The sequence below is a fragment of the Manihot esculenta genome, chromosome 17 (assembly GCF_001659605.2).
Source record: "Manihot esculenta cultivar AM560-2 chromosome 17, M.esculenta_v8, whole genome shotgun sequence".
Lineage (NCBI taxonomy): Eukaryota > Viridiplantae > Streptophyta > Magnoliopsida > Malpighiales > Euphorbiaceae > Manihot > Manihot esculenta.
This window is the reverse complement of record NC_035177.2, coordinates 18,053,903-18,125,991: the sequence shown is the minus strand read 5'-3', so window position 1 is coordinate 18,125,991 and position 72,089 is coordinate 18,053,903. Positions and strand designations below refer to the sequence as shown.

The 72,089-nt window shown below is 38.8% G+C and overlaps 1 protein-coding gene and 1 long non-coding RNA gene across 2 annotated transcripts; one reads left to right on the top strand and one right to left on the bottom strand.

Annotated features, from left to right (window-relative positions):
• The first annotated feature begins 35,075 nt into the window (after window positions 1–35,075).
• On the top strand, window positions 35,076–35,886 carry LOC110627072. The gene is made up of 2 exons (XR_002489826.2): window positions 35,076–35,315; window positions 35,467–35,886. It is a non-coding gene; the product is annotated as an uncharacterized LOC110627072 (long non-coding RNA).
• Window positions 35,887–38,032: 2,146 nt separating this feature from the next.
• Window positions 38,033–40,043, bottom strand: LOC122722175 (AAA-ATPase ASD, mitochondrial-like). Its single transcript, XM_043952233.1, has one exon. The coding sequence runs from the start codon at window positions 39,899–39,901 to the stop codon at window positions 38,372–38,374; it is 1,530 nt and encodes a 509-aa protein (XP_043808168.1). The 5' UTR covers window positions 39,902–40,043; the 3' UTR covers window positions 38,033–38,371.
• Between the last annotated feature and the right edge of the window lie 32,046 nt (window positions 40,044–72,089).

The following is a 72,089-nucleotide window of genomic DNA, read 5'->3' as shown; positions in this document are numbered from 1 at the left end:
TGTTTTGAAGATTTTAAGCTAAGATCAAAGTTTTGAAGTTTGGAGACCCCCGGAGCTCGATTTCTACCAATCTCCAAGTTTGGATCACCTCTCCTCTCGATCTTCAAGAGGTAAGCTGTAACGCCCCGAAAATCGGACCGCTACCGGCGCTAGGATCCAGATCGGTTTAAGGTCACCGGGACCCGTAGCAAGCCAAACATTCATCCTGTGAACCTGTTTAATCCCATACATGATCAACAACATACATAAAAATTTTGAACTTTTCTTTCCATTCAATTACCAAACTCAATCCTGTGCATGCACTAATCATAAACATAAACATTAACCCCACCTTGGAGTCCTCATCAATGCTCCAATGGGGTGACATAACATAAATTAAGTTTGGTTTATAATAATCATCATTAAACATTAAGATCATGTACTAGAAAGGGATTAACGTAATACTATGGTCAAGCACACCTCTAAACTTTCATAAGCATCATTACATAACATTTCTATATCATACTTTTACATTACATCATATTCATGTCCACATCTAGCTATTACATAATACATGACTCTACTCCTGCTGACCTCCTGGTCTACCCTATACCTGCAAACCTGGGGGTTAAGGGAGAGGGGTGAGCTATAAAGCCCAGTGAGTAGAATAATTAAACATTCAATTTAAATTTCATGCTTTCATGAAATGCAACATATCACAAACAATTCACATCAAGGATGAACTTGTCACCATTTAGCCCTCCATACAGTCTAATCATGCCAGGGGCGTAGTGCAGGTACGCCTGGACTTCCATAGCATAACATACATATCCAATAGTGCCGGGGGCGTAGTGCAGGCTCACCCGGTCTTTCTCTTACATAGTGCCAGGGGCGTAGTGCAGGCACGCCTGGACTTCCATACATAACATCATGTCATAACGTGTGAGGGCTAATGGATCATTCAACATTCATCCACATCAACAACATAATATCCAATGCAACATATTCGTAAATTCTAATGCAAGCACCCTAGTATATCTCATGGCATTCATGATGCGTGTATCATGCTCAAAATTTATTTATTTACTTTGAAATAAAATAAGGTATTCCACTCACCTCTGGCTGAAGCTCTAACAGACTCAGAAGCAGCTGTACTCACTGCTGGGGGCCTCGATTCCTTGGGTCCGAACCTACACAGGTGGACTCAAATGAGGGACCTAACATACATAAAGTCATTCGTAAAGTCATGCACCTTCGGCGGCACTTTCGGCGGCCGAAGGTTCCCTCCAGAGACGAAACTCATGCATGTTCGGCGGCACCTTCGGCAGTCGAAATTCCCTTCCAGAGCCGAAAGTCATCTTTCGGGGGCAGGGTTCGGCAGCCGATTCATGCTACCACAGACAGGTTCGGCGGCCGAAAGAACCTTCGGCTGCCGAACCTGAGTTCTTCCAAAAGGGCAGAAACTCAGCCTTCCTCATGCATAATGTAACAGCCCGGAAACCGGTACCCCTCAGTAACGGTCCGAACCATCACTGGCACTAGGATCCAGATCGGCTTAAAACCGCCGGGACCCGTAGTCAGCCAACTATACTCTCTGTGTCCCTGATAAATCCCATACATGTTACAAAGATACTCAACAATCCTGTAAAACTCTGTAGGCTTAACTACTGTTACTCAGATATGTCAATCTGAAATGGCCCTCAGGGCCTATACCAGGGACTACTATCTGCTGTGATTCAAGGGATTTAAACCCTTTTACTCTGTAACACATCCCACTGGTAGCTCATCGAAGCCATACATTAAGCCTAACTCACACATTTCTCATCAAGAAACGTAAAACAGGATTCATGTACAAGGGATTAATCATACATCACACTATAGCAATGACACTAGGGAAAGCACAAGTCTATCCAGTATATGACAGTACATATCTATACATTACATTACAACGCATCGTTTAATTACATCATGTCCACGATACTATTACAACAGACATGCATGCATAACTTTCCTCTGTACTCTTGCTGACTCTGTCTTCCCATAGCTATCTCAGAACCTGCAAAACTGGGGTTAAGGGAGTGGGATGAGCTCTGGAGCCCAGTGAGGAGGAACAATAAAAATAGTTCATTCATTACATGCTCTCATGAAATGCATCACATCACAAACATATCATCAAACGGATGAATTTGTCACCAATAGCCCTCAATTCCAAGTTATGATAATACCAACTGTGCCAAGGAGACTATGTCATCACCTGGTCTACTCTTATCTCTGCTCTGATATCATAACATGACCAACTGTGCCAAGGAGACGAGGTCTCACCTGGTCTACTCTTAACTCTAATCTGACAGACTATCTGTCTCACTCACAGTACCAGGAGTGACCTGGCCTATCCAGGGGCGACCTGGTATGGCTATCTCATGCCATAACTCTGTATCTGATCTCTATCAAGGGCTAAGGATCATCCAACATTCATCCACAAGAACAACATCGTATGCAATGCATCATATTCGTGACTTCTAATGCAACACAACCTAATATATAACATGGCAGTTTATGATACATGGATCATGCTAGAATCGTGTCATTTCTGAATTTAAAACATCAAGTTTAGTTCCACTCACCTGTAGCCACTGCTTGGCTAACTCTGGGCTACCTCTAACTCTGAAACAGTAGTAGCTGCTAAAAACCTCGGTTCCTCGGGTCCAATCCTACAATGGAGGATGCAAATGAGGTACCAAACATACTCTATACAACTGATAAACAACTCCCCAAAACCCCTCTAGAACACCTTAAAACATGTATGCAAAACAAGCAAAGGAAGGCTGGACAGAACACTTTCGGCGGCAGGTTCGGCGGTCGAATGCCCTCTCTAGAGCCTAAACTCAAGCACCTTCGGCGGCCGAATCTCTCCTTTCGGCTGCCGAACCCTTTTGGGGGCAAGGTTCGGGGACTGAAACACACTCCAGAGACGAAAGTCTCTAACCTTCGGCGGCACCTTCGGCGGCCGAATCCCCCTTCCAGAGCCGAACCTCGAAATGCTCGGGGGCAAGCTGTGGCAGTCAAAGCCACCATCCAAGGGGTTCGGCGGCCGAATGTTCCTTCGGCTGCCGAACCTGAGTTCATCCAGAACTCAGCCCCGACGGCAACCTCCCTCCTTCATCCACTTTTAACTCTCAAATCATGCATAACTCCTCCCTCAATTCACAGATACTTCAGTATATGCTTAAAGGGGTCTAAAACTACCTAACAACCCCAACACAAACAACAAACATACACATAATCATGCTTACACCATTAAAACATCAAAAACTAAGCTTTAAACCCTATATACGCAATTCTACCCTTACCCTCTTTAAAAGCTTTATAAATCAGTAAAAGAAGTTCAAAACCTTCCCTTACCTTCTGAAACCAGAAGAGGAACAACCTGAAAGCGGATCTATAGACCAACACCTCTTCAAAAGCTCCAAACTACCAAACCTCTCCTTTTGACCCAAAACCTTCAAAAGCACTTGAACAACACCAACCCTGTGCATGGGGTGATAAAACCCTGCAGATGAGTCATGAGAGACGTGGCCTATTCCTCTGTCTGTGATCTGGAGGTAACACCTGGCCATTTCACCGACGGAGGGTGCACAATAGCTGGCTGACCAACTCAACTTCGGCTGCCGAATCGCATGCAAAACCATGCAACATTCGGGGGCCAAACTTGAACTTCGGGGGCCGAACTTGAACTTCGGGGGCCGAACATTGGGCACTTTCGGCGGCCGAACTTTACCTTCGGCGGCCGAACATGGCAAAATGCCTCCTTGGCCTTTTCTCTTCAAAACTCCATCCATTTCCATTCTAACCCTTTCACACATGTGAAAACATTTTAGAAAAGCTTCCTCTTACCCTTCCAGAGACCTCTGACATCCTCGAATTCCACCGGACGGTAAGAATTCCGATGTCTGAATCTAGCCGGGTATTACACATAATGCCTCCCAACACATTCACACATGCATTTTCCTAGTCTACAACATGCAAACTCAAGCCAACAAGCTCCTAGGGGCTTCAACTATCCTAAACCCCATCTACAACACATCAAACATGAATATCCATCACACATTGTTCATAAACACAAAGTAAGCCCATAAACTTCACATAAACCTACACATGCATTTCTACCCCAAAAACTTCATAAAACTTACTTAAAACATTAAAGGAACTATGGATCTACTCTTACCTCTTGAAGAACGAGAGGAGAGATGATCCAACTTGGAGATGGGAGAGATCTCAACTCTTTGGTCTCCAAGCTTCCAAAACTCGCTCTTTTGTTCAAATATCTTCAAATCAACATAAAGCTTGTTAAATCATGAAAGATCAGAAGGAAAAATATTGAAAATAACCATAGGAGAGCATGAACTCACCGTGGCCGAAAATGGGGAGAAAACTCGCCCGTTTCGGCCATGGAGCTCTTATATAAGGGCTGGCAGACCACCTTTCGGCAGCCTAAGGTGCCTCCAAAACTCATGCAAGTTTGGCGGCCGAACCTTTGAAACTTTCGGAAGCCTAACTTGCCCCCCTAAACCATCCCACGTTCGGCGGCCGAACCTAGAAATGTCTCCTTGGTCTTTTTCTTTTAAAACTCAATTTCCTTTCTTGTTTAAAACCATAAAATACATTAAAACATTTCATAAAAATATGGCTTTACCCTTCTAGAGGTCTCCGACATCCGAGATTCCACCGGACGGTAGGAATTCCGATACCAGAGTCTAGCTGGGTGTTACATTCTCCCCCCTTAAGAACATTCATCCCAGAATGTTCACCAAACAAACACATGGTATAGCATAAAACATAAACATTCATACAAAAGCACATAGACTCACCTTAGAAGAGATGAGGATATTGCCGGAGCATGGACTCCTGTGTCTCCCAGGTACATTCTTCGATGTTGTGGTGATTCCAAAGGACATTCACCATCGAGATCTCCTTGTTTCTCAACTTTCTGATCTGGGTTGTAATACCCGGCTAGAGTCCGGCACCAGAATTCCTGTCGTCCGGTGGAATCCAGGATGTCGGAATCTTTAGAGGGTAAGTTTTATGGTTTTCTAAAGGTTCTAAAGTATGTTTTCCTGTTTTAAAGCCAAATAAACTAAGTGTTTGAAAGAAATGAACCAAGGCAGAAAAGCCAGGTTCGGCCGCCGAAGTTGAGGTTCGGCCGCCGAAGTTGAGGTTCGGCCGCCGAACATGCATGGCTTTCGGTTTCACGATAGGCCGCCGAAGGTGGTCTGGCCAGCCACCTATAAAACGGCCCTCAGTCGGTTGAAGCGGTAAGAGCACCATTTCTTTTGTCTTCTGAGGTGAGACCCTGTCCTTAGTAGAGTTTACTTCATGTTTTCATTAACTCATGCACAGATTTGATTAGTTTTGATGATATTTTGAAGGTTTTAAGCTAAAAACTCAAAGTTGTGAAGTTTGGAGAGTTTGAAGAAGAGTTGCTCCAAAACTCCATGTTAGGATCGTTCATCTACTTGATTTCAAGAGGTAAGTGAAGATCCTGAGCTTGTTTTTATGTTTTCTGAAGGTTTTATGGGGTTTATGGAGAGAGTTGCATGAATCGGGTAAAAAGAGAGTTTTGATGATTTTTGAGAGCAAAGCTTGTTTCTGTGTTATATGTGTTGTGTTGTTGGGGTTTTTAGGGAGTTTTTGACCCCTTTGAGCATATACAGGAGTGTATGCAAGTCGAGGAGTTGAGGTGGTTGAGTTGAGAGGGTTTTGGTGCTTTTGGCGAGAGGCAGGGCATGTTTCTGCCCTGCTGATGAACTCAGGTTCAGCCGCCGAAGGTACATTCGGCCGCCGAACCCATGAGGAGGTGACTTCGGCTGCCCAAGCTTGCCCCCGAGCTTTTGGACTTTCGGCTCTGGAGGGGAGTTCGGCCGCCGAAGGTGCCGCCGACGGTTAGAGACTTTCGTCTCTGGAGTGCCTTTTGGCCTCCGAAACTAGCCCCCGAAAGGGTTCGGCTGCCGAAAGAAGAGCTTCGACCGCCGAAGGTGCTTGAGTTTCGTCTCTGGAGAGGACTTTCGGCCGCCGAACCTGCCGCTGAAAGTGTTCTGTCCAGCTTTCCTTTGCATGCTTTGCATGAGTTTTAGAATGTGTTTAAGGGGATTCTTGGGGAGTTTAATAGAGTGGTTCATAAGCTAGTTTGGTCCCTCATTTGAGTTTATCTGTACCTATACAGACCAGAGGAACCAGAGAGAGCAGCAGTGAGTCCTGCTCAGAGTTTTCAGAGCCTGCACAGTCAGTCAGTCCAGTTAGCCAGAGGTGAGTGGAACTAAACTTATGACTCGTTTTAATTAAGACATTAACTACTTTTAACATCTTTCATGCATCATGTTTATGCAATAGGTTGATTGCATTAGAACTCACAAAGATGTTGCATTGCATAGCTATATTGTTGATGTGGGTAAATGCTGAATGATCCAATAGTTCCAGACAGGAAGTCCAGGAGCCTTTGACTACGCCCTGGCAGGTATAGAGAAGTTCAGGAGCCTTTGACTACGCCCTGGCAGGTATATAGTAAAGTCCAGGAGCCTTTGACTACGCCCTGGCAATGGTAAGTACAGAGGTGTTATATACACATATACATATATCACAGGAAGACCAGGTGCTCGATTCTACGCCCTGGCACAGAGTTACTAGGACTATGTGGTGACAGGTTTACCTTTGATGTGGATTGTCTGTGATATGGTGCATTCCATGAGATCATATTTTACTGAGATGTTTTACTGTTCTACTCACTGGGCTATAGAGCTCATCCCACTCCCTTAACCCCAGTTTTGCAGGTTCAGTGTTCAGTGTACAAGGACAGTCCAGCAAAGTATAGAAAGAGTAAAGAGACTTGTAATAGTTTAGAATGGACATGTAAATGTTAAAGAGATGTAATAGTTGTGTATAAAGTTAGAGTTGTGCTTGACTTAGTTGTGTTATGTTGTAAAGCTTTTGTTATGTACATGATCTGTGTATGTATATATGTTTTAGAACCAGGCTTAACAGGTATGAATGAACCCATCTGGAGCAAGCTCTAGTCAGGGAGTACAGAGTACAGAGTACAGAGTACAGAGTACAGAGATAGTGCATGCACAGGTTAAACCGTGGTTCAGCAAAGATTTTTTATTTTTCACAGAAAATGTATGATCATGTATGAGTTTTACAGGTACACAGAGAGTATAGCAGGCTTGCTACGGGTTCTGGCGGCCTTAAGCCGACCTGAATCCTAGCGCCGGTGACGGTCCATTTTGGGGTCGTTACAGATTGGTATCAGAGCCCTAGGTTCACATGATCGGACCTAGAGAGATAGTGTCGGGCTCATAGAGGTGAGTGGTCAAGCACAATAGGAAATCATGTCCACTAGGATAGGAAGTGCGTCCTATCTGTTTCATGCTATGAGTTGTGCATGTGCATGTGCTCTATTGATATGTGCTGTTTATGTGCTAAAGTGCTATAATATGTGTTGTTTTCCAGAGTAAAGATGAGAGGAACTCGTCGATCAGGTCGATTGACTGGAGTCCCACCAGATAGTGAGAGAACAGCTGCTCATCCTCCTGCATTGCCGAGGGCAAGGTCTCAGAGATCTAGCAGGGAAGGTACGTCAATAGACCTTAGAAGGTCTGTAGACGAGAGCAGAAGGGGTACAGTGAGAGGAGGAAGATCAGAGGAAGTGAGGGAGGCTATGGAGACTGATCCGTCTATGGATGAAGGTATGGGAGAATCTCAGGGAGGCGTTCAAGCCTCAGGATTTGATTATCCAGCTGTTTTCCAGGATCTAGAGTATCCGATGGAAGGTATGTCGGAGTACTCTCGATTTGACCCATATCCTACATACATGCCATATATGCCTTATCCTTACTATTATCCACCATATCCTATGTATCCATCTTCCCCTACTCATCCTAGTGCAGCACACCCAGAGCTAAATGACCCAGTACCACCACCACCAGAATCAGTAGCCCCTGTTGCCCAAATACCTCAACCTAGCTCATCTGGAGGTAAAGTGCAAATGACCGAGTACTTGAAATTGGATGCTCCTAAATATAATACGGGAGATGATCCATTTGAATACCTCAGATCAGTTAGGATGATAACCAGTGAATTGGGAGCTGATGATAGTAGAGCCATTGAGATGGCGGGGTTTACACTGAAATGTAAGAAAGCCAGAGAATGGTTCAAGAACTATATGGAGCCCAGGACTGATAACATGTCGTGGGGAGAGTTCGCCAATGAATTTGCAGGGTGGGCTTTTCCTTATAGCTCCAGGGAGATGAAAGTAATAGAGTTTGAACAGTTGAGACAGACAGATGAGATGAGATGAGTGTTGATGAATTCACAGATAAGTTCCTGGATTTGCTTCAGTATGTGGGTCAAGCCTATGATACTGATCAGAAGAAGGCAAGGAGATATACTATGAGACTACATCCCAGGTATTCTTCCTTGATTCTTTCAGCAGAAAAGGAGAGGTTCCATACTATCGTAGACGCAGCCAGGAAAATGGAAGCTAGTGCCAATATTCATAAACAGTCAAAGGCACAGGCTTCGGGTTCTAAAGCCCCCAGTGCAGCAGCGTCAGGTAGTAAGAGATGGGATAGAGCAAAAGGCACAAAGAGTAAGTTCTGGAGTAAAGTCAAGTCAGGTCTGGGAATAGGTAGTGGCTCAAGCTCTGGCACAGCTCCAGTGTGCAGAAGATGTGGAAGACCACATGTAGGGACTTGTCGGATGGGATCTACCGCTTGTTTTCGATGTGGATAGGAAGGGCATATTGCTCGGGATTGTCCTCAGATGACTTTTGCACCATCCCAGCAGATGAGTTCAGGCAGTGTGGTACAGCCAGGAGTACAGCCAGTAGCTCCAGCCGTACCTCAGAGTAGTGGCAGAGGTAGAGGGAGAAGGGTAGCCTCTACTTCAGCAGCAGGTTCCCGAGGTGGAAATCCGGTAGCCCCAGCACGGATTTTCACTGTGACACAGGAGGAGGCTAACACGTCGAACACAGTGGTGTCAGGTAATCTCATCATTGGGTGTTCAGATGTGTATGCTTTGATGGACCCCGGTGCTTCTCATTCCTTTATTGCTTCGAGAGCCATAGAGAGTTTGGGTTTGATCCGTTCTGAGTTAGAGTATCCTCTCTGGGTCAGTGGACCTAAGTGCGACCCATCAGTGGCAGTGTCAGTCTGTCGTTTCAGTCCAGTGTTCATAGAGGGTAGATACCTTCCAGCTGACCTTGTGGTTCTAGACTTGACAGATTTTGATGTCATTCTAGGGATGGATTGGTTATCTGCATATAGTGCTACTTTGCACTGTAGAAAGAAGATAGTTAGTCTCATAGACCAGGATGGGTCAGAGTGTGTCTTCAGAGGAGACAGGAGAGGTACACTCAGAGGTATGATTTCAGCCCTTCAGGCTCGTCGATTGCTTAGGAGGGGTTGTCAGGGGTTTCTAGCTCATGTGAGGGAGCTAGATAGTCAGGTTAGGGAACCAGCCACAGTACCAGTAGTCTGAGAGTTTCTTGATGTGTTCCCAGACGACTTACCAGGACTACCACCTGATAGGGAGATAGGGTTTGAGATAGAATTGCTACCTGGTACCAGACCTATCTCTATTCCTCCCTACAAGATGGCACCAGCAGAGTTAAAAGAGTTGAAAGCACAGTTGCAGGACTTGGTAGATAAGGGTTTCATCCGCCCTAGTACCTCACCTTGGGGTGCTCCAGTGCTCTTTGTCAGAAAGAAGGATGGATCCCTCAGACTTTGTATTGACTATAGACAGTTGAACAAGGTCACTACCAAGAATAGATATCCTTTGCCTAGGATTGATGATCTATTTGACCAGCTAGCTGGAGCAGGTTGTTTCTCTAAAATAGATCTGTGATCCTGGTATCATCAGTTGAGAGTCAGAGAGGCAGATGTGCCTAAGACAGCTTTCAGAACCAGATATGGGCATTATGAGTTCTTAGTGATGCCGTTCGGGTTGACTAACGCCCCTGCAGCATTCATGGATCTCATGAACAGAGTTTTCAGTGAGTTTCTGGATCACTTTGTCATTGTTTTTATCGATGATATCTTAGTGTATTCCAGAGATGCAGAGGAGCATGCCCAGCATCTGAGGATAGTTCTGCAGACACTGAGAGAGCATGGTTTGTATGCCAAGTTCTCGAAGTGTGAGTTTTGGTTGAGGAGCATTTCCTTCTTGGGACACATAGTATCAGCAGAAGGTATTGAGGTGGATCCCAAGAAGATAGAGGCTGTAGCTAACTGGCCCAGACCCACTACAGTGACTGAGATTAAAAGCTTTCTGGGACTGGCAGGTTACTACAGGAGGTTCGTACAGGACTTCTCAAAGATAGCAGCTCCTATGACCAAACTGACTCAGAAGAACCAGAAGTTTGTCTGGTCAGACCAGTGCGAAGAGAGCTTTGAGGAGCTCAAGAGGAGATTGACATCAGCACCAGTGCTAGCTCTGCCTATTAGTCATGAGAATTTCACAATGTTCTGTGATGCATCTCGAGTGGGATTGGGTTGTGTTTTGATGCAGAGTGATAGGATGATTGCTTATGCTTCTAGACAGTTGAAGAAGCACGAGTTGAATTACCCCACCCATGACCTAGAGATGGCAGCAGTTATCTTTGCACTCAAGATGTGGAGGCATTACCTCTATGGGGTTAAATGCGAGATCTTCACTGATCATAAGAGTTTACAGTACATCTTGAGCCAGAGAGAGCTGAATTTGAGGCAGAGAAGATGGGTCGAATTGCTCAGTGATTATGATTGTACGATCTAGTATCATCCGGGTAAGGCAAATGTTGTGGCAGACGCCCTAAGTCGGAAGTCACTAGGCAGTTTATCCCATATAGCAGCAGAGCGGAGACCAGTAGTGATGGAGCTTTATAAACTCATAGAGGAAGGATTACAATTAGAGTTGTCTGGTACAGGTGCGTTGATAGCACAGATGAGAATGACACCAGTGTTTCTGGAGCAGATAGCTCAGAGACAGCATGAGGACCCTGAGTTGATGAAAATTGCCAGGACTGTTCAGTCAGGCAACAGTGCAGAGTTCAGATTTGACAGCAAAGGGATCCTCCATTTTGGGAGTTGACTTTGTGTACAAGATAGAAGCTGTTTAAAGGAAGACATTATGAGGGAAGCTCATAATGCAAGGTATAGTGTTCACCCAGGAGCCACCAAGATGTATCAGGATCTAAAGAGGGTATATTGGTGGCCAGCCATGAAGAAAGAAGTGGTGCAGTTTGTGACAGCCTGTGAGGTTTGTCAGAGGGTGAAACTTGAACATCAGAAGCCGGCTGGAATGCTTAACCCACTGCCGATTCCAGAATGGAAATGGGAGAACATAGCTATGGATTTTGTAGTGGGCTTACCGGCAGCGTCCAACAGGATAGACTCTATATGGGTGATTGTGGACAGACTCACGAAATCTGCTCATTTTCTTCCAGTTCGGAGTAACTATTCTGTGGATAAGTTGGCACAGGTCTATCTGGATGAGATCGTGAGACTACATGGAGTGCCAGTGTCTATCGTTTCAGACAGAGGACCTCAATTCACCTCCAGATTTTGGCGGAGTCTGCAGAGTGCGATGGGCACGAGGTTGGATTTTAGCACTGCTTTCCACCCACAGACTGATGGACAGTCTGAGAGGACCATCCAGACCATAGAAGATATGCTTCGACTGTGTGTGTTAGACTTTGGCGGTTCTTGGAGGCAGCATCTACCTCTAGTGGAGTTTGCCTACAATAACAGCCATCATGCTAGCATTGGGATGGCTCCTTATGAAGCATTGTATGGGAGGAAGTGCAGATCACCTGTTTGCTGGGAAGAGGTAGGAGAGAAAGCTCTTGCAGGGCCAGAGTTGATAGAGATTACCAGTAGAACAGTGCCAGTGATCAGAGAGAGGATCAGAACAGCTCAGAGTAGATAGAAAAGTTATGCAGACGTTCGCAGAAAACAGTTAGAGTTCCAGGAGGGTAATTGGGTATTGCTAAAAGTGTCTCCAATGAAAGGAGTGGTTTGTTTTGGGAAGAAGGGTAAGTTAGCTCCACGGTACATTGGACCCTTTGAGATTTTGCAGAGGATCGGAAATGTGTCGTATAAGCTAGATTTGCCTGCGTCTATGGAGAGGATTCACCCGGTATTTCATGTTTCTATGCTATGGCAGTTTGTGTCAGATCCGAATCAGGTTCTGAGTGAGCCTGAGGTGGAGATTCTTCCAGATCTCACCTATATAGAGCAGCCAGTGCAGATTCTGGACACACAGATCAGACAGCTAAGGAACAAGGAGATTCCAATGGTGAAAGTCCTATGGAACCACCATAATCTAGAAGAGTGTACGTGGGAGACGCGAGAGTCGATGCTCCGGCAGTATCCATATCTGTTTTAAGGTTAGTTTCCTCCTTTTTATATGTTTCTTGTTTATTTAGGAACATCCGAGGATGCATGTTCTTAAGGGGGGGAGAATGTAATACCCGGCTAGAGTCCGGCACCGGAATTCCTGTCGTCCAGTGGAATCCAGGATGTCGGAATCTTTAGAGGGTAAGTTTTATGGTTTTCTAAAGGTTCTAAAGTATGTTTTCCTGTTTTAAAGCCAAATAAACTAAGTGTTTGAAAGAAATGAACCAAGGCAGAAAAGCCAGGTTCGGCCGCCGAACATGCATGACTTTCGGTTTCACGATAGGCCGCCGAAGGTGGTCTGGCCAGCCACCAATAAAACGGCCCTCAGTCGGTTGAAGCGGTAAGAGCACCGTTTCTTTTGTCTTCTAAGGTGAGACCCTGTCCTTAGTAGAGTTTTCTTCAAGTTTTCATTCACTCATGCACAGATTTGATTAGTTTTGATGATATTTTGAAGGTTTTAAGCTAAAAACTCAAAGTTGTGAAGTTTGGAGAGTTTGAAGAAGAGTTGCTCCAAAACTCCACGTTAGGATCGTTCATCTACTTGATTTCAAGAGGTAAGTGAAGATCCTGAGCTTTTTTTTATGTTTTCTGAAGGTTTTATGGGGTTTATGGAGAGAGTTGCATGAATCGGGTAAAATGAGAGTTTTGATGATTTTTGAGAGCAAAGCTTGTTTCTGTGTTATATGTGTTGTGTTTTTGGGGTTTTTAGGGAGTTTTTGACCCCTTTGAGCATATACAGGAGTGTATGCAAGTTGAGGAGTTGAGGTGGTTGAGTTGAGAGGGTTTTGGTGCTTTTGGCGAGAGGCAGGGCAAGTTTCTGCCCTGCTGATGAACTCAGGTTCGGCCGCCGAAGGTACATTCGGCCGCCGAACCCATGAGGAGGTGGCTTCGGCTGCCCAAGCTTGCCCCCGAGCTTTTGGACTTTCGGCTCTGGAGGGGAGTTCGGCCGCTGAAGGTGCCGCCGACGGTTAGAGACTTTCGTCTCTGGAGTGCCTTTTGGCCTCCGAAACTAGCCCCCGAAAAGGTTCAGCTGCCGAAAGAAGAGCTTCGGCCGTCGAAGGTGCTTGAGTTTCGTCTCTGGAGAGGACTTTCGGCCGCCGAACCTGCCGCCGAAAGTGTTCTGTCCAGCTTTCCTTTGCATGCTTTGCATGAGTTTTAGAATGTGTTTAAGGGGATTCTTGGGGAGTTTAATAGAGTGGTTCATAAGCTAGTTTGGTCCCTCATTTGAGTTTATCTGTACCTATACAGACCAGAGGAACCAGAGAGAGCAGCAGTGAGTCCTGCTCAGAGTTTTCAGAGCCTGCACAGTCAGTCAGTCCAGTTAGCCAGAGGTGAGTGGAACTAAACTTATGACTCGTTTTACTTAAGACATTAACTGCTTTTAGCATCTTTCATGCATCATGTTTATGCAATAGGTTGATTGCATTAGAACTCACAAAGATGTTGCATTGCATAGCTATATTGTTGATGTGGGTAAATGCTGAATGATCCAATAGTTCCAGACAGGAAGTTCAGGAGCCTTTGACTACGCCCTGGCAGGTATAGAGAAGTCCAGGAGCCTTTGACTACGCCCTGGCAGGTATATAGTAAAGTACAGGAGCCTTTGACTACGCCCTGGCAATGGTAAGTACAGAGGTGTTATATACACATATACATATATCACAGGAAGACTAGGTGCTCGATTCTACGCCTTGGCACAGAGTTACTGGGACTATGTGGTGACAGGTTTACCTTTGATGTGGATTGTCTGTGATATGGTGCATTCCATGAGATCATATTTTACTGAGATGTTTTACTGTTCTACTCACTGGGCTATAGAGCTCATCCCACTCCCTTAACCCTAGTTTTGCAGGTTCAGTGTTCAGTGTACAGGGACAGTCCAGCAAAGTACAGAAAGAGTAAAGAGACTTGTAATAGTTTAGAGTGGACATGTAAATGTTAAAGAGATGTAATAGTTGTGTATAAAGTTAGAGTTGTGCTTGACTTAGTTGTGTTATGTTGTAAAGCTTTTGTTATGTACATGATCTGTGTATGTATATATGTTTTAGAACCAGGCTTAACAGGTATGAATGAACCCATCTAGAGCAAGCTCTAGTCAGGGAGTACAGAGTACAGAGTATAGAGTACAGAGTACAGAGTACAGAGATAGTGCATGCACAGGTTAAGCCGTGGTTCAGCAAAGAGTTTTTATTTTTCACAGAAAATGTATGATCATGTATGAGTTTTACAGGTACACAGAGAGTATAGCAGGCTTGCTACGGGTTCTGGCGGCCTTAAGCCGACCTGAATCCTAGCGCCGGTGACGGTCCATTTTGGGGTCGTTACATGGGTGTCAATGATCCGCACCGGCTGCTCAACATAGGTGAGATCTTCTTGGATCTCCACATCAGGCTCACTAAGAACCTTGCCCGGATCTGACACAAATTTCCTCAACATAGAAACATGGAAAACTGGATGGATTCTTTCCATTGAAGCAGGTAAGTCCAACTTGTACGATACATTCCCAATCTTTTGCAAGACTTCAAAAGGTCCGATGTACCGTGGAGCTAGCTTACCTTTCTTCCCAAACCGAATCACCCCTTTCATTGGAGACACCTTGAGTAATACCAAATCCCCCTCCTGGAACTCTACTAGCCTTCTGCGGATATCTGCATAACTCTTTTGCCTGCTTGCAGCAGTCTTGATTCTTTCTCTGATTATGTGCACCACTCTGCTGGTGATCTCTTACTAGTTCAGGCCCTGCCAAGGCCTTTTCTCCCACTTCTTCCCAACAGACAGGCGATCTGCACTTCCTTCCATACAAAACTTCATATGGGGCCATCCCTATGCTGGCATGATGGCTGTTATTGTAGGCAAACTCCACCAAGGGCAGATGCTGCCTCCAAGAACCTCCAAAATCCAGCACACACATTCTGAGCATATCCTCTATTGTTTGGATGGTCCTCTCTGACTGTCCGTCCATCTGTGGATGAAAAGCAGTGCTAAAATCCAATCTGGTACCCATAGCGTTCTGCAGACTCGCCAAAACCTGGAGGTGAACTGGGGCCCTCTATCAGACACTATTGAAACAGGAACCCCATGCAGCCTAACGATCTCATCAACATACACTTGCGCCAACTTGTCCACAGAATAGCCACTCCTGATAGGGATGAAGTGAGCAGATTTGGTCAGTCTGTCCACAATCACCCATATGGAGTCCAATCTGTTGGATGTTGCCGATAACCCCACCACAAAATCCATAGCTATGTTCTCCCATTTCCACTCTGGAATAGGTAGTGGGTTAAGCATTCCAGCCGGCTTCTGATGTTCCAGCTTCACCCTCTGACACACTTCGCAGGCTGACACAAACTGTGCCACTTCTCTTTTCATAGCTGGCCACCAATAGACCTTCTTCAGATCTTGATACATCTTGGTGGCTCCAGGGTGAACGCTGAATCTGGCATTATGAGCCTCTCTCATAATGTCTCCCTTCAGCCCTACGTCATCTGGTACACACAATCTGTTTCCATAGCGGAGGATCCCCTTGCTGTCAAACCTGAACTCTTCATTCTTGCCTGACTGAACACTCCTGGCAATCTTTACTAACTCTGGGTCCTCGTGCTGTTTCTAAGCCACCTGCTCCAGAAACACGGGTGCTACTCTCATCTGGGCTACCAAAGCACCTGTACCAGACAACTCCAACTGCAGACCTTCATTAATGAGCTCGAAGAACTCCCTCACTACTGGCCTCCTTTCTGCTGAAATATGGGACAAACTGCCAAGCGATTTCTGGCTTAAGGCGTCTGCCACAACATTCGCCTTACCCGGATGGTACTGGATCTTACAATCATAGTCACTAAGCAGTTCTACCCATCTTCTCTGCCTCATATTTAGCTCTCTCTGACTCAGGATGTACTGCAGGCTCTTATGATCTGTGAAGATCTCACATTTAACCCCATAAAGGTAGTGCCTCCACATCTTGAGTGCAAAGATTACTGCTGCCATCTCTAGGTCATGTGTAGGGTAATTCAACTCGTGCTTCTTCAGCTGCCTAGAAGCATAAGCAATCACCCTTTCATTATGCATTAGCACACAACCTAGTCCCACACGGGATGCATCACAAAAGACTGTGAAGTCCTCATTACTAGTCGGCAGAGCTAACACCGGTGCTGAAGTCAACCTCTACTTTAGCTCCTCAAAGCTCTCCTCACACTGGTCGATCCACACAAACCTCTGGTTCTTCTTAGTCAATCTGGTCATGGGAGCTGCAATTTTAGAGAAGTCCTGAACGAACCTCCTGTAGTAACCTGCTAAACCCAAGAAGCTCTTGATCTCTGTCACTATAGTGGGTCTAGGCCAGTTAGCTACAGCTTCCACTTTCTTGGGGTCTACCTCAATTCCATTTTCTGACACAACGTGCCCCAAGAATGAAATGCTCCTCAGCCAGAACTCACACTTGGAGAACTTGGCATACAAGCCGTGTTCCCTCAAGGTCTGCAAAACCAACCTCAGATGATGGGCATGCTCCTCTGCATTCCTGGAATACACTAAGATCTCATCTATGAAGACAATAACAAAGTGATCCAGGTATTGGCTAAACACTCTGTTCATGAGATCCATGATGCTGCAGGGGCATTAGTTAACCCGAACGGCATCACAAGGAACTCATAATGCCCATATATGGTCCTGAATGTTGTCTTCAGCACATCCTCTTCTCTTATCCTCAGCTGATGGTACCCAGATCTCAGATCTATTTTGGAGAAACAACCTGCTCCTGCTAGCTGGTCGAATAGATCGTCGATCCTTGGCAACGGGTACTTATTCTTGGTAGTGACCTTGTTCAACTGCCTGTAGTCGATACAAAGTCTAAGAGATCCATCCTTCTTTTTCACAAATAGCACTGGAGCACCCCAAGGCGAGGTACTCGGTCGGATGAATCCCCTATCTACCAACTCTTGCAACTGCTCCTTTAACTCTTTCAATTCTGCTTGTGCCATCCTGTAGGGAGGGATAGAGATCGGTCTAGTTCCAGGCATCAATTCAATTTCAAACTCTATCTCCCTAGCAGGTGGTAAACCTGGCAGCTCGTCTGGGAAAACATCTAAGAATTCTCTGACCACTGGCACTGAGGCGGGCTCTCTGACATGACTATCCAGCTCTCTCACATGAGCTAGAAAACCCTGACAACCCCTCCTGAGTAGCCTACGAGCCTGTAGGGCTGATATCAAACCTCTAGGTATACTCCCCCTGTCTCCTCTGAAGATGACCTCTGACCCATCCTGACATCTGAACCTGACTACCTTGTCTTTGCAATCCAAGGTAGCACCATGAGTAGATAGCCAATCCATCCCTAGAATGACGTCAAAATCTGTCAAATCTAGAACCACAAGGTCGACGGGCATGCATCTTCCCTCCACAAAAACTGGACTACACTAGCAGACTAACTCTGCCACTGACGGGTCACACTTGGGTCCACTGACCCATAGGGGACACTCTAACCCAGAGACTATCAATTCCAACCTCTCGACGGCCCTCGGAGCAATGAAAGAATGAGATGCACCAGGGTCCAATAATGCATACACATCAGAACAACCAATGATGAGATTACCTGACACCACGGTGTTGGATGTGTTTGCCTCCTGCTGAGTCATGGTGAAGATCCGTGCTGGAGCTGACAGGCCCTCACCCCTGAAACCTGCTGAAGAAGAGGCTGCCCCTCTTCCTCTGCCTTTGCCACTAGCCTGAGTCGCGGCTGGAGCTACTGGCTGAGCCACACTACCAGAAGCTGTCTGCTGAGACTGTGCCACAAAAGCTGCCCTAGGACACTCCCGAGCCATGTGTCCCTCCTGCCCACATCTGAAGCAGGCTGTCGTCCCAACCAGACATACTCCCTTGTGCGGCTTCCCACACTTTATACATGCTGCATTATCTGCACCCGAGCTCGAGCCACTTCCTAATCCCAGACCTGACTTGATCTTATTCCAGAACTTGTTCTTCTTTGACTTTCTCGGGCCTCTGTCCCACTTCTTACTGCCTGAGCTCAGAGAAGAAGGGTCTAACTTTCCCCCACCTGGGGTCTTGGAACTAGAAGGCTGTGCCACTGACTGCTTGACTTTCCCTTCGATGATAGCACTAGCCTCCATCCTCCGAGCCATATCCACTATGGCATGGAAACTCTCCCTCTCTGCTGACTGAATCAAGGAGGAATACCTGGAATGGAGCTTCATGATATACCTCCTTGACTTTTTCTGATCTGTATCCAGATTTTGCCCGGCAAACGGCAACAGCTCCAAAAACCTGTCTGAGAACTCATCCACACTCATCTCATCCGTTTGCCTCAGCTGCTCGAACTCAATCATCTTTAATTCTCTTGAACTGTCAGGGAAAGCCCATCCTGTAAACTCATTTGCAAACTCCTCCCATGATAGGCTGTCCAACCTCGGGTTCACATAGTTCTTAAACCACTCTCGGGCCTTCTTACATTTTAGTGTGAACCCAGCCATCTGAATGGCTCTACTGTCATCAGCTCCTATCTCATCTGTAATTGTCTTGACCCTTTCGAGGTACACAAACGGGTCATCACCTGTTTCAAACTGGGGAGCACCCAGCTTCATGTAATCGGTCATCTTGACCTTGTTCCCTCCAGATGAGCTAGGTTTAGGCATTTGGGTTTCTGGGACAGTAGGTGCTGCTGGTGGTGGAGGAGGTGCAACATCCCCTGGGGTAGGGTTTGTTGTACCTGGATGGTAGGGTGGGGGTGGATACATAGGGTACTGTGGGTACGGTGGATAGAAAGGTGGGTATGGCATCTGAGAGTGATAAGGATTAAAACTGGGGTAATCCGATGTACCTCCCATCGAATATCCGGGATTATGTGAAAAGGGTGGGTAGTAAGGTGGCTAAACAAATCCCGAGGCCTGGGTGCCTCCTTGGGACTCTCCCATTCCCTCTTCCGACATACTTACTCCGAGACTGCCATCCCTCCTCTGATCCACATCCATCTGATCCCCCACATCCTCTGACATATCCCCTTGCACTGTTCCCCTCACTGATCTGCTTCTACCCAGATCCAAAGACCTTCTAGGGTCTCTTACTGCTCTTTCTCTGCTGGACCTACTTGACATTGCCCTAGGCAATGCAGGAGGACGGGCATCTGTGCCCTCGTCCTGGGGTGGTACTCCAGTCAATCGTGCAGATCGACGAGTTCCTCTCATCCTGTTTTTCTGAAAAACAGTGCACATCACATAAACATTAGTGTAACAACCCGAAAATCGGACCGCTACCGGTGCTAGGATCCGGGTCGACTTAAGGCCGCCGGGACCCGTAGCAAGCCTGACATATAACCTGTAAACCTGTTTAATCCCATACATGATCAAGAAAATACATAAAAATTTAAAACCTTTCTTTCAAACATCCAACTCAACCTGAACATATACTGTACATAGTCATAATCATAATTATGATCCCTCTGTGGGACCTCAACAATGCCTCAATGGGCAAATACATCATGAGATGAGTTGGCTTCCATAACATTATAAAACATATTTGATCATGTATCAAAAGGGATAACAATACATAATGTCAAGCACAATATCTAATCCTCAATATCATTACACATAACATAACTATAATATACTGAAAACTCTTACATTACATCATAATACAACTGTCATGTCCACAAACTAACTATTACATACACTCTTCATATCTCTGGCTAACCTCCTGGTCTACCCTGTACCTGCACATCTGGGGTTAGGGGAGAGGGGTGAGCTACGAAGCCCAGTGAGCAGAATAGAGAAAACATGTATTAAAATTTCATGCCATTATGTAATGCAACACATCACAACAAATCACATCTCGGATGGTATTGTCACCAATAGTCCTCTACATAGTCCAACTGTGCCGGGACGTAGAATGGGTACAACCGGTCTTTCTCTTAACATAACATATCATACAGTCCAACTGTGACAGGGACGTAGAATGGGTACAACCTGGACTTCCTCTTACATCGTGCCAGGGACGTAGAATGGGTACAACCTGGACTTCCATACCATATCTCATGCCGTAGCATCATCATATCATATGAGGACTAAAGGGTCATCCAATAACCAATCCACATCAACATCATAAATGCAATGCAACATATTCGTGAATACTAATGCAAGCAACCTACTATATCTCATGGCATTCATGATGCATGGATCATGCTCAAAATTCATATTTCGTTTATTTTAAAACTTAAAGTTTATTCCACTCACCTCTGGCTAGCTCTGACAAACTCTGTAGCAGCTGGCTCACTGCTGGGGTCCTCGGTTCCTCGGGTCCGAACCTACACAGGTGGACTCCAATGAGGGACCAAACATACATAAACATAACTCTAATATACTCCCCAAAAACCCCCTATAACATCATGAAAACATCACATAAAAACATGCAAGAAATGGCTGAACAGGGCACTTTCGGCGGCAGGTTCGGCGGCCGAAAGTCCCTCCAGAGCCGAAAGTCAGGCAGGTTCGGCGGCACCTTCGGCGGCCGAACCTCCCAGACAGATCCGAAAGTCTTCTTTCGGGGGCAAGCTTCGGCAGCCGAATGCTGCCTCCACAAGGGGGTTCGGCGGCCGAAACTCCCTTCGGCGGCCGAACCTGGTTTCTGCCAGAAGGGCAGAGACTTGGTTCACATGAACCCCTTGCCTCCCAAAACCTCAAATCATGCATAAACTTGTTCTAAAACATGCATACAAGTTCCTAGGGGTCTAAAACTATCACATACCCCAACTACAACACTTCAAACACACAAAATCAACATACATTGTTCAAATCATCATCAAAACCCATAAACTCAACTTAAAGCCTAACATGCATTTCTACCCCATAAAACAACTTAAAACTTACTTAAAACATATAAGGAGCTTAAGATCGGCTCTTACCTCTTGAAGATCGAGAGGGAGACGACCTAAACTTGGAGATCCACGAAAATGAGCTCCTGAGTTCCCAAAGCTCCAAAACTTGGTTTAAATGCTCAAAACTTGAAATGTGAGTTTAAAACTCAAGAAAAATGGAAGAGATTTGGAGAAAGAACACAAGATTTGGGGAGAGGGAGGTCGAAAGCTAGCTGTGGCCGAAAATGGGAGAAAGCTCGCCCATTTCGGCTAAGTGACCCTTTTATAGTGGCTGGCCAGGCCACGTTCGGGGGCCGAACTTGCCTCCGCATGCATGCCATGTTCGGCGGCCGAACTTGAGATTCGGCGGCCGAACCTGGACTGCCCTCACTCATGCTTTCGGGGCCTAACGTGCCTCCAAAACGCATGCATGTTCGGCGGCCGAACTTGACTTTCGGCGGCCAAACCTGGGTTTTCCTCCAAGGACTTTTCATGCAAAAACTCATTTAAAAACGTACTTAAAATTATTACAAACATGAAAACATATCATAAAAACATACTTTTACCCTTCTAGAGGTTTCCGACATCCGGGATTCCACCGGACGGTAGGAATTCCGATACCGGAGTCTAGCCGGGTATTACAATTAGCATCAAATGGTTCATGTGGAAACACGTGAACCCGCATCACATACATCACATACATAGCATATCATTAATGCCCATGCATATAATCATGGCATTTCACATCATCATTCAAGACATGACTCTTCATCCTATCCTAGTGGACATGGTTTTCCTATTGTGCTTGACCTTCTAGAACATCTATGAGCCCGACACTCTAGGTCCGACCATATGAACCTAGGGCTCTGATACCAATCTGTAACGCCCCGAAAATCAGACCGCTACCGGCGCTAGGATCCAGATCGGCTTAAGGCCGCCGGGACCCGTAGCAAGCCAAACATTCATCCTGTGAACCTGTTTAATCCCATACATGATCAACAACATACATAAAAATTTTGAACTTTTCTTTCCATTCAATTACCAAACTCAATCCTGTGCATGCACTAATCATAAACATAAACATTAACCCCACCTTGGAGTCCTCATCAATGCTCCAATGGGGTGACATAACATAAATTAAGTTTGGTTTACAATAATCATCATTAAACATTAAGATCATGTACTAGAAAGGGATTAACATAATACTATGGTCAAGCACACCTCTAAACTTTCATAAGCATCATTACATAACATTCCTATATCATACTTTTACATTACATCATATTCATGTCCACATCTAGCTATTACATAATACATGACTCTACTCCTGCTGACCTCCTGGTCTACCCTGTACCTGCAAACCTGGGGGTTAAGGGAGAGGGGTGAGCTATAAAGCCCAGTGAGTAGAATAATTAAACATTCAATTTAAATTTCATGCTTTCATGAAATGCAACATATCACAAACAATTCACATCAAGGGGCGTAGTGCAGGCACGCCTGGACTTCCATAGCATAACATACATATCCAATAGTGTCGGGGCATAGTGCAGGCTCACCCGGTCTTTCTCTTACATAGTGCCAGGGGCGTAGTGCAGGCATGCCTGGACTTCCATATCATAACATCATGTCATAACGTGTGAGGGCTAATGGATCATTCAACATTCATCCACATCAACAACATAATATCCAATGCAACATATTCGTAAATTCTAATGCAAGCACCCTAGTATATCTCATGGCATTCATGATGCGTGTATCATGCTCAGAATTTATTTATTTACTTTGAAATAAAATAAGGTATTCCACTCACCTCTGGCTGAAGCTCTAACAGACTCAGAAGCAGCTGTACTCACTGCTGGGGGCCTCGATTCCTCGGGTCCGAACCTACACAGGTGGACTCAAATGAGGGACCTAACATACATAAATATGACTCTAAAATACTCTCCAAAAACCCCCTAAAACACCTTAAAACAATCATAAAAATCATACAAAGGAGGGCTGAACAGGGCACTTTCGGCGGCAGGTTCGGCAGCCGAAAGGCCCTCCGGAGCCAAAAGTCATGCACCTTCGGCGGCACTTTCGGCGGCCGAAGGTTCCCTCCAGAGACGAAACTCATGCATGTTCGGTGGCACCTTCGGCGGCCGAAAGTCCCTTCCAAAGCTGAAAGTCATCTTTCGGGGGCAGGGTTCGGTAGCTGATTCATGCTACCACAGGCAGGTTCGGCAGCCGAAAGAACCTTCGGCTGCCGAACGAACCTTCGGCTGCCGAACCTGAGTTCTTCCCAAAGGGCAAAAACTCAACCTTCCTCATGCATAATGCCTCCCAACACATTCACACATGCATTTTCCTAGTCTACAACATGCAAACTCAAGCCAACAAGCTCCTAGGGGCTTCAACTATCCTAAACCCCATCTACAACACATCAAACATGCATATCCATCACACATTGTTCATAAACACAAAGTAAACCCATAAACTTCACATAAACCTACACATGCATTTCTACCCCAAAAACTTCATAAAACTTAAAACATTAAAGGAACTATGGATCTACTCTTACCTCTTGAAGAACGAGAGGAGAGACGATCCAACTTGGAGATGGGAGAGATCTCAACTCTTTGGTCTCCAAGCTTCCAAAACTCGCTCTTTTGTTCAAATATCTTCAAATCAACATAAAGCTTGTTAAATCATGAAAGATCAGAAGGAAAAACATTGAAAATAACCATAGGAGAGCATGAACTCACCGTGGCCGAAAATGGGGAGAAAACTTGCCCGTTTCGGCCATGGAGCTCTTATATAGGGGCTGGCAGACCACCTTTCGGCAGCCTAAGGTGCCTCCAAAACTCATGCAAGTTCGGCGACCGAACATGAGGTTCGGCGGCCGAACCTTTGAAACTTTCGGAAGCCTAATTGCCCCCCTAAACCATCCCATGTTCGGCGGCCGAACTTGAGGTTCGGCGGCCGAACCTGGAAATGTCTCCTTGGTCTTTTTCTTTTAAAACTCAATTTCCTTTCTTGTTTAAAACCATAAAATACATTAAAAAATTTCATAAAAACATGGCTTTACCCTTCTAGAGGTCTCCGACATCCGAGATTCCACCGGACGGTAGGAATTCCGATACCAGAGTCTAGCCGGGTATTACATAAGCGTAGATCCCCACCTTCTTTTATGTTTTAAGTAAGCTTTGAGGGGTTTTAAGGGTGTTTAATGCATGTTTAGGTTAGTTATTAAATGTTAGGGTTTATGTTAGTTTAATGATAAATGTGATACTATGTTGATGTTTATGTTAGTTTAATGATAAATGTGATACTATGTTGATGTTTGTTGGGGTTTAGGCTAGTTTTATGCCCCTATATGCTTGAATAAGTATTTATGCATATTTTAGAATAGTTGAATGCATGTTGGAAAGTTGGGATGGCTGAATGTGGGATGGCAGAATCAGGTTCTGCCACCCAGGAGGATCCAGGTTCGGCCGCCGAAGCAAGGTTCAGCCGCCGAACCTGCCAGAGGAGGCAGTTTTGGCCGCCTAAGCTCGCCCCTGAAAGTTTAGACTTTTAGCTCTGGAGGGGAGTTTCGGCCGCCGAACCTGCCCCCGAAGGTTTGGACTTTCGGATCTGTAGAGGACTTTCGGCCGCCGAACCTTGCCCCTGAAAGTGCCTGACTTTCGGATCTGGAGGGACCTTCGGCCGCCAAACCTGCCGCCAAAAGTCCCCTGCCCAGCCTTCCCTTACTTGTTCTGCATGCATGTTTTATGATATTTTAGGGGGTTTTTGGGGAGATGTTTAGAGTCATGTTAGAGTTTGTTTGGTCCCTCATTTAAGTCCACCTGTGTAGGATCGGACCCGAGGAACCGAGGAGGCCAGCAGTGTTAGCTGTTGCAGAGTCAGCCAGAGGTGAGTAGAACTGAACTATGTTTTAAAGTAAATGAAATTTTTAGCACGTTCATGCATCACGAATGCCATGATATGTACTAGGTTGTTTTACATTAGAATTCACGAATATGATGCATTGCATAATTTGATGTTGATGTGGATGGATATTGGATAACCCACTAGCCCTCGATATGATATGTTATGATATGGTATGAAAGTCCAGTAAGGCCCATTCTACGCCCCTAGCACGATGTGAGAGAAAGACCAGAGAGGCCCATTCTACGCCCCTGGTACATTGGATATGTTATGTTACGTCATGTTTAAGAGGAAGTCCACTGAGGCCCGTAGAGGGTTATTGGCGACAAATCTATCCTTGATGTGAATTGTTTATGATGTGATGCATTTCATAAAAGCATATGTATTAAAATTGTTTTACCGTTCTACTCACTGGGCTTTAGTAGCTTACCCCTTTCCCTTAACTCCCAGGTTGCAGGGTCAGAGATAGCATAAGAAGTCAGCAAGGGTAAAGGCATTGTATATGTAATAGACTAGTAGTGGACATGAAATAAAATGTAATGTAAGGTATTGTACAATAATGTAATGAGGATTAGTATTGTGCTTGACCCTAATGTTGGTTGTAAATCCCTGTTGTACATGATCTTTATGGAAATGTTTTTAATGATGATATATGTTGAACCAGGCTTGACATATGAGATGTTGACCCAACTGGAGCATTTGATGAGGGCTCCAGTAAGGGGTTTTATGTATACAGTTTTAGTGCATGCATAGGTCAAGCTTGGTATATGAAAAGTTTAAAGTTTTTATGAAAATGTATGATCATGTATGGATTTTTATCAGATGTACAGGATGTATGTTAGGCTTGCTACGGGTTCTGGCGACCTTAAATCGATTTGAATCTTAGCGCCAGTAGTGGTCCGGTTTTCGGGTCGTTACAGACGAGCTAGTTATAAAAGGTTACACAGATGCTAGTTTCCAAACCGACATAGATGACTTCAGATCGCAGTCAGGATTTGTATTCACTTTAAATAGTGGAGCTGTTAGTTGGAAAAGTTCTAAGCATAGCACTGTAGCAGATTTTCTACAACAGAAGCTGAGTACATAGCAGCATCAGACGCAGCTAAAGAGGCAGTATGGTTAAAGAAATTCATCACAGAGTTGGGAGTAGTTCCCAGCATTGCAAATCCAATGAACCTTTATTGTGATAACAATGGTGCCATAGCACAGGCAAAGGAGCCCAGATCTCATCAGAGATCTAAGCATATACTTAGGCGATATCATCTCATTCGAGAGATCATTGATAGAGGAGATATCTAAATATGCAAAGTAGACACAAATGACAACATTGCAGATCCACTGACCAAGCCTCTCTCACAGGTCAAGTATGATCAGCACACTAGGTCTATAGGTATTAGATATTTGTATGATTAGACCTAGTGCAAGTGGGAGATTGTTAGTGTATTTCCCCTAGGCCATTATCTTGGACCTTTTTGTATGTCGTTTTGGTTATTAATAACAAAGGTTTTTACTATCATTATTATTTATTTGCATGTTACATAATAATGATTAACATCCCTGGTTACTTATTATTATGTTGATAATAATAAAATATAACTAGTATGGTTATTGATTGATAATCATGAGATGATTATGTATATGTTGATATAATTCAATAATCACAGATACTTGTTAGAGAATAAAGTATTGGATGGACCCGCATTGAGATTACTACATGGATTATTGTCATAAGTGAATCTCAAAATAGTTATGTCTTAATCTTTTGACTTGAGATTGTCATAGTTTCCAATATAAGGACTGTTATGTTTTGATATAACCAAACATTGTCTTTAATCGGACAATCATAAAGGTTATGATTGAGTATAATAGAAATTATGTAGAGGATATTGAACAATCAAGATAGAATTTGTCCCTCTCTTTGAGAGAGATATCTTTTCTGCCCCTCGATAAGTGAGACTGAGAAATGCATGGCCGTGCTCAAATGAATTGATAGTGTGATCAATATCATTTGATTTTATCAGTCTACTTAGAGATCGAGAAATCATAAGTTTGAACATTATAAGTTTGACATTGACCATGACTTATGTTCAAACTAAATATCGTGTGACAAAGGGATTAATACATGATCTATTTATTAGGCTTTATCGGACTATCGATCCTCATATTAATTGGGTAGTCATAATGTCTTGTTAGAGGCCGCTTATGATTTATGAGTCTTGTGGGACTGGGCCTATTGCCAATTAATGTGAGCCTATTGGGTCACACATAAAAGAACGCTGTTGATGTGCTATGTCATATTAATGGGCTAAAAGCCCAAATCCCATTAATATAATTAATAATAATAAAGTGTTATTATTATTAATATTAATTATTTATTATTATAAGATAATAATATTTAAAAGGATCTGCAGTCTATCTGTAACTGTTACAGATAAAGGACTCTATCACATAAGATATAGGACTCTATCACATAAGATATTTGAGTATTTGTGATATTGTGATAGTTGGTTATGAACACAACTCTATCACATAAGATATTTGAGTATCTGCGAGATCGATATAGTGGGTTATGAACACAACTCTTTCACGAAAAGAGTTGTGGGAAAACAACAGACTAAAAACGAATAAAAACCGCTTCTGCGAAGTGGAAGTGACGTTTTTGAGAGAATTCATTTTGAGCTGCAGATTGGAAAAAGCACATAGCTTATCCATCAGAGTGAGCTAGCACTCCAGAAGGATATGAGACGTTCGTGTGAATACTATAGTGGGTGTTCGTTGAAAAAGCAGCACCTTGAGTCTGGGATTGTATCTTCTCGTCGAGTCTAACAGGTTAGTAGCTTATCCTTCCTTTCGAATTAAACGAAGCACACGGATCCCGAAAAGGAAAACAAAGATTTTTATTTTTTTCGCTGCGTATTTGGATTGCAGTAAATCTCTGGATTTCCTAACAGAAGGAGCTTAGACGATCGCTCGAAAAGCATTTAGATAAGGGTATTATTGGCTAATGATAATGCAAGATGCGAAGCAGCTTGTCTAGAAGTGTCGAAGATGTCAAATATATGCGAACATCCCAAAGATCCCGAAAAAAATACAAGTAGCAATTGGAAGCCCCTGTCTTTTCTTTTAGTGGAGGATAAACATCCTTGGCCCATTCCCGAAGGCAATCGGGTCGAGAAAGTTCATAATCGTGGTAGTGGATCATTTTAGCAAGTGGACCAAAACTGAGGCAGTGTAGTCTATCACCACCCAACAAGTGATCTCCTTCGTCAGCAAAAAAAATTCACTCGGTTTGGAATCCCAAAGGTAGTAATCATTGACAATGAAACTCAATTTGTGAGCTCTAAGTGTAAAAATTTCTGTAGAAAATGGGATATTGTCTTAAGGTTCAGTTCGGCCTATCACCCACAGACCCATGGAATGATTACAAACAGGACTATTCTACAAGGGCTAAAGAAAGACTTGACAAGCCAGAGGCAACTGGCCTGAGGAATTGCCCCACGTACTATAGGCATGCAGAACAACCCTAAGGATAGCCAAAAACACTCTTTTCTCTTGTATATGGGGTCAAGGCAGTTATCCCTATGGAAATTCAAGTAAATAGATTCAGAACACAATACCATGAGATTTCAAGAAATTCCGAAGAAATACAATTCAATTTGGATCAAGCCAAATTTTTACGAGAAAAGGTCACGATCAGAATGGCAGTTTACAGAAATAAAATGTCCAGAATGTTTAACAGTAAAGTCAGGTCGCGTGATCTTAATATCGGGGACATAGTCCCTAAAGGAATAAATGTAACCAATAGTAATGCATGATTTGGTAATTGAGAGAAAACTAGAAAGGACCATTTAGGGTCTCGAAGGTCATTCGCCCAGAGTCCTATAAACTGGCCAAGTTAGATGGCTGAGTCATTTCCCACTCTTGGAATATTTGTAATCTAAGAAAATTTTATCAATAACAGTTAACGAGGTATTTTTTCATATGTTGTGCTCTTCAGTGACAAGGAACGATGAGATTGCCTTCTTAAAAAAAAAAAAAGATTAAGGAGCACTCATTGAGTGCTACAAGGCAGGTGCCACCAGGCCATAATCCGAGCGTTAGTCCCACCAATCAAAACATCTTATGCCAGGCCATAAGGTGGATTCTACTAGACCACAATTTGTGCATTGGTCCCACTAAAAAAGATATTTATGCCAGACTATGAGGCGGGTTCTGCCAGGCCATAATCCAAGCATTGGTCCAACTTAAAAAGGCATTCATGCTAGGCCACAAGGCAGGTTCCGCCAGGCCACAATATCCGGGTGTTGCTCCCACTAGTCAAGGTATTCATGTCAGGCCACAAGGTAAGTTTTTTCAAGCCAGAAGACCGGCTATTAGTCCCACTAAAAAATACATTCGTGTCAGGCTACAAGGTGGATTCCGTCAAGCCACAATACGAGTGTTAGTATCACAAAACAAAGAATCTTATGCTAGGCTACGGGAAGTAATCGATAGGCGAACCTGTGGGTGCCAGTTCCCGAAAGACGAAGGTGTTAGTTAGAGATTAAAGTTGTTAGGGTGATTCTTATGACCAAGTCTCAAAATGCACGATCGAGTGTAAGTTTCATATTGCAAAAATTCTCTAAGGTATTTCATGCTTAGAAGGCAGGAGTTCGCCAAGCCACATGTCCAAGTATTGATCCTATTTTACAAAAATTCTACAAATTATTTTATAGCCTCGAACCGAGTGTTAGGCCCTACTAAGTGAACCTGCCTTAGCTCATTTTTTTAGGCAAAAAACAATGATCACCAGGTTCTTAGATTGGTTGGTTGATAACCCTTAGCCAATTATTTAAAGATTATTTAAATTGTTATTGGTGACGATTGGATGAGGGTACGTGACAAGTACGGAACATACAAACACCTAGTGATATTAATGATGAGATATGCAAAATGTATTTTTTCATTATAATAGATCACATGGGAAGAAGGAGGTCTTTAGTTTCCTCTTCCCAAGTCTATATTACATCAGTGTTTTCTATATCTATTACATTGTTAGCAGAGACTCGGTCGGTGGGGTTTTCCTCAGTTTGTCCCTCTCCCTCTTGCTTGTCCTCATCCTTCTGGAAGATGTCGTCTATCCAGATAAAACCTTATGAAGGGAACCATTTCTCCAACTGCCCTTCTGACCTAAACCTCAGAATCAATTTTGCACAATCCAACCCACTCTCCAAGAGTCTCGGTACTGGAAACCATTAAAGAGGCTAACACTATACCCAGCACAAAGCTCCTTCATAAGTTTAATATAATCAGGCTAATTTCACTACTTAACCAATATACAAAACTGAATAGTATGCTTCTCGGTTACTTTCGCACCTTCATGAAAATTCACCTTCAGCTGCTCTTTGTAGATTATGATGGTATTCTCCACATGGATTTGGTTATCCAAAGAAGTGAAAACGGGGCCGTCGAAAGAAGAGCCAAAGGCAGAACTTCAATTAGCGAAAGAAGAAGAAGAAAAGAAAGTACCCCTATTCATTTCTATAAAAGGGAAAGCAAACTGAAAATACCTTGAACCAAGAGAGTGTAAATGGAGAAGAGGAGCAGTCAGAACTTTCATATTTGTAAGCAAAATTAGAGAAGACGGGTTTTTATATTGGCATAGCCAGTAAGCTTTGAATACGACTCAAGAAATAAGGCAATCATCATTTATGGACAGAAGTAAGAAAGACCAATCTAATCATGCCACATATCCCAAATCGAGAAGACAAACTGTCATCTTCAAATCTGAAGAATTGAAGACCAGCGGGGGACCTCTAATGTAATACAACGGTCGCTCAAAATGAGCCATGAGCTGTCATCATAAAATAGGGTCACGTGGCAAGAGTCTGATAAACGGATGCGCAGTCCCACCTAAGGAAAAAAAAGACCTGAACACTGTTACACCATGTTCTTCATCAGGTCTCGCCCTCCCTTGAAAAGGTCGAGCCTTCACATAAAGTTACTATTAGCAAGCACAATCCAGCAAACTCCTGTTACGTCTGTAATCACAGGATCCTTGACAAGTTAAAACCGGTCATATCATCGTCGAATTATCAGAAAATGCTATATTTACTCCATCTTCTTATAGTATAAAAGCGAACGATCATAGAGACATAGGTACATAATTCTTACATAACTACTCTTGAGTTCTAAATAATTTCTTGCGTTTGTCCTATTCTCCAGTTCATTGATTTAAATGTTAGAGTAGCTGCCGTAGATACCAACCACCTCACATTATCTTTCTTGCAGGTTTAATCAATAAAAATACGGCTCTGTTTTCTAGGCACATTACTTTATATAAAAAATAAGTCAGATAACACTCTAATTTTTTTATAGTAAACTTTTGATATCTGAATTTTACAAAATATAACTATTTAATATATAATTTTATAAAATATAATTATCCAACTTTTAAACTTCATAATTATGATTAACATTTTTTACTTTTTAACTCTATGAATTTTATACAAAAATTTAGTCAATATTTTCATATAAAGTTAATTAAAATTATAATTATGTACTATTTATTTTATTGTAATTTTTTTTTACATATTTTATTTAATAAAATCTTATAATTTAATATTTTTATATATGATGAGTTGCAAAATTTAACATTTTTATCATATTAAATTTCATGATTTTACAATGATTTTGATGCAAACAATTAGTTTTAATGAAGAAAAAAAAATCAAAATAGACTGTTTTAGACCTTTTTCTGATGGAAATATATAGTCTTGCCCAAGGCTATAGCCTAAATCGAGGGACTGATTCTAGAATTTCAATTTTTCTCAACTGTATAAAGTTTAAAATTATTTCAGATAGATGCAAACGCTATGAAATCAGGATCAAAATAAGAATTATCATAGGAGTAATAGATTTATTTTACTTTTTTTTTTTAAATTGTGAATAATTATATTTTTATTTAGAAATATCCTATATAAAAACTGTCCCAGAAGTAGAATTCATATCCCTTCTCATTATTCCCTCTCTTTTTTTTATTTCTCTTGGCCGAATTCTGCTTCTTTTTTTCTTTTATTTTTTTGTAATTTTTTATGACTCTTTGAAGCTAATTTTTATTATTCAGTTGAAAGTTAAATCAGATTGAAATTTATTTAAAATTGTGAGATTTTATTTCTAATTTTTGTTTATTTTATTTTTTTTAATTAATTCATATTTTTGAAAAATACCACTTTCATTGTTTTCGTCTTAGAAATAAAAATATTTTCAATTAATCTAAATAAATATATAATTATTTAATTAGATTAATATAAATAACGATTAACATATTTATTTATATTAAATAATTAACTGATTTGATTTAAATAATTTACTTTGATCAAGTTTGAGTTTCTCTCTGTTAAACCAGTTAATTAATTAAATCTACATAATGAAGTTATTAATTAATTAAAAATTAATTTAAATGCTATGCAAATTAATTTAATTATAAGAAATAAATGGTGAGATTCGCTTGTTTGAATACTATAACCACAATTATCCTTTTAATTGATGATCAACTGAAAAAACTTTTAATTTTAATTACCTTCAAGAATTTTTAATCTAATTATTTATTCTACCATTTTAATTATATTATTTTATTCTTTTTTAGTTTATTTTTAAAATCAATTTCTCAAATAGTAATTTTTTTTTCTACTTTAAACAGTTATTTTTTTTTCTAACTTATTATAAAATTAAATAATTTTAATGACACTCATTTACCCTATTTATAAAATCTTTTAATTAAAAAAAATATTTTTAATTAATGAATTCAACGTGGTCAATATATTTATATATTTACCAGAACATATGAAACCCAATTATTTTGATATTAATGCTTTTAGTTTTTTGTTAATAATTTTAATTTTTTGAATTTTTTATTAATAATTTTGATTAATTTTAATTTAATAATTAACTATAAATTTATTGATAATATTTTATCATTATTATGTTATATATGTTAATTAGTAGTATATATATTTTAATCAACTAAATACATATCTTTAATTATTTTTCAAAAGATGGGGTAAAAGATAAACCACATCGCAATAAAAATTTTCATATTCCAACCCTAACATTGTGTTTAGTGTTTCAAAATTTAATTTAAATATTTTAATTTTGATTTTTACATAATAATAATAATAATAAAATATAAAGAAAAAAACTTTAAATTGAAAAGTATAGAATTAAAAAACAACATAAATCATATATTCATTCATAGAAAATTAACTATTCAGTTTAATTTAATTTTGCAAAAACTTTTTAATTAAAATCGAATTAATATAATTAAAACTTTTGAAAATGAATATAGAATTGAAAAGAAAATAAAATTATACTAATAAGAACTCATTTTCTAATTCAATTCAATTAGATTTTATTGATTATTTGAATTTGAATGGAATAGATGGTGACCTTGCACAGAACCATCAACGAACCTTCACGTCAGCTTCGACTTAAACAAAAAGGAAAAAAGAGCCTTCACGTCACGTTCATTTCTTCTTTTTGTTTTTTGTCCGCTAATGAAAGGCAGTGTTGGTCCAGAGCCACGTTGCAGGTTGCCATTGGGTGAGACAAGTTTCTTACGTGAGATGATGGACGTCAGCGAGGAGTTATTTTATAAATTCTCGATTTTTCAACAGACAAGAGAACGTGGTTGATGACTCCACAGACTGGTAGCAGAAAAGCAAAGACCCAAACTAGTCTCTGAATTATTATTTTTAATTATTAGCTTATACAAGACATTTTCAAAAGTCATTTTGCAATAGTCTTTGAATTATTTTGTCATCCACAACTCTTTAGATCATGAACAAATTTTGAAAATAATTATGGTATTTTTTTAAGGAGAAAAATTAATATGTAATTACAATATTTTATATAAAATTTGATAGGTCCTTCATAAATAGATACAATAAGTAAATTATATTTTTTTAATAAAAAATACAAACATAAAAAAAATAAAAATTTCAGTTTAGAGTTAATCTGATCAAAGGAGACTACTTTTTTTTAATAACCGTTTCATATTTATTTTGAATGGAAAATAAATCTTCTGTAAGCTATAATTATTATTTTATAAACAAATCACTATCCATACTTATAATTTTTAGTGGAACGTGACTTGGGTTTTAATTTAAAAAAAAAAACATTAGTTTATATATATTATAAAATTTTATATGAATTTTCACATAAAAAAATTAGAAAATGAAAATATTTAGTATTTTTCTGCAAGTAAAGTTGGTAAAGTGTTTAAATATATGTATAAATTATTTGATATACTTAAATTTCAAGAAGAAATTTTCTAGAATGCAACTGAGGGATGATTTTTGGAAGCGTTGTAAATCATCATATTCATATGAATTTTGGCTTTATATGAATGTGTTGAAATCTAAAAACAGACCAAATACCATTAATTGATGAACATACCTTCCAACTGTAGTTAAGACATGCATTTTAGTCAAAAGCAAAATTTAGTTGATAATTTATTTTTAAAATTAAATGGAACTGAATCCAATAACAACATATCATATAATCTTATATTAATTGTTTTTCTATTAAAATTTAAATATATATATTTATATTTTATTTATATATGTATAATTTAAAAAAAAATAAGTAATTTATTTCTCTTACAAATTTTAGATTGGCCAAATACATAATGTAGTCTATTGTCTATATATAAAAAGTCAATTAGTGGCTTAATCTTTTTGTCTTTAATTTTTAACATTTAAATTTTACGAGGCGTAACCGTTTAATAAATAATTTTATAAAATATAATTATTCAACTTTAAACTTGTAAAATATAATTATTTATATTGCATTTGAACTATCAAAAAACTTATTTAATAAGTAAGCCATCATAAAATTTCGGTAGAGAGATAAAATAAGATTATACAAAAAATACCTAAAAATGTTGGGAGAATACCAAATATTGGATGAATAAAATAAAAAGGTGAAAGTCATCGATGATAAATTCAGAGGTGGTTGTTCACTCTCTACTTTGATAGAGAGAGAAAAATCTCTCAACCTCTCCCCTCTCCCTTTTCTCCTTAAGATTTCAGATCCTTTTTCTTGCCGTTAATTGGCCTCCCCTGCCCCTCTGAGTAGAGCAAGTCTTCTCCTAGTCCAATGTAAGTGTATACTCTCCCTTTTCGTCTTGTTGATGTATATATTCTTTTTGTTTCTTTTGTTTTTTAGCGAGCTTAAGCTAATAAAGAGGATGTTGCATATTGGCCTGTTGCGTTGTTTTCTTCCTTGATGTGTTGGTTTCTGCCTCGCCAGTCTATGAGGTTGCTTAGTGTGCTAGTACCGACTTTGGCATCATCTCTTCTAGGAGGTTCAAGGGGAGCTAAGGATGGTATCTTGGGGGTATCTCCGCTGTCCAAGTGAAGGCATTGGTCCCTTAAAAGTCTATATGAGAGTAAGAAGTCAAGAACTGTATGCTTGCCTCTTTGGATTTTGACTCCATATTTTACGAGCTTTCTTGAATGCTTGTGATGAGTTTATAGATGCTGGTTTTCTACTAAATGTTGGTGTTTTGTCTAGATAAGTTTGTACTTTTTTTATTATTTTTGGCTTTGCATGTCTCTCTTTTCTCCATATATGCTCTATAGTGGTCCTCCAGACAAGTAATACTTGGTTCTCTAGTTTTTATAGATCATTGTGTGGGGCAATACTATGCTTGCTTGAATTGGATCTCAACACTGGGTCGATAGTAGAGTCGGATCCTCCATAGATCCTAGGGTCTTACTGTAATGGGTATAGGCTCTCCTTTGTGGATCTGTTAGGATCTTTGCTAGTTTTTTTTTTTTTTTCAGCCACTGGCATTTTTCTATATCTTAACCCATGGGCTTTGATCTTTCTCCCAATTTAATCAATAAATATTTTCCCTTCTAGCAAAAAGGTTCAAAGGCGGCTACATAGAAAAAAGAAAAAAAAAACTTAAGAGAAGAAAGGAGAATAGAAAGAGAAGAATTTGGTAAGAGTATTAATATTCAACAAAAAAAAAATTATAAAGAATCTTTTAATAGGATGTGACTTGGGTTTAATAGAAAAAAAAAGTTTATACTAAAAAATTTTATAGTTGTATGATCAACTTGTGATGGACTGATACATATACTAGACAATGAATTTTTTAAGTAAAGAAATTAAGAGATGAAAATATTTAGTGTCTATTTGTCATGTAAGTGAGGTTGGTTATGAGAACGCTTTCCTACCTCATTAGTGGAGGGATTTGGTAGCTAATATATATTAGTTGGCTAAAAAATTATTAAATAATTTGATTTAATTATTTTACGTTTAATAAAAAATAAATTTAAAAATTATTTGAATCGAGCGGTTATATTGGTCAATTATATAGAGATATAGAGATGTACAAACTTTTAACTAGAGCCTTTATTTAAGAGGTCGTTTATCTCATTTGAAGTAATTAAAGATGATTCGCTTAAGAGATGTAGGCCTTTATTGAGGGTCTCTATAAAGAGGTCTTTTCAATATGTATTGTGATTGATGGGAATAAAGAAGTACTTCCTTTGACTTTTGCCTTTGTGAAATCTGAATGCATAGAAAATTGAAATTTCTTTTTACATATAATTGTACATTCCTGTCAAATATTTATTTATGTAATTATATATTATACATCATTATTTTACTGTTGACATTTAATGTAAGGTTTAATTTTTACCGTGAGAGAATTCTTTCCAAATACTTATCATAGATTCTGCTATATATACCTATTTCTAGATTTCAAAAAGAAATTTTCTATAACGAATGTGTTGAAACCCAAGAAAGACTAGAATGTATGACTAGTTGATGAACATTCCTTTTACACAATGGTCAAAGACATGTATTTTCACTACAAGCAAAATGTGATAGATAGGAAAGATGAGAGGAATGCTAATTGTCCGTTATAATAGTTTAGTTAAACTAATTTAAATAATTTTTAGATCTACTTTTCACTTAATATAAAATGTTTAATACAAATTATTTAATAATTTTAAGCTAACTATTATATAACCTATATTAATTTTATATTTTTTCGATGTGGGACAGAGTATTACAGTTTGCACAACTCAAATTTGCGACGCTCTCATCTCAACTATGTTGTGTTGTGCTAAATTGAGTAAAATTATCAAGTTAAGATCAAACTCTAAGTATTGTAATTTGCTAATATATCGGGTGGTTTCACTTTATCTCACGAGCAGCCTTTCCATCGGAGGCAGCTAATTTCGCATCATTACTAATTCCGCACCATTTTTCTAACATAAATTGATTCTAATATCAATTATAATAGTACGATTAAAATTGATTTAAATAACTTTTAGATCTATATTTTATTTGATTCAAAATTATTAATCCAAATGATTTAGTAATAATTTTTAAAAATTATAAATTTAATAGGTTATAATTTTAGTTTAAATATTTAATGAATTAATATAAAATTGCAGGATTATAAGGATATGTTTGACTTAAAATAAAAACACCAAGTGTTTCAACATTTTTATTGCCAAATACGTTTGAATAAATTTGAATAGTCTAATCACTTGTGAATTACAAAAGTTCCAATTTTTATGCATATGAGAAAGATTTTTTAAATAAATAAATAAATTATTTTTTATTATTTAGTTGTAATTTAAAAAATAAAAAATAATAATAAATTTGTATATAATAATGTCAGTAAAATTATTAAAATTTAAAAAATAACTAAAAGAAGAATAACTTTTATTTCAAAATTAATAAAAGAAATGTGAAAAATATTTTTTAAAAAACATTTTCCGTATGGCTTGAGGAAATTCTCATCTCCATCATTCTTAGCTTTGAGAAAAGGAACCACAGGAGCCAATCGTCAGAGGACAAACGAAATAAAGCAATTACAATTTACAAATGGAACAAACCAAAACAAAATCTATCACCATTCAACAGCAACAGTTCCAAAGAAATTCTTAAAATTGATGCATACGTGAGGATCTCAGACTCATCAGAATTATTCTTCAGCAGAAAAGGCAGGAAGGAGTTAATTGTTTCAGAAATGTTCCAAAGAAAATTATGATAAAAACATCAATAAGGACCAAATATTGTTGCAATCAAGGTCTACAGACTATGAATATTAATATTTCAAATTAACTTCATTTTATCAAACTGTTTATCTTTTAATTTGTAGAAGAAAATCCAACAATTTTCTTCTCATTCAGAAGCCGTTCTCTTTGAGTTTGCCATTTCCTTTTTCCTTTTCTTCCTCCTCAGTAGCTTTCTCTTTCTCTTTCTCTTTCTCTTGCTCCGCTTTCAACTTTGCTTCTTCCTCAGACTTCTTTCTTGCTTCCTCTTCCTTGGCCTCCTCTAGAGCAGCAATCAATTTCTTCAGACAGCTCTCTTCGTCTTCATCTTCTGACTTTGGCATCAAATTCTCAGCAACATCTGCTGGTGTCATCTTCGTTTCCTCCAACAAGTTTTGAATCTTTGCAAACAGTTCATGGGATTCGACATCCAGATAATTCTGAGCTAAAACCTTAAATGCTTCAAAGCAACAGTAAGACATTTCTATATGCTTATCCATCCTTCCCCTTCTGATCAAAGCAGGATCAAGCTTTTCCACATAATTTGTAGTGAACACAATGATTTTTTCTCCTCCACAAGCTGACCAAATTCCATCAATAAAATTCAAAAGCCCAGATAAAGTTACCTTACTGATTTTCTTGTTTTCAGCTTCTTCCTCCTTTTTCTTCTTGGAAATTGGATCTTTCCCTTCTCCATCTTTATCTTCCTCTTTCTCCTTCTTTGGTTTTCTCTGACCTGTAAGATCCAGAGAGCAATCAATATCTTCAATAACGATGATAGACTTGCTTGTCGTGTCAATCAATAGCTTCCTGAGCTCACTATTGTCCTTGACTGTGGTCAACTCAAGATCATAGACATCATAGTTCAAGAAATTAGCCATGGCAGCTATCATAGTTGATTTCCCAGTTCCTGGAGGACCATAAAGGAGATAACCACGCTTCCATGCCTTCCCAATCTTAGCATAATAGCTTTTCCCCTTGCTGAACTTGACAAGATCTTTCATGATTTCTTCCTTCTCCTTTGTTGCCATTGCCAAAGTATCGAAACTTGCAGGATGCTCAAACACCACATGGCTCCACTTGGTAGCTTTCCATCCATACCAATTATCACTGGGATTATTGGTGTAGAGTTTTCTTTGCCGATTCTTGACAGCAACAGCCTTTCCTTCTTTAATTACATGATCTATATAAGACTTGACGATGATTTCTCTATAACGTCTATGGACTGCAAGCTTGAAATATCTTCTCTCATCCAATTCAGGATAGAAAGAAAAAGATTGTTTATTGGGTTTATTCTTTATTGAAGTCCACCAGACCTTAATCCCATTGAAATCATCAGTAATTTCCTCATGGTCGTCCATGGTGAGAAGCACAGAGTGGCTATCTTTGACAACGTCCGCCTTGAGCCTCTTGGCCCGCATGGAGGAGTTGGCGCTAAGGTAGCTCTGAATGGCAGCGTAGACCTCGCTGCGCTTGAGATCTTCACCAGTGTACTCATCGAAGACGATTTGGAAATAAGGGGAGACAAGAGCCACAAGCTTCTGACAATATCTCTCAACGTATTCTTGAAGTTGATAAGGGAAGTATCGTTCATACATAGCCCATACAAACATTAGGCCAGCAATTGCTGAACCCAGCTGAGTCCACATCTCTGTCATGCTCATTTTCTGGGGAGTTGAAATGTTTTGCTTAGAACTCAAGGCCTGAGATGAGAATATAGAGTGGAGAAATATGAGAATAGCGTAAGTTTGGCTTGGTGAGAAATTTCCTCGTAAAGTCTTTCCAGCTTCCAATTACTTTTGGAGACGGTGAGCTGATCACTTTGCTTTTTATATTTCATTTGACTTTTCTTATCCTAAAATAAAAATGTTATAAAACTTGAGCTCTTTCACACGGTTAGATATTTGAATCAAGTCAATAAAAAATATTTTATTAATTAAAAAATTAAATTATTTTTTAAAAAATAATATTTTCTTAAAAAATTATTTTTTATATTTTAAATATTTTTATTAAAATCTCTCTTTATATAAATTTATTAATGTATTTTATTTTTAAAATTAAAATTAAATAATAAAAAATAAATTATTTTATTAAAAATAATTTTTATAAAAAGTATTTTTTAAATATAATTTATTTTCTGTAAATAAATGGAACTTTAATTAAAATATATATGTTATAGGTTTAGTTAAAAAAAAACTTAGTTACAGAAATTTAATTCAACAAAATTTAAAATAAATTTCACAAACTAACACAGCTAAAATGCATATCTCCTCTCCTTTCTCACTTTTTCTTCTATCTTTTCTTCCTCCTTCTCCATCCCCCATTTTTCTATCATCAAGTATTTAAGTAAATTCTATATATTACTGATTGTTATTAATTTTGTTACAAATTAATTTCTTATGAAAGAAGTTATAAATTTTCTCATTTGTTTTATTGTTTTTATATTTGTTAAAATTTTTATATATAAATTTATTAATAAATTTTATTTTTTAAATTAAAATTAAATAATAAAAAATAAATTATTTCATTACAAAATACCTTTTACAAGAAATATTTTATGCAGTTATTTTTCAAAAATAAACGGAGTAGCATATTTTATATATTATTAAAAAAAGTTAAATATATTATTAATAAAAATTACTAATCATATGTATAAACTTTATAATTAAAAATTTTAATAACATTTTTACATTATTATGAATTTAATTTAATTATATAGTTGTTATTTTTTTATTCCCTTAATATTTAAATATGTTATAATATTCTTATATTAAATAATATAATTTGTTTTAAAATATTTTTTTTGGAGTTCTTTTGCAGTGTGTTCTAATTTTGTAAGGGTTTTGGACCGACCATTATTTGATTTTTATTACCCAACCACCAACCCGTCCTCAAAATCAAAAAAAAAAAAAACGTACACAATTCTTATTATTTAATTTATTTTTTATTTAAATGAAGTTGGACGTAACTCGATTAAATAGAATTAAAATAAATTTTATTATTTTATAGTTTACTCTCATTATGTTTTACTGTAAACACGATTTGAATTAAACTCTTTCAACGGAGTTGAAAATTCTAACCAAAAGAAAAAATTCAAATGGAGGGATATAAAGATTTCCCTATTTACTATTATTGTATATATATAGTTTTTCAATTTTTATTTACTCTAAATAATTTTTATGAACTTCTGTACATACATTATTATTAATTCAAAAGTTAATTTTAATTTAAAATTAAGTGCAAATTTAATAAAATGTCACAACAAAAAATTATGGTGTCCGCGAGGAACTTGCGACGAAATCATAATCTATCAAAAAGAAAAAAAATTTGCGACGGAAACTATATTAGCAATCTTTCCTATTAATTTCTGACAGAATAAATTGTAAATTAATGACGAAAATTATACCTTCGCTCATCCATCGCTTACGAGTGATCATTGGATTACCATTATAGAAAGGACTAGTCACAATAAACGTGCCCATTATCTTGCAAGAATCCATCTGCATGGGGTTGGATCAGCTAAGATTATGTATTTGTTTCTTAAAAAAATGCAAATTCATATGGGTTTGATGGTCCCTCGTTTTGCATTATTTGCCTGCCGTTAAGATATCCAAAGAATATCACACTATGGATCCTGTCTTCTGGCATGCTCCTTGACAAGGATGCAGTGCCTGAGATGGTTAGGAAATGTATGTTTTTTCTGTGTTACATTTACTTTTATGTTAATTACACTTTTTTGGGTATTGATTTTTTGTACACAGAATTTTCTCTTATTCTTAGAAAATAAGAAACTATTTAGAAATCATATTTGATTTTTGGAAATTATTTTGTTTTTAACTTTTAGGTATGGGACTATGCAGTAGAATCAAGCCATATCTCCACTCGCTCAATCAATTTAGACAACCTCCATAGTGAAGGGAACTTTCCTAGTAGGTCTATAATCTTTTATGCACTCTATTGAATTCCTTGGTTTATTTAGATTCGTACACGTTTATATTAAAACCTTTTTTTAAGGGGGATTAGGTTGAGGAAGGAGCGTGCTCGATTCTTTTATATTATTTACAAATTAAATTTTTTGTTGAATGTTCAGCTTTGATATGATGCATGTTTTGGAGATTTATATTATGATATGTCAACATAATTTTTAGGGTTTTGATAAATAATAAATATTGAATTCCAGCATCTTAAGGTAAACTTTTCATACATCTTATGTTTGCTTGATTTGTGATGCTACATGAGACTCATTCAAAGTAGACAGTGAGCTATCACCACAGGACAGGTCCACATGGCAGGGATCTATTTGGATAATATGGTCTCATCTGAGAAAAGGAAGATCCAGACACTAGAACACCCGGTTCATAACCATAACTCGCTCTCAACTGGATAGGTCGAGTCTCAACAAAAAGTTACTGTTATCAAACACAAAGTTACTGTTATCAAGCACAGTCTAGCATATCTCCATTACGCCTATAATTATGGGATCACCGACCTATCCGCAGGCAATATCCCTTATTAGGCAGTCAGTCACATTATCATCAGATTATCAAGAAATGCTATATTTATTTCCATCTTATTACAGTATAAAAGGATAAGAATCACAGAGATAAATGTATGTTATTCTCTTACACTACTCAAGTTCTAAGCAATTTATTACATTCACCTTATTATTTAGTATACTAACTTGAGCATCAGAGTGACTGTTTGATAGAACATATTTTAGTCCATTTTATCTTGATATTATTGATGATTATTTATATGATTTCTGCTTAATTTAGTGCTCTTGACATTATTTTGTAGAAAATGGTGAAAAATGACATTTTGGAGAAAATACCCCTAAAACTGCCTTAAATGGAGCAAAGGAGAGCAAGCCTGCCAAGTTGGAATCAAGTGAAGCTAAATAAGGAAAGTTCTAAATAAGGAAAGTGGCAAAGAAGGAAATAACATTCAGCCAAAGCAATTTGAAATTCAAATTTCAAATCTCCAAGTAGCCTTTTCCTTATTCAAGAAGCCAAGTCTTAAGTTGCCATAAATGAAGAGCCAAATAAGGAAAGTATTTTGAAATTCAAATCTTCAAGATTCATATTCAAATTTTGAATTTCAAAATTCAGCTTATTAAGGAAGCTAAATCTCAAGATCACATGTTTCCCACTTCATGCCATGCACATTCAAAATTCAAATTGCAAAAGGAGGCTACACCTTCCTTAATTGTGCATGGGCGACAAGGATAGTGTGAAGACAAGTCTTGGGCAGTATCTTGAAGACACTTGGGCAGCAAACAAAGATCAAAGGCCCCACTCCTTGCACTTGAACACATGCCTCACGTTTTTCCCTTCTCACATGTGCATGGATGGCACATCTTGGACCAAGGACATTTTGGGCAGCCTCTTAAAGTCTTTTTGTAATACCCGGCTAGACTCCGATATCGGAATTCCTACCGTCCGGTGGAATCTCGGATGTCGGAAACCTCTAGAAGGGCAAAGTCATGTTTTTATAAAATGTTTTCATGTATTATATAGTTTTAAGTAAGAAAGAAACTGAGTTTTGAATGAAAAAGACCATGGAGACATTTCCAGGTTCGGCCGCCGAACCTCAAGTTCGGCCGCCGAACATGGGATAGTTTAGGGGGGCAAGTTAGGCTTCCGAAAGTGGCCCAGGTTCGGCCGCCGAACCTCATGTTCGGTCGCCGAACTTGCATGAGTTTTGGAGGCACTTTAGGCTTCCGAAGGTGGTCTGGCCAACCCCTATAAAAGGCCCCATGGCTGAAAACAGGCAAGCTTTCTCCCCTATTTTCGGCCAACGGTGAGTCCATGCTCTCCCATGGTTGGTTTTGATGATTTTCCTCAAATCTTTCAAGTTTTAACGAGTTCTAACTTGGTTTTGAAGAGTTTTGGAGCTAAGATCAAGTTTTGGAGCTTGGAGACCCAAGGAGCTAGATTTCTCCCATCTCCAAGTTTAGATCGCCTCTCCTCTTGATCTTCAAGAGGTAAGAGTAGATCCTTAGCTCATTTCATGTTTTAAACAAGTTTTATGAAAGTTTATGGGGTAGAAATGCATGTGTAAGTTAGTTATTTGTTGTTAGGGTAAATGTTGAGTTTTTGGATAATGTATGTTGTTTGAGTTGCTTTATGTGATTGTGTTGGGGTTTAGGATAGTTTGAGACTCCTAAATGCTTATTTGCTTGTGTATGCATGTTGTAGAATAGTTAAATGCATGTTTGAATGGTTTGGGAGGCAAAATGTGCATGAAGAGACTAAGTTCTGCCATTTGGAAGAACTCAGGTTCGGCAGCCGAAGGACTTTCGACCGCCGAACCTGCCTGTGGAGGCAAGCTTTCGGCTGACGAACCCTGCCCCCGAAAGTTGGACTTTCGGCTCTGGAAGGGAGTTTCGGCCGCCGAAGGTGTCGCCGAACATGCATGAGTTTCGGCTCTGGAACCACTTTTGGCCACACAAGGTATCGCCGAAAGTGGCTGAGTTTTGACTCTGGAGGGACTTTCGGCCACCGAACCTGCCGCCGAAAGTGCCTTGTTCAGCCTTCCTTTGCATGTTTTCTATGATTGTTTTAAGGTGTTTTAGGGGGGTTTTTGGGGAATAGTTTAGAGTCATGTTCATGTATGTTTGGTCCTTCATTTGAGTCCACCTGTGTCGGTTCGGACCCGAGGAACCGAGGACCCCAGCAGTGAGATAGCTGCTTCAGTGTCTTGTCAGAGCTAGCTTGAGGTGAGTAGAATGACTCTTTATGTTTCAAAGCAAATAATGAAAGTTTTAGCATGATTCACGCATCATGAATGCCATAAGATATATTAGGTTGTTTGCATTAGAATTCACGAATATGTTGCATTGCATATTATGTTGTTGATGTGGATGAACATTGAGTGATCCATTAGCCCTCGTATGGTATGATATGATATGATGATGATACGGTATGAAAGTCCAGGAAGACCCATTCTACGTCCCTGGCACTATGTAAGAGAAAGTCCAGGAAGACCCATTCTATGTCCCTGGCACCTTGGAATGTTATGATATGTTATGTAAGAGAAAGACCAGGACCCATTCTACATTCTGGCACTAATGGAAATGTAAAGCGCTATTGGTGACAAGTTCATCCTTAAGGTGATTTGTCTGTGATGTGATGCATTTCATGAAAGTATGAACTTTAAATATAATGTTTTATTATTCTGCTCACTGGGCTCTAGTAGCTCACCCCATTCCCTTAATCCCCCAGGTTTGCAGGTACGAGATAGATCAGGAAGTCAACAAGAGTAAAGTTAAGTTGTATGTAATAGTTAGCTGTGGACATGAGAAAGACATTGTAATGTAAAATATAGTATTGAAATGTAATGTAATGATGCTTATTGAGGTTTAGAGTTGTGCTTGACCCTAGTATGTTGGTTAATCCCTTTTTACACATGATCTGTAAAATGTTTTATCGATATTTATGTAAACCAAGCTTAATGTATGATATGTTGCCCCATTGGAGCATTTGAAGAGGGCTCCAGTGTGGGGTTTTATGTTTATGAGTTTGTGCATGCACAGGTTAAACTTGGTAAATGAAATGAAAAAGTTTAATGTTTTATGTAGATGTTTGATCATGTATGGGATTTAACAGGCATACAGGATGTATGTTTGGCTTACTACGGGTCCTGGCGGCCTTAAGCCGATCTGGATCCTAAGGGCAACACTTTTCAAGTATAAAAAGACACATGAGGAGCCTCCCCATGCTTTTTCAAGCTCCCTTTGGAGGCACATACGGGATTGCAAGTGACACCATCTCTTCTTCTTCCTTTCTTTTATTTTTTAGGTTTTTGTTTCAGCCATGAGAGGCTGAAACCCTTTATTCTAGTTGAAGATTGGTTGAAACTAAGGTTGTTTTATGGATTGTGAGATCTGAACATAAACTATTTGTCTTTGGTTTGTTCAATATTCATATAATTTGGTGCTTGAATCTATGATTACTTTGTTGTTTTGATCAAATTGGCCACTTGATTCTTGATTGCAAGATAATTGATTGTTAGTTTGGATAATTTTTAGTCCGTAATTGTTGGAATTATTCAAACATAAGAACACTTGGTGTAATAACTAAGGAATTATGTGATCTAGCAACATCTCATGCATTTGAGTAGCTAAGATTGGATCTCTCTATTTCTTCATACAATTGACAATTGTTTTGATGCCTAAGGCCCAAGGACGTTCCTTGGCAATTTGTTACTGAGTAATTAATTAGAGGATGTTCCCTAATTGATTTAATCATAAGGAGAGACATGGTGGTGAGAAGCGTTTTCTATCTCCATAACTAATCTATTGAATCAATCAAGAGAACATAAGTTTCAATGATCAATCCAAACAACCAAAGTGGATCCAATTCTTCAACTAGAGCTTTCTTATTATTTATCTCTTTTATTTTATTATTCGCTTATTTAATTGCTTTCAGTAGTTGTTTAATTGAATCAATCTCAAAACCCTCCATTTTACTTTCAGTTTTATCTCGTTTCAATTTTATCTCGTTTCAGTTTATCTCGGTTTTCAGTTTTCTTCTTTTTCAGTTTATTTTTATTTTAGTTTATTTTATTGGTCTTGATAAGGAAAATAGGTAAGTTCTCAATTCCCTGTGGATTCGATCCTTTCACCACTATCTGCAGTTGTAAATTGTTGATAACCAGAAAGGTTATTTTTGACCGGCTTCGACAACCGCGAGTCACTGTTGTAGGCACCCACCACCACCTCACGCTTTCTTTCTTGCATGTCTAGCTAATCACAACAAAACTCTATTTTCCAGCTACATCATTTGGTTCCATTGCCGAAAAAAATTCATTGAATTCTCTCTGTTCATTTGGATTGAAATCGATTTCTTACCCCTTTTCTCTTAAAAAGAAATTTATCTTTTATCTTTAGAAATGGCCGACAATTCACGAGCTGCTGCTAAAGTTGCTGCCAATGAGGATGCTATTAGGGGTGAGCAGTATTCGGTTCAAACCGAAAAAACCGACCGAACCGAACCGATTTGAAAATTTAGTTCGGTTTTTTATATATTTCGGTTCGGTTCGGTTTTCAATTTTAAAAATTTCGGTTATTTCGGTTCGGTTCGGTTTTGATCAGAAAAAAACCGAAAAAACCGAACCGATTAGTAATAATAATATGTTTTTTCAATAATATATAGAAATTAAATCATATTAAAATTAAAATATTTTAATTAAATTTTAAAATATTAAAAATAAAGTGTAAAAAATAAAAAAATTATTAAAAATCGAAACCGATCAAACCGAACCGAATAGAACCGAATCAGACCGGTTCGGTTCGATTCGGTTTCTGACAAAAATCGGTTCGGTTCGGTTTTCATAAACACTCAAATTTCGGTTTTTGGTTTATTCGGTTCGGTTCAGTTTTGAACCGAATCGACCGAATGCTCACCCCTAGATGCTATCATTTTTTTTTACTCCTGACAGTGGACAAAATACACCCTTTATGGTCAATAAGGCAGATTTCAACAATCTGAGCATCGGACAAATGCTCCAGTATATCAGAAGGTTGCAGGTTATTTTTTAGTATTACAAAGCTCGAGAAGAGGCGTCACTCAAGGCTTCTAGGGGGAGGGAGGAAGTTTTCATAGGGAGACCTCAAGGACTCGGACATAGGCAATCTAGACTCAGTCCAAAGGGAAGGACAAGTCCAAGGAAGAGGAACCATTAGATGGTGTTTCCAAGGATGCTGGCTAAAAGGTGGTACAGGCTGTCTAAAGGCGCCAGGAAGGATGGGAAGAGGACCAAAGGATGGATCAGAAGCAAGGCTAAAAGCCGGAGAAGCAAGGGTATGAGGGAGACCATAGAAGTTATCTGGTCTCCCGAGGAAGGAATAGTTGATGTAAGTATAAGAAATATACCCCGTTAAACGACTCACCAACGCATATTCTATTGTGGATTAGGAAAAATGATAAGAATATCAGGTGGCCTCTCAAGTTTAACCCTAAGAAAGCTGAAAAATGAGACAGGACTAAATACTGCCATTTTCATAAAAATTATGGACATATAACGAAGGAGTGTCAGCATCTGAAAGACGAGATCTAGGGTTTAATAAGAAAGGACACTTTTTGAAAGTTCATCAGAGAGAGTAGAAAAGATAGAAGGTCTGAACTCGAGGTAGTAATTCCAAAATCGCCCTTGACAGTGAACCTGTGGGGGTTATTCATGTGATTGCAAGAGGACCAAGTGTCACTAGGTGTGACAATAAGGAGAATGTCACAGATGTCCAGCTCGTGGGTCAAACTTCGAGTTTTGAAATTGGTCAAGTCAGACGACTGAATCTTTTATTTTATCCTTAGAGAAATATTTATGATATGGAAATGTTATAAAACTAAGATGCATTCTTCAAGCTTCTGTGATAGGAAAATCAGAATCGTTAGATGGATGAAAGCATGGAGATAAGAATAAAGGCCATAAGGCAATCGCCAGGCCATTCGGGCATGGTTTCACATATAATCTGGGCGTTAGTCCGTGAAAGTAAATTCATAAAAGGCTATAAGGTCATCCGGGCATGGGTCCTTTATATAATCCGGGCATTAGTCCGCGGAAATAAATTCATAAAAGGCCCCAAGGCTATCCGGACATGGTTCCCGCATATAATCCGGGCGTTGGATTGTGGAAACCAAAACATAAAAGGCTGCAGCTCTGTTGGGCATGGGTCTCTCATAACAAGGTATCTCATGCCAGGCCATAATCTGGGCATTGGACTGTGGAAATAAAAACATAAAAGACTGTAACTCTATTGGGCATGGGTCTCGCATAACAAGGCATTTAATGTCAAGCCGCAAGACAAAAAGTTTCTAAGGCATTTGATGCCAGGCCGCAAGGCAGGTACACGCCAGCCCGACCTATCTGGTATTAGTCCTGCTTTATAAGATGTTTCTAAGGTATTTGATGCCAGGCCGCAAGGCGGGTATACGCCAGGCTGACTTACCGGGTGTTATTCCTAGAAGTTTCTAAAGCATTTAATGTCAGGCCACAAGGTGAAAAGTTTCTAAAACATTTAATACCATGCCGCAAGGCAGGTATACATCAGGTCGACCTACCGGGTATTATTCTCGCTTCACAAGGAGTTTCTAAGGCATTTCATACTAGGCCGCAAGGCGGGTACATGTTAGGCTGATCTATCGGGTGTTATTCCCGCTTCACAAGAAGTTTCTAAGATATTTCATGCTAAGCCGCAAGGCAAAATGTTTCTAAAGCATTTCATGCTAAGCTGCAAGGTGGATACACGTCAGGCTGACCTACCAGGTGTTATTTCCGCTTCACAAGAAGTTTTTAAAGGCATTTGATGCCCAAGCCTCAAGACGGATATGAGTCAAGCCATCCGACCAAAAGCATTGATCCCATCTCACAAAGAGAATCACAAGCATGTGTTGCTGCTCTTACAATCACTCTTGGAAATCTAAAACTTTTAGCAAGGGGAAGATGACCAAAAGCTTGTCAAGGCTGGTCAAGGCAAGAAAATGCTCGGAAGCCCATCAGGGCTGTAAAAAGCCAAGGAGCTCGCAAAAGCCAGAGAACACCCGAAAGCTCATAAGGGCTGGTCGGACAAGAAAATGCCTGAAAGTATACCAGGATTGAAAAATACTCGGAAGCTCAATAAGGTTGGAAAAGACCAAGGGGCTCGTAAGGTCTAGAAGATGCCCGGTTGATCCCTAGAGCTAAACATAGCCCAAAAATTCATCAAGACATTACTATATCATTCGGATATATTTTTGTCAGACAAGATCTCAGACCTGACCGGTCGGTAAGGTAAGTGAAAAGAAAGTAAGGACAGCATGTGCATAGCCCGGACAAACAAAGTCACATAACCCAGATCATGAAGACAATTGTCACATTTGAATCTAAAGAATCGAAGACCAACGAGGGGGGACCTCTGATACTACATGAGACTCACCCAAAGTAGGCAGTGAGCTATCACCACAGGACAAGTCCACATGGCAGGATCTGATACTTGGGTATCGTGATTCCACTTGAGAAAAGGAAGACTCAGACATTATAACGCCCGGTTCATCACCAAGACTCACCCTCCCTGGATAGGTCAAGTCTTGGTAGAAAGTTACCGTTATCAAGCACAGTCTAGCGTATCTCCATTACGCCTATAATCGCTGGATCACCTACCTATCTGTTGGCAATATCCTTTATCAGGCAGCTAGCCACATCATCGCCAGATTATTAGGGAATGCTATATTTATATCCATTTTCTTATAGTATAAAAGAAGAAGAATAACAGAGGCAAATGTATGCTATTCTCTTACACTACTCAAGTTCTAAGGAAATCAGTGCATTCATCTCATTCTTTAGTATACTGACTTGAGCGACGGAGTAGCTACTGTGGGCATCCACCACCATCTCAAGCTTTCTTTCTTGTAGGTCTAGTCAATCACAACATAACTCTATTTTTCGGTCACATCAATTTGTGAACACTTTATTTTCTTCACCTGCTAACAAATTGTACTAAGACATTTTTAAATATCATATGATGTATTTCCATTGGTACTTTTTATGACACATGATTGAGAATACTATGCTTCCTTTGACTTCTCCTTTCATGTCTTTTTCTCCCATGCATGAACCATTTGACATGGTTACCTTCTTTTTTATTTATATTCAAATTAATATTGATATATTTATTATCATTGACTTAGTGATCTACTTTTGTTTATCAAAAATTTTAGTGTTATTGATTTATTTCACATTTATTTTACTAAAATTTTATATCTTTAATTTACAAGTCAATTTACTTACTATTACGGGTGAGCAGTATTCGGTTCAAATCGAAAAAACCGACCGAACTAAATCGATTTGAAAATTTGGTTCGGTTTTTTATACATTTCGGTTCGATTCGGTTTTTAATTTTAGAAATTTCGGTTATTTCAGTTCGGTTTGATTTTGATAAAAAAAAACTGAAAAAACCGAACCGAACCGATTAGTGATAATAATATATTTTTTCAATAATATAGAGAAATTAAATCATATTAAAATTAAAATATTTTAATTAAATTTTAAAATATTAAAAATAAAGTGTAAAAAATAAAAAAATATTAAAAATTGAAACCGATCAAACTGAACCGAATCAGAACGGTTCGGTTCGATTCGGTTTCTGACCAAAATCGGTTCGGTTTTCATAAATACTAAAATTTCAGTTTTCAGTTTATTCGGTTCGGTTCGATTTTGAACCGAATCGATCGAATGCTCACCCCTACTTACTATTCTATTGTCCTTGAATCAATAAATGCTTTATTTTCTCGATTTCTTATTTGTGCTCTTAACATTGTTTGGCAAAGAATTCAAATGGTAGTTTAAAGGATGCTGCATCAATTGTTACTAATGATGAAAAGTGAAGCGCCTCTTATATACATAATTAATGCTTATAAATGTAGTTTTAACATGTAATCATACTTTTTGTTTTTTAATATAAACATTAGATGTTTTGTATACATTATTCAATTTTAATAACATACGCAATTTATTTGTATTATTAAAATTATTATAATTGATATATTATATTTATTTATGTAGTATATTGAGATTATATGAATAATAAAAAATATTAAAAAATAAACAAATAAATAAATTTAGTGGTAATTTTAATGGAAAAGTTTTGATATTTTCAGACGGATTTGCGATGAATTATAGGATAGTGACAGATTTTCGATGAAATTATAATGGAAAGCATTTTATTTTTTCAATAAAATTAGTGACGAAAAAAGTTTATCGGTAAATTTTTCAGCAGATTTAGCAATCCGAAATCCATCCCTAACATTTTTTTACGGTGGAAGAAATTTATTGGAGAAAAATTAGCGACAGAACTTTAAGCGATAGATTTTAGTCCATCAAAATCCATTGCTGAAAGTATTAATAACAGATTTTGAACTATCAGCGACAAAAATTTCCGTCTCTAATAATTTATTTTTTTAGTATGCAGTTTAATGTAATAAAATGAATTAAGTTTCAATTAAATTATATTACACTGTAATACCCGGCTAGACCCTGGCATCAGAATTCCTACTTTCCGGCGGAATCTCGGATGTCGGAACCCTCCAGAAGGGTAAAATATGTTTTTATAAAATGTTTTTATATGTTTTTATGGTTTTAATGAAGAAAGAAAATTGAATTTTGAAAGAAATAGACCAAGGAGGAAAACCCAGGTTCGGCCGCCAAACATGGGGGGTTTGCGGAGGCACCTTTGGCCCCCGAAGGTGGTCTGGCCAGCCATCTATAAAAGGCCCCTTGTCCGAAAATGGGCGAGTTTTCTATATCTATTTTCGGGCATAGTGAGATTTCGCCCTCCTTTGGTTGATTTTGTGTTTTCCTTCAATCTCTTCAAGTTTTTGATGAGTTTTACGTTGTTTTGAAGATTTTTGAGTTCGGATTAAAGTTTTGAGGTTTGAAGACCCCCGGAGCTCGATTTCTCCCAATCTCCAAGTTTGGATCACCTCCCCTCTCGATCTTCAAGAGGTAAGTGCCGATCCATGCCTTTTATGATGTTTTAAGTAAGTTTTAAGAAGGGGTTAAAGGTGTAACGACCCGGAAACCGGACCGCTACCGGCGCTAGGATCCGGATCGGCTTAAGGCCGCCGGGACCCGTAGCAAGCCTAACATACATCCTGTTGCCTGGTAAAATCCCATACATGATCAAACATAAACATAAAAACTTTAAAACATTGACTATACCAAGCTTGACCTGAACATTCAACATACTATAAACATATAACCCACACCAGAGCCCTCATCAAATGCCCTAGTGTGGTCCACATTACATAAGTCAAGCCTGGTTTCTCATATGACATTAATAAAAACATAACATACATCATGTACAAAAAGGGATTAACCAGACCTTAGGGCCAAGCACAATACTAAACCATAAACATAACTCTACCATACGCTACGTTACATTACATTACATTATCTTACAATACATTATATCAATTTACATTACATATCCTCGCTAATATGCTAATCTATTACATAAACATAACATTAATCCTTGCCGACTTCCTGCACTACCTCAGACCTGCAAACCTGGGATTTAGGGGAAAGGGGTGAGCTAAAAAGCCCAATGAGCAGAACAGGGAAAAACAGTTTAATAAATCATATGCTATCATGGAATGCGTCACAACACAAACATTTCACATCACGGATGGACATGACCACCAAAACTCCCTCTGCCTGTGCCTGGCCCTCGAAGGAGCTCCTCAGGACTTCATTAACATAACATGGTGCCCGGCCCTCGAAGGGGCTCCTCAGGACTTCATTAGTGCCCGGCCCTCGGTGGGGCTCCTCAGGACTTCATTAACATAACATATCTAGGGCTATTGGGGTCGCCTTGGTCCATCCACATCAACAATAAATTATGCAATGCAACATCTTCGTGAAATCTAATGCAACAACCTAATACATATACATGGTATTCATGATGCGTGAAACATGCTAAAAACATTTGAGTTAGTTTTACTCACCTCTGGCAGACACTGGACTGACTCTGCAACAGCTAACACTGCTGGCCTCCTCGGTTCCTCGGGTTCGATCCTACATAGGTGGACTCAAATGAGGGACCAAACACACTCTAACAAGACTCTAAACAACTCCCTAAAAACCCCCTAAAACATCATAAAACAATCATAGAAATCATGCAAACGAAGGCTGGACAGGGCACTTTCGGCGGCAGGTTCGGCGGCTGAAAGTCCCTCCAGAGCCGAAAGTCATGCACCTTCGGCGGCACCTTCGGTGGCCGAAGGTTCCTTCCAGATCCAAAACTCATGCATGTTCGGCGGCACCTTCGGCGGCCGAAACTCTCCTCCAGAGCCGAAAGTCCAACTTTCGGGGGTAGGGTTCGGCAGCCAAAAGCTTGCCTCCACAGGCAGGTTCGGCGGCCGAAAGTCCCTTCGGCGGCCGAACCTCAGCTCTTCTAGAAAGGCAGAACTCAGCCTCCTCATGCACAAACAGCCTCCAAACCTTCCAAAACAACCTAAAACCTTACATGCTCTCTCTCAAACATGCATACACACTCCCACATGCATATAGGGCATAAACTAACTTAAACCTCTCAACACAAACATCACATAAACATACATTAGGCATAAAACCCACATAAACCCTAACATGCACATCTACTCTATCACATGCATCAACACTCCTTAAAACTTACTTAAAACAAAGAAAAGGGTGTGGATCTACACTTACCTCTTGAAGATCGAGGGTCGGTGCGATCCCTAACTTGGAGATGGGAGGAAACAAACTCCTTGGGTCTCCAAGCTCCCAAAACTTGATCTTAAGCTCAAAACTTCAAAACCCAAGCTAAAACTTGTTAAAACTTGAAAGATTTGAAGAAAGAACATAAAAACAACCAAAGGAGAGCATGAACTCACCTATGCCCGAAAAGAAAGAGAAAACTCACCCATTTTCCGGACAAAGGGCCTTTTATAGGTGGCCGGCCAAACCTCCTTTGGCGGCCAAAGCTGCTTCCAAAACCTCACCACGTTCGGCGGCCGAACATGGGGTTCGGCGGCCGAAAGAAAGCCACTTTCGGAAACCTAACGTGCCCCCAAACTATCCCATGTTCGGCGGCCGAACTTGGAAATGTTCTCCTTGGTCTTTTCTTTTCAAAACTCAATTTCTTTTGCATTAAAACCATAAAATCATGTGAAAACATTTTAGAAAATACATTTTACCCTTCTAGAAGGCTCCGGCATCTTTGAATTCCGGATTCCGATGGAGATTCCGCCGGAAAGTAGGGATTCTGATGCCAGAATCTAGCCGGGTATTACAAAGGATTTTGATGCATGTTTAGGCTAGTTGTAAATGTTAGGGTTTATGTACCCTTTATGTTAAATGCATGCTTAATGTGATGATTGTTGGGGTATAGGCTAGTTTTATGCCCCTATATGCTTGAAAATGTGTTTATGTATGTTTTAGTGTAGTTTTGATGCATGTTGGGTTGTTGTGGGTGGCTGGATTCGCTAGGCAGAATCGGGTTCTGCCCTTTGGAGGTAGCTTTGGCCGCCAAACCTCGCCCTCGAAAGTTAGACTTTCGGCTCTGGAGGGAGGTTTCGGCCGCCGAACTTACCCCCGAAGGTTGGTGACTTTCGGCTCTGGAAGGACCTTCGGCCGTCGAACCCTGCCCCCGAAAGTGCTTGACTTTCGGCTCTGGAGGGACTTTCGGCCGCAGAACCTGCCGCCGAAAGTGCCCTGTCCAGCCTTCCTTTGCATGTTTTCTATGAATGTTTTGTGTTGTTTTAAGGGGTTTTTGGGGAGATGTTTAGAGTTATGTTTAGAGTTTGTTTGGTTCCTCATTTGAGTCCACCTGTGTAGGATCGGATCCGAGGAACCGAGGAGGCCAGCAGTGCTAGCTGTTTCAGAGTCAGCCAGAGATGAGTAGAACAGAACTACTTTCTATTTTAAAAGTAATTAAACGCCTAAGCATGTTCATGCATCACGATTGCCATGTTTATAGATTATTGCATTAGAATTCACGAATATGATGCATTGCATAATTTGCTGTTGATGTGGATGGATATTGGATGATCCATTAGCCCTCGATATAATATGATATGTTATGATGTGGAAGACCAGGTGTGGCCTGCACTATGCCCCTGGCACTATGTAAGAGAAAGTCCGGGTATGGCCTGCATTACGCCCCCGGCATGGTTGGATAATGTTATGATATGTATATATAAGAGAAAGACCAGGTGTGGCCTACACTACACCCCTGGCACAATTGGACTATGTAGAGGGTTATTGGTGACAAGTCCATCCGTGATGTGAATTATTTGTGATGTGATGCATTTTATGATGGCATATGTTTATAAACTGTTTTTATTATTCTGCTCACTAGGCTCTTGTAGCTCACCCTTTTTCCCTAACCCCCAAGTTTGCAGGTTCAGGATAGACCAGGAAGTTGTCAAGGGTAAAAGCTATGTCTATGTAATAGATTAGTAGTGGACATGATATGTAAAAATAATGTAATGTAATGTAAGGTATTATCCAGTGATGTAATGAGGATTAGTATTGTGCTTGGCCCTAATGTATGGTTGATCTCTTTTGTACATGATCTTATGAAATGTTTTAATGATAAGTTATGTTGAACCAGACTTGACATATGTTATGTTGCCCCACTAGAGCATTTGATGAGGGCTCTAGTATGGGGTTTGTATGTTTAATGTTATGGTGCATGCTCAGGTCAAGTTTGGTGTATAAAAAGTTTAAAGTTTTTATGAAATGGTGATCATGTATGGGATTTTATGTAATGTACAGGATGTGTAGTAGGCTTGCTACGGGTCCCTGCAACTTTAAGTCGATCTGATCCTAGCGCCGGTAGCAGTCCGGTTTCCGGGTCGTTACATACACTCTCTTGCATTAAATTTCAATGGCATTAAAAAAAATAGAATTACTATTTTATCCTTGTGATTTGCTAAAAATAATTATATTATTTTTTATTTTTAAAAATACATTAATCAGTTCTATATTTTTAAATATTAAATATTATGCTTAAGAAATTAAATATTTTGCCATTGTCTTCTTAAATCGTATACAATCTCTATATTTATTAAAGTCATTATTAATCTGCAAAAAATATTAAAATTCTAATATCAGTATAATTAGTCATAAAATTTTAAAAATATAATTATTCAATCCATGTAATTTTAAATCATTGTGATTCAATCTCCGTAATCTAAAAAGTATAACTATTCAATTCTTATAATTTCATGATCATAATCAAATCATGTTGCAATTAATAGGAGAGAGTAATAATGTTTAATCCTTTTATTTAATACCATGATTATTTTGAGAAATAATATTTGTATTTATTATTAAAAATAAAAATATAATTACGAAAGTTTAAAGAGCATATTTAACTTAAATTTAAATAAAATAGAGTTTTTGAATTGTTGGGTAAGAAGGAAAAAAAGATCGAGGAGGTAAAAGGACTAAAATGATTTTTTAAATAAGAAAGAAGGATTAAAGTATAATTTTTTCAAAAAATACAGCAGCTCTTCTACCAAGCCACGTGTATCTCTTCTCTTCTTATAAATTAAAAAAAATTTATTAATTAGTATTTTTATTCAATCTTAAAAAATTTAAAATACTTTAAAAAAATTAATAAGTAAACTTTTTTACAAATATAAAAAATCAATTAATGAGTTTTTTCAAATTAAAATATTAAACGGTTAAAATTAATAGAGATATTAATTAGTAAATTTTTTAAAATATTAGAAATATTTTAGTGTATTTTTCAAAATTGAGATTAATTAATTAATTTTTTATAACATATTAACTAAATAGTAATTTTTATAAAAAAAAAACAAAATTAAGTGGGAGAAGAATGGGAAGAACGGGGGGAGAAAAAGAGAAGAAAAGAGGTTAAAGATAAAGAAAGAGGAAGAGAAAAAGGAAGGAGGAAGGAATAATGATTAGATATTTATGTCTTCTAGCAATGAGTTGCGGGAAATAAAAAAAAAAAAAGAAGAGAAAATTAAAGAAAAAATTAATAAGAAAAGAGCACAGTAGAGCATCATGGTTATCCAATAAAATAAGTTTAGTTGATTGTACACCGTTAATCTTTTAATATGTTTAAAATATATAGGTTAGAAAGTTATGAATTTTTTTTCCTAAAGAAGTTATGATTTCAATTTAGTAATTTTTTAATGAAAATATATTCATTAAAAATGATCTGTTTGGATAAAAATTTTTGAGTCTTCGTATAAAACAAATAGTTAGACTTTTGAAAAAAAAAATATAAAATTTAGAATGAATTATCCTTGTATGTTAGGATAATTGTGTTAAAAATTGGTAAATTTTAAACTGGTAAATTGTGGTAACAAAAAATTTATGTAAATGAGCTGTCAAAACAAAGTTAGCTTTTGAATTTTTTTTTCTTTAATTATTTTAAGAATTTGAGGTATTTACTGATATTTTTAAGTGTAGAGATTTAAAATTGATGCTTTTATTAGTATTATATTTGAATATCTAAGTTATATGGTTAAAATAATAATGTATATATGTTATTTTGTCTTGTAAATACTAATGCATGATATGTTATATTTAAGGAAGCTTGTGTTTTAGTTTGAGTAAGAATGCTAAATTTAGTACCAAGGATTTGGTGAAGTTAGATAAGTTACTTTAGTGAAAATTTGCTTTTCTTTTATATTGATAAATATATTTAATAGTGAATACAAATAACTTGTATTAGTTAGTCAGTTTATTGCTAATTTGTTGTTTTATATAATATGAGTTTATCTTTATTTTAAGGATCCATAATGAAAATGGGTGATATTAGTTCTAAAGAAATTCACAAGTAAAGTAAGGTATAATGTAATAATTGATTAGAAATAGGCTTAATAAGAAGTATATGATTAAAATTTAGCAGTGAGTGTATTTATTTATTTATTTTATTATAAGAAAAAATAATATTAATAACAAGGAAGGACTTAGCATAATAAATCCATCTAAATCAAAATAGAAGATATCCTAAAAACGCCAACCTGAGATGAATCATGCTAATACAAGAAAACAAGAACCGAAGATACATCATAAAAGGAGGTACAAATAAAAAATATCAAAAAACAAATTAAAACAAAGCCAAGCAATAAAATCCCCAAAACAATGGGTGCCTTGTTTAGGAAGAGAGTCTGTATTCCAATTTATCTCTCTAAAATGTGCTTAAAATGAATAGAGGAGAGAGTTCTAATATTGTTAAAAAAGGAGATAGCACTAGAGGAAAGTCCACAAATACAGAAGAGACTCATGAAAAAGCCACTGAAAAATCTGTCTCAATTCCTATACTTGAAAAGAGGACCATAGATCAGTTCTTGGAATAATTAAAGATAAGGCCTTCTCAATAGCCATAAGCTCTACCACATAAAAGTCTTTAGATCCAGCAAAGCAAGAGAAAAAGGCATAAAGCATAAACCATATGTATTACACGAGACTCCTCCAACAGCACATAGATCAGGTTTTCCATGAGATGATTCATCAATATTTCACCGTGTAAAGAAAATAGGCATTCTCAGCCTCTAGAATTATAGAAAGAGAAGTATTTTTATTTTCTTACTTTCTGTGTAATAGGATACAAGGATTATATAGTACAAGATATGATTAATTATGCTTATGATTATGCTTAGGGATGTAAACGGGTAGGGTACTCGCGAAAATTAAACTACCCGAACCCGATTTATATTAGTAATATCCGAATCCGTTCCGAACCCGATTAAAAATTAATTTAAACTATCCGAATCCGTACCAAAACCGATTATTATTACCCGAATAAAACCTGAACCCGTTTAATCTTATATATTTTAATTAATAATTTATATAAAAAATAGTTCTCATTAATAATTTTCATTTAAAAAATCTAATATTTCTAAAAAATATTTAAATTTAAATTTTTAAATAAAAATATATAAAAAAAATTTATAAATATTATTGTAAAATATATTTTTTATATTAAATTAATTATTTATATAAACGGGTTCGGGTGGTGGGTACCCTGTACATAAAACCCGAATCCGATCCGAACCCGCAACGGGTATTATTTTTAAAATCCGAATCCGTCTCAAACCCGATTATAACTATCCAAATCCGTTCTATTAGGGTTCGGTCTGATCGGGTACCCGAAAATACCCGATCCGTTGCCATCCCTAATTATGCTATCAATTATCGCCTAGAATCATGCTAGGATTATACTAACTATGGTAATATTAATAACTGGTTAATTACAATTATGGCAGAATATTCTTTCCAACACCCCCCCCCCCTAAGTTGGTTCATGTGCATCCAACATGCTCAACTTGCCCAAAACTTCATGGAATATTCGTCTAGCAACTGCTTTAGTTAGGATGTCTGCACACTGATCTTCCGATCGAACAAACAGTAATGATATCAAACCATTGTCCAACTTTTCCTTGATGAAATGTCGGTCTATTTCGACATGTTTTGTTCGATCATGTTGATTGCTGCCTTGTTGTCACAACGAAGTTCAGTTGCATCCCCTGATGGAAATCCAAGCTTAAACATCAATTTTTTGATCCATAGTAGCTCTGTAAGTCCTTTTGCTATGCCCCTAAATTCTGCTTCAGCACTAAATAGTGCCACCACCTTTTGCTTCTAACTAATTTTCCATGTCACCAAGTTACCTCCAACGAAGGTAAAATATCCTGAAGTGGATCGTCTGTCGGCACGGTCTCCTGCCCAATCAGCATCCGTATATCCACTGATACTGAGATGACCATTCTTCTTGAACAACATGCCCATCCCAGCTATTCATTTCAGATATCGAACAATCCTCAATGCTGCCTCCATATGGTCTTGTTTTGGATCGTGCATGAACTGACTTACTAAACTCATAGCATACACCAAGTCTGGTCTGGTATGTGATAAGTAAATCAGCTTTCCTACCAGTCTCTGATACCTCCCCTTATCTGCTGGTCCTTCTTTTGAATCTTTGCTCAACTCATGATTGACCATTACTAGAGTATCAACCGGCTTGCAGTCTATCATTCCTGTTTCGGCTAATAGATTAAGGATGTATTTTCTCTGTGATATTATGATTCCCTGGTCTGACTTGAGAACTTCAATCCCAAGGAAGTATTTTAACCCCCCCAGGTCTTTCATCTCAAATACTTAGAATAAGTTGTCTCTCATCCGTTTGATCAAACACGTGATTTTTCTTCCTCGTCTCTTCAAGGACAGGGTGTGATCGGAGTTACTCTGCCGATATCAATATTTCTTTATTGCTTGGGTAAATCTTCCAAATCATGCTCTGGGAGACTGTTTCAACCCATACAAGGCTCGCCTTAATCGACACACTTCTCCCCATCTATATCCACTTGTGAACCCTGGTGGGGCATCCAAGTAAATTTCCTCTTTCAGCTCACCGTGCAGGAAAGCATTCTTCATATTAAACTAGTGAAGTGGCCAGTCTAGGTTTGCAGCAAGAGAGAATAGGACCCATATTATATCAATTTTTGCTACTAGAGAAAACATTTCGGAGTAGTCGACCCCATAGGTCTGAGTGTATCATTTTGCTACCAGTCGGGCTTTATATCTATCCACCGTTCTATCCGACTTATACTTTACAGTAAACACCCATTTGCATCCCACTGGTCGTTTTTCCTTGGGTAGCCAGCATTTCTCCTAGGTTTTATTTTTCTCCAAGGCATCCATCTCGATCTCCATTGCTTCAATCCATCTCTTGTCCTTCTGGGCCTCTGTGGCATCCTTTGGTATCCATTCTAAGCAAATACTTTTCTATAGTGTGATAAACTGAGGTGATAGATTCTCTCCTCTAGTAATATTTTCCATAGGATACTTAGATCTAGCTGCCTCGAATTTTGGATCATACCTCCTGGGTGGAACTCCTCTGTTACTCCGAGGGGGTAGTATATAGTGGCCTGTTTCAGGAGACTCAAAGGAGATGGGTTCAGTAGTAAAGTTATTAGAGGAAGGAGGGGGTTCAGATTCATTGGGTTCAGTAGTAAAGTTATTAAAGGAAGGAGAGGGTTCAAATTCTTATACCTCAGTGGCGATTTCTCAGGATATTCTATGGTGGCAGGCTCTGGTTGTGACGTTGAGATTGAGGACTGTACTAGATGATCAGTGTCTCCAAGTTCTAGTGTAGACTTAGGAAGGGAAAGTGGTGGACAATCTCTAACTCCCCCTGAGGATTTTCTGACTCTCCCTAGTTCTGTTGTATTCTCCCCCTCACTACCAGTTAGCGAGGAGAAAAAATACTCGTCTTCAAGAAAAGTACAGTCCATAGTGGTTAAGAGCCGTTTAGAGATTGGGTCAAAACACCGATAGCCCTTTTTATGGACACCATAACCGAGGAACACACACTTAAGAACATATGGATCAAGTTTAGTGCGATGTGATTTAGGAATGTGAACATAGATTGTGCAGCAAAAAATTTTAGGTGGAAGGTTTAGATGGGAAGGGATGGTGTGATGAGAAGACAAGGTATGCAGTAGAGATCGAAAATTAAAAACCCGAGACAGGAGTCTATTGATGAGGTAAATAGAAGTAACAACTGCTTCGGACCAAAACTTAGAAGGAGCCTGGGCTTCAAACAATAAGACTCGGGTGATTTCAAGGGTGTGCATATTTTTTCTTTCGGCGATCCCCATTTTGCTGTGGGGTATACGGACAAGCAGTTTGGTGAATGACCCTATTGTTCTGAAAAAAGATTTGAAGATGATTGTTAACAAATTCCCCTTCATTGTCAGACCGAAGGACTTGAATGGTGCTGTGAAATTGGATTTTAATCATGCGAAAAAAGTCTCAATTTTTCAACCACTTTATATTTATGTTTCAACAGGTAGATCCAAGTTACACGAGTGCAATCATCAATAAAAGTAACAAAGTATCTATAATCATGAGAAACAGTTTACGGGGCAGGCTCCCATACATCAAAGTGTATTATTGAGAATAGAGTATCAGATTTATTTGCGGAAATATGATAAGTACTCTTATGACTTTTAGCAAGCACACATGAAGAACAAGCAGGGATATCAATAGATTTAATTCAGGAAACAAAGTACGAAGATATTCACTTGAGGGATGGCCAAAGCGCCAGTACCACAGTCACAACTGTTGGGTTAAAGACCCTTGAGCTAAGTGAGTCGACCCAATGCTCGAGACCTCTTCCACATGGTACACTCCATCTTTCTCAAAACCACGGTCCAGTACCGTGTCTGTATGAATATCCTGCAAAATACAAAAATGAGGATACATGAGTATTTTACAATTTAACTGCTTGGTGATTTGATTGAGAAAGAGTAATTTGCAAGATAAGGAGGGTACATAGAGGCAGTTGGAGACATTTAAAGTGGGGTTATAGAAACAATACCACCATCGATGACTGGGAATGAGCCACCGATAGCGTTTAGAATATTGGATTTGGTGGGTGGAGTTCGGAAAACAATATCTGAAGGTTCATTGGTCATAATGTCTGTGGCTCCTGAATCAAATATCCAACCACTAGTATTATGCACATTATTAACATGGCCAACTATCGCCAATGATGGGAAAGTGGAATGTGCTGAATCAAGAGTAATTTGATTTGCTGATTTCTGATTTGTATTTTGGCTATTCTGAATTAACAGAAAGAGTTTGTGTAACAGGTCTGCTATTAGATCAGTTACTGTCTGGGATTAATTGGTTGGACTCCGATTAAAAGAATCGGCCATTATTGTTTCTCGGTTAGAGAAGGTTGAAAAAGGTATTCTAATAAATGATGATTGCAGAAAAAATCGATTAAACTTTTAGACCGAAACTCGCTCTGATATCATTTAGAGTTATAGGAAGAAAATTATTTTTCATTTTTTTGTTTTCTGTGTGTAATAGAATACAAGGATTATATAGTACAAGATATGATCAATTATGCCTATAATTATGCTATCAATTATCGCCTAGAATCATGTTAGGATTATACAATTATGACATAATATTCTTTCAACACATCCTTCAACCATATAGCCACCTAAAAGAGAAACTGTTGCTCTTCCTTTCGCATAGGTCAAGAATTAGATTAAAGAACCCAAAACAGCACCCAACTCAGATGGAATTTCATACCACAGCAAATGTTGTTCAGAATCGCAACAAGGTGCATAAATAGCTCCAACAGAAACAGTGAACTTTGCCAATTCGAAACACAATCAACTAGAGTCCAAATGGTGGAATTCTTGTAGACAAACACAAAGACAGCTTCCTTTTTCCATATTAATAAAATACTTCTAGAGGAACTCACTGAAAATAATATAACACCAACCAGGGTTTGCCATACCTAGGGATGGCAACGGATAGGGTACCCGCGAAATTCAGGGTATCCAAATCCGAACCCGATTATATTTACAAAATCCGAACCCGTCCCAAATCCGTTTAACATTTTATTTTTACTATCCGAATCCGTCCCGAACCCGTTTAACAATACCCGCACAATACCCGAACCCGATTTTTTTAATTCAATTCGATGAGAAAAACTGCCAAATAAACTACACCTAACAGTTGCACAACCCAGCAGACCCAGCAGTGTGTTCAATAACAAGAACCAGCAACTCAGCAACTCAGCAACCCAGCAACCCAGCAAATAATGATTTATAATCATATAATCAGATTAATTCCATAAATTCTAAAAATCAACAGTATTACATTAATCAAATAGCAAATAATTAGATTTTTTAACAGTATCCAAATAATTAGATAAATAGTTCCTAAATTCTAAAAATCTTTAATAGCAACTAAAAATTTTTCAAGAACATACACACAAAATATCTTGATTATCAAAAAATTTAATTGTAAACCTGAAGAGAGTTCCAGGAGATGTCGCCGACGCCGATTGAGGAGGGGAAGGGTTGTCTCTAGCATCAGTGAAGTGGAGGAGAGAAGCGTCAATTGAAAAGAGTAGATGTCACCGACTGGAGAGAGAGAAGGAGATATCGCCGATGCCGACCGGGGAGAGGGAAGAGTTGTCTCCAACTGGGAAGTCGGAGATGTCGCCGCTGGAGAGAGAGAAGGAGATATTGCTGACTGGGGAGATCGCTGACTGGGGAGAGAAAGGAGACGTCGCCGGTGTCGACTGGGCTGCCGGCAGTCGTCAGTGAAGTGGGGGAGAGGCGTGACTGAGAACTATGGGAAGGGAAGCGAGGGAGAGAGGCGCCGACGAAGAGAGGAAAGCAGAGTAAAATGAAAAAAGGAATTAGGGATTAGGGTTACTTCACTTAGTTTTGTTAATATAGCTAATCGGGTTCGGGTAACGGGTATCCGAGCACCTATTCCCGAACCCTACCCGAATCCGAGACGGGTAGCATTTTTCAAATCCGAACCCGCCCAAATCCGTTTTGTAAAAACCCAAATCCGTCCTAATAGGGTTTGGGCGGATCGGATACCCGCGAAAACCCGCCCGACTGAATATCTAACTAGAAAAGAAGGGATTGCACAATTTGTTTGGAAGATGGCTAAAAGATCAATTTTGTGTTTAACGATGATGTTACATAAAAAAGAATTCTTAGCAGAACTCCCAAAACTCCTGGGTCCTGGCATTCCAAAAAGAGAAAACATGATGGAGAGAAAAGGGCAGAGATAGAAAAAGAAGGAACTACCAAACAGGAAGCTAGGGCGAGCTTCCTAATTTGCTGCACAAAGTCTTTTCTCCTCACGAATTTGTTTAGAAAGATGATCGATAATTAGTCTTTCGTTACCTGCAAAGTCGATGCCCAATTTTTGCCCAAAAGCAACAGTTAAAGTCGCCTCTATGGATGGTGAGACAATGGGCGGCGATGCTAAGCACAATTTCTACGCCCAATATCACTATCCGAAGAATGAAAAAAAGGTTTTAGAGGAGCTCTTGGGGTTTTTCTTCTTTCCTCTCAACACTTGCTTTGGATAGAAATCCCACATATGGACAATAGCGCGTCCCTTATGCCTCTGTTTCTTAATTCTATTGATTTTAAAAAGTGGGAGTGGGATGTTGCTATTTAAGCTTGGATTAGAAGCCTAATTCCGAGAATTTGGCTATGAGTTATTGTCCACCAAATATCTATGAGCTTGGGTTGTTATAAAGTTCGTATCCAAAGAGTGTTGAGATTGACTGCATTCCAACTCAGCTAGATTAAGAGCTGGGCTGGGTATGGATGGATTTTCTCTATAAATCATATTTTCTAGACCTAGGCTTAGAAGTATAGACGTCTTGGCATTAACTTTAGGAGACCCAAGACAACGTGGCTCACTGCATTAAGAGAATGTTCTGACAGCTGCCAAACGTAAAGTTGAGTATCATCACAGGCTTCAATGTTAATAGTCGTTTCTTGGAGAGGGGATGAGTAATAACGCTCTGTGGAGAGAATATTGGTTTTATCAGTTAGATTAGTCACTACTTAATGAGCTGGCAAATAGCTATTGGTTGCATGTTGTATATAAACGTATATCAGCGTACCTATCAAAATGCGATTTTCATTTCTCAATTCTATTTTTCTCCTTTCCATAAGTCTCACATGGTATCAGAGCAGGTGTTCTATAGATCCAAGAAGACGGTTATTGATTCCTTTATTCTTGAAGATGAGGGATGGCTACAGAAGCTGCGACGAGTCAGCAGAGATTGGTAACTCATAATACTGATCATATGAGTTTACAAAACTCAGATAATCCTGGCATGATATTGGTAACTGCTCCATTGAGCGGAAAACAATTACTGATCATGGAGTAGAGCCATGAAAATTGCCTTAGGAGCTAAACAGAGGCTAGTAATAATTGACAGCATAGTGAAAGCTCTACAGAAAGATTCTGATACATATGAGAACTGGAGAAAGTGTGATTTTATGGTGACTTCCTGGATTCTAAATTCCATTTTGAAGGACCTTCTCAAGCCTTTGTTTATACAAACTCAGCGAAAGATATTTGGGAAGAATTTGAAGAAAGGTATGGAGAAAGTAACGACCCTCTTATCTTATTTACCAAATTCAAAGAAAGATTAATCTGTTGCAACAAGGTAATGACTCCATTTCTGTATATTTCACAAAACTCAAGTTACTCTGGGATGAGTTAAAAAGCCTTGAACCTTTGCCTCCATGTAATTGTGGTTTGGCTAAAGAACTTGCAGAAATTTCAAACAGATCTAAGATAATGCAATTTTTAATTTGCTTAACTGAGGATCAAGCAAGAAATCAAATCTTGCTCCTGGATCCATTGCCTTCTATAAATAAGACATACTCTATTATCTTGAAAGTTGAGACTCAGAAACAGGTAGTGAACTCCTGTTTGGATCGTATCGAATATGTGGCTCTCTAAGTGTAAACACATGGAGCAAGGAAAGAAATGAAGAAAGGAGATAAAAGAAAGGGATATTGTACTCACTGCCATCAAGAAGGGCATCTAAAGGAGAACCATTTCAGGCTAATAGTTTATCCTGATTGGTACAAAGGTAAAAAATACACAGGCGGATATAATTAGCAGTTAAAATCTGTTGTTTCTAATGAATATGGCATGCATGCAACTTATATGACAGCAACTCCTTTGGAGGAAGTCCATATTGATGATAACAGCAGAATCATAGAGATAAACACTTTTCTTGGACTCTCCAGCAGGAAGTTTAGAAGATAATGAAGGGCAAAAGTCCAATGGTGATCTCAGCAATCATTATCAAGCATATGGTAGCAGCTCAACACAATTTGATGACTTCTTTGTTGGTAAACAAATTCGTCTTAGCATGAATTGTAAACGACAGTTTGCTACTGATATATGGATCATTGACACAGGTGCAACGGATCATATAATCTCCAACAAAAATTTGCTTTTTCAACTGTTACTCTTCCCTCACCCATTGCTTTACAGTTGCCAAATGGATCGATGTCACAAGTTACTGTTTATGGAAATGTACATCCGGCACCATCGTTAATCTTGACAGATGCTTATTTTGTAGCTGATTTTTACTATAACCTGTCCGTGCCCAAGTTATTACCGAAAGCTAGCCTAAACCTGATCTTTAATACAAAAATATTGCTTATTTCAGGACCAGAAGACTGATGGCATTATAGCAGTAGGGCCAATGATGCAAGGGCTGTACATTCTGGATTCTTCAAGTTCTCTACCTTCCAAAATCCAACAATACATATCAAACTCCATATTTGTAAATACCATGCTTCCTACAATAAAGGAAGCTCATGTCATTCAGTTGTTGATTTTTCTGTAATATATGCTAGACTTAGCCATGCATCCATCGAGAAGATAAATCATACATCTCCATTTTAGTTTTCTAAATCTGAATATCAAGTGTCCCATGACAAAAATGCATCGTGTTCCATTTCCAGTGAAAATGACTATAACAGTATCACCATTTACTCTTCTTGATTAAGTATAATTTAATCACATTTTTATTATCATTATTACTATTTAAATATGCATTTTTCTAGTTTAATTTATGTTTTTATGATGTTTTTGCAGAAAAAGAGAAAAATGGAAATTTGGAGAAAAATTTGCAGAAAAGCTGAAAAATCGATTTGGCCGAAGTGATTTGGTCAAATCAAGCTCGATGGATGACTGACGCAGTTGCATGAGAAGGAAGCTTAACACTCAAGATTTGATATGCTCAAAACGATTTGCCTAAATCAACTGACCATATCACCTGAAGAAAGCTGAAGGCTGGAAGTAATTCGCAGAAACGATTTGGACAAGTGATTTGCCCAAATCAACTGCCCAAATCAAACTGACTCCAGCAAATTACAGTAGCGCAGAAAAGCAGAAAAATCAAAATTCCAAAAGTGTTAGAGTCCTATCCCACTTTAAACACCACAAGACCAATCCTATGACAACTCCAAGAGCCACGCTAAAGAAAGTCCTTCACAAAAGGAGTTTTATTCATGATAAAATACAAAGGCAAAGGAGGAATTAAAAAACCATCAAAAGACCAAGTCAAATAGGATTCCAATTCCAACAAAGATTAGGACTTCTCACCTATAAAGAGGGACAACAACCAAACAACAAGGACATTCAGAAGTTTCGGCAGCAACACAAAAGCTCTCTTTCTACTTTTCTTCTTTTCTCTTTTATGTGTTCTTTGTCCACCATGAGTGGCTAAAAACCTTAATCTCTAGTTGAAGTTGGAGAAATTTCAATTTTGTTATGAATTGGGAGATCTGAAACTCCATTGTTAAACTTCTATTTTTCAATATTTATGCAACTTGATCTTCATGTTATTATTGCCTTGCTTTTAGAATCAATTAAGGCATGTTGCTTTTAATTGCATGAGTAATATATTGTTAGTTTGAATGATTTGGGTCTGTAATTACTTAGATTATTTAAACACAAATACAATTGGTGGCATGATCTAAACTTGACCACGCGGTTGGCAAGGTTAGAATTAGGTTTCTCTATGTCTTAATGCAGTTAACAGTTGAAAAGTAAAAAACCTCAAAGACGTTCCTTGGCAACTTGTTAACTAGTATTTGATTAGCGAACGTTTCCTAATCAAACTAAAACTAAGGAGGAATTTGGTTGTGAGAAGCGTCTTTCACAACCTAAACTAATTTATTGAAATAAATAGAAGATTCAAAGAATCAATGAGCAATTCTAAAATTGAAATAGATCCTACGCTTCAACTAGAGTCCTTTTACTATTGATTTACTCATCTTTTTAATTATTGCTTTCTTTTACTCAGTTTTAATTTTAGTCTACTATCATCTAAAACAAACCCCCCTTTTTTATTTTACTTTTATTTGGCCAAGTCATAGTTAGGAAAGTCCTAGTGTTAAATCCCTGTGGTTCGACCCTATTGCCACTGTCTACAAGTTATTTTTTATTGATTGATCATAGGTTTATTTTTGACGGCTTCGATAATCGCTATCAAAAATTGGCGCCATTGCCGGGGATTTGATCTAACTAACATATTTTCCCTTTATGACCAGGGCTGGCCGTGAAGAAACTCTTCTTTACGATCTGGAGATTGAATGCATTACCAAGAGCTTGAGAAAGCAAGCAAACTTGAGGAACCAAACCTCAAAACCATCTTCATTAGTGACAACAATGAATTTGGTGTCTACCATTCAATCTGCCGCCAACCCTTCTGATAACACTGCTACCGCACTAGATGTAGAATTCATTGAACCAGCCGCAACACCTACTGCCGCGCTTGCTACCGCACCTGCTATTGCTGCACTTATACCAGAAACTGAGATATAGGTTGCTGCACCAGAAAATCAAACAATGGCTGAGCCACCTACTGCATATGAAGAAGTTGAAGCTGAAAATGTAGCCATTCATGCACCACAGCCATAGGAGAGGACGCTTCGCGAGCTAGCTGTACCAGCAGGAGATCAAGCACCCTTATGCATTGCTTATCCCCCCTTGACAAAACCCTTTGAATTAAAAACAGACCTGATCCATCTCCTTCCTAAATTTAGAGGTCTAGAAAACGAGGACCCCCACAAGCACTTAAAGGAATTCCACATTGTGTGCTCAACCATGAGACCCCAAGGTATTTCAAAAGAGCATGTTAAGCTTAGAGCCTTCCCTTTTTCCCTTGATGACTATGCTAAGGATTGGTTATTCTACTTACCACCTAGATCCATCATATCATGGGCTGGTACGGTGAGAGCATTCATGAGCAAATTCTTTCCAACCTCAAAAGCCATTGGCATCCGTCGAGAAATAAGTGGAATAAGGCAAAGGCATTCTGAAGGCTTATATGAATATTGGGAAAGATTTGAAAGGTTGTGCACAAGCTGCCCTCAACATGATATTTCTGACAAATCACTCATTGAATACTTCACATGCCTCAAGTTTGATTCAATCATAAACTTATATATAAAACCTTTACATAAGGATCATGATAAATAGGGATTACAAGGTCAAAAACTAGGGCAAAGCACAATCCTAATCCATTAAACAATACATGTCCACAGCTATACTATTACATTAGACTATACTGGCTACTATGCCGACTTCCCCGAGCTATCTTTGGCCCTGCAAACTTGGGGTTAGGGAAAAGAGATAAGCTATAAGAGCCTAGTGAGCAGAATATAAAAACAGTTTATTAAACACATGCTCGAATGAAATGCGTCACAACACAAACAATACACATCAAGATGGACTTGTCACCAGTAACCCTCTACATATTCCAATAATGCCCGGCCGTCAACGGGAGCTGCTTAGGACTTCCTCTTAAACATAACATAACATATCCATAATGCCAGGGGCGTAGAATGGGCAGCCCTGGTCTTTCCATATCCGTCATAACATATCATACTCGAAGGCTAGTGGGTCATCCAACATCCATCCACATCAACAGTAAATTATGCAATGCATCATATTCATGAATTCTAATGCAAACAACCTAATACATAAACATGGCATTCGTGATGCATGAGTATGCTTAAACAGTTTGATTTCTTTAAAAAAATTAATAGATTAGTTCAGTTCTACTCACTTCTGGCTGACGCTCGCCTAACACTGACGCAGTTATATCACTGCAGGCATCTACGGTCTCCCAGGTCCGATTCTATACAGATGGACTCAAATGAGGGACCAAACATAACTATTACAAGACTCTAGACAACTCCCCAAAAACCCCCTAAAACAAGCAAGAAAAGAATGGGCAGGGGACTTTCGACAGCAAGTTCGGCAGCCGAAGGTCCCTCACAGATCCAGAAGTCAGGGACTTTCGGGGGCAAGTTCGGCGGCCTAAACTTTACACAGATCCGAAAGTCAAGGACTTTTGGGGGCAGGCAGCCTAAACTCCACACAGATCCGAAAGTCAGGGACTTTCGAGGGCAGGTTCGGTGACCTAAACCCCACACAGATTCGAAAGTTGGAACTTTTCAGAGGCGGGTTAGGCGGCCAAAAGGCTGCCTCCACAAGCAGGTTTGGCGGCCGAACCCAGGTTCGGCGGCTGAACCTTGCTTCGGCGGCTAAACTTAGGTTCTCCAGCAAGGCAAAACTCGATTCTGCCCTATGCACAAAGCCACCAAACACTCCGATCCTCACACCCAACTACTCATAAACATTCATACTCACTCAACATGCATAAGGGACATAAAAACTAGCCTAATCCCCAACAAGTAACAACAAAAACAACACAAGAGAAAACATTCATTATCAACCTAACTCAAACCCTAAAACTTTAGATTTAACCATGTCATGCATTAATAACCCTTAACCCCTTCTTAAAACTTATTTAAAACATAGGAAAAGCAAAGATCTAAACTTACCTCTTGGAGATCTAAAGGTAGCAGCAACCCAAACTTAGAGATGAGAGAAAATCAATCTCCGGAGGTCTCCAAGGTTTAAAACTTAGATTTAAACGCAAATATTCAAAAACAAGGAAAAACTCATGAATTTTCTGAGGAGATT

Excerpts from the sequence above, each read along its gene's own strand:
- LOC122722175 (XM_043952233.1), bottom strand. The coding sequence starts at position 39,901 with ATGAGCATGACAGAGATGTGGACTCAGCTGGGTTCAGCAATTGCTGGC.